This window comes from Helobdella robusta (assembly GCF_000326865.2).
Source record: "Helobdella robusta unplaced genomic scaffold HELROscaffold_2, whole genome shotgun sequence".
Lineage (NCBI taxonomy): Eukaryota > Metazoa > Annelida > Clitellata > Rhynchobdellida > Glossiphoniidae > Helobdella > Helobdella robusta.
Window position 1 is genome coordinate 5995733 of NW_008704083.1, and position 72089 is coordinate 6067821.

Sequence of the window (72089 nt, forward strand, 5' to 3'; positions counted from 1 at the left end):
CGACCATTCAACAAATCAATGAATCGATCAATCCATTAATCAAACAGTCAAACAAACAAACAAAATTTCAGTCAATCAAACGATTTATTAATCTATCGATATTTCTATCAAAAAATCAATCAAATTAATGAAATCAATCAATTCAATATAGTTAATAATTGAATCAATCAAGCCAATCAAGTTAATAAATTTTGTCAGTTTAACCATTTATTCATCCATTATTAGGTTGAAAATTTTAGCCAATTTAAATAAAGCGGTCAAATAACAGAATGCCTTCTCCCATCAAAGCAAAACATATTCATATTTTACAGCTTAGGTTCAACATTTTCTGCTAATATTTTTAGTAGGATTTTCCGGTCATGTATTTGATGTATCGAATAAATACGATTTTTCACAGCATGGAGCAAGGCTAAATGTGAAATAATTTGTAACGTAATTTTGTGTGGATGTTGCATATTATGTACAAATCATTGTTTGAAATCATATTGTACTGATTCGTAGCAGGGTGATAAATCACAGCGCAACGCACAAGCCAAAAAACCCCGCCAGTGTACATCTATCTATAACTCCTACCCTATCTGCCGGCCGAACAAATTCTGATCTACGCAAATATAGGTAATGCAGCTGACTTTCTTGGATCTAATAATTAAAAATTGATTGTGACATGGCAATGTTAAAACTAAATAATTTTGATTACTTTGACGAGCTGAGTGTCAGTTGTTATTATTTGAATGGAATGCTGTTAGACCTTTTATTACAAACACATCTATTTGTGAACACACGCTATATGTGTATACATATACATTTACACAAATGTATATATTTATATTATACAATGTATATATTGTATAATATATATACAATGCATATGCGTGTGTTTATGATAAAGGTATGTTGTTATAATTGTTTATTTATTAATGTTAGTTGTGTAGAGTACACGCATAAGAAATGTTGATGAATTGCTTTATTGTTTTGCTTTAATCTTCATAGTGAAGCGTATTATTATTATGTTACTTATCATTTTTGGTATACCTGAATTGAGAATGTTGCATTTAAATGCATTCAGAATGCTGACAGAGCTAAGTGTTTTGCATTCTCAATCATAATATTAGTTTGTTTGACACTACTGATGTTTTAAGCGTTGCGAACGTGTTTGTTGAGTTGCATTATTGACATTGGGACACGTGGATGATAATGGAAAAGATCATATATTGGCTAAATGAAAATGACATCTTACTTTAATCATATGTTAATAATTATTTCTTGCTGACACTTCAGAAATGGATTCGCTAAGAAAATTTTGTTCCGACTGTTTCAACAGCCTTATGCCCATTTAATAATTTTGGTATACCTGAATTGAGAATGTTGCATTTAAATGCATTCAGAATGCTGACAGAGCTAAGTGTTTTGCATTCTCAATCATAATATTAGTTTGTTTGACACAACTGATGTTTTAAGCGTTGCGAACGTGTTTGTTGAGTTGCATTATTTATTTGTTGAGTTAATAATTATTTCTTGCTGACACTTCAGAAATGGATTCGCTAAGAAAATTTTGTTCCGACTGTTTCAACAGTCTTATGCCCAAAAAGTCCTCCTCTAACAATAACAACAACAACGAATACAGTAATTATAACAACAACAACAATAACAACAACAACAATAATGACAACAACACCAACAAAATTTCCGATCGGCACGTGAGATCAACAACAATGACAGCAACATCTCCCACAGCACATCCCAGCAACGACGACCCGCCACACACGACAACATCCAATCATGCAACGCACGCCATCCAATATTTCGCTAATGATGAAGTTACAAATTTGAATGACGACGAAAATGACTTTGACGAAAAATTTCTCAATCTAGTCGTAAGCTATTTTTATTCATTGTTTCGCAAAACAGGGGTGTAGCCACAAAAAGCTTTGGAGTTGAAGCCCCTACACAAGATATTTTTCAGTCAATCAATTTTGTTTTTTTAAAGCGCCATTTTCTGGATGTTCAACAGAGCTCCTTAATGAATTTTACTAATAGATGGGTCTTGGGATCCGCTCTGAACTTCGTAAGTGATGGAGAAGATGGAGAACTTCCAGGGAATAGGATCAGAAAAATCAAAAGCAGATTTAGCGTAAGAGTTGGTAACATGAATTATAACAAGTGAGAGCGAGAAGACGATCGAAAACCGGGATGTTTAGGTTAAATATATCTGAAAACTCGTGAAATAATTTAGATTGAGAATTGTACATTGAATCATTAAAAAGGATTTAAATTAAGTTAGCAAAATCTCTATTTGAATTTTATGAAATATGGTTTCAAATTTTTACTGCTTTTTAACAACAAATTAAAGTGGAAAATGAATGTAGAAAAAGCATAAAAAAGGTCATCAATTTTTTTTTTAATTTTAGCGCGTTCCCACGCAAAAATATCTATTCACAATCCTGTTGCAAACAGCAAAAACAATTTCAATATTATAGTATTTTATCTACTTCGTTCCAATTTATATGAACTTTTTCAGAATGTACTTGCGATAACTTATCTAAAATATGCAATCATGAAGGCGTTGCTATAGTGACGCTATGCGTTCAATTTCAATAAAGTACATTTAATAAAATATATTAATCTTATCATTGAAATGCTCAAAAGTGGATTTTATTTTATTTTAACAACTTCATCATCACATCATCTCATCACATTTTAATCATTATATCATGCTATCAACATCATGTTAATCATCACATCAACATAACGTTTTAGTTATTGTCATTACAAAGCCTTCATTATAACATCACATACAACCTCACATCACATAATCGCTTTACCGCATCATATCGCATTACACATCACCACAACGTCACATAATCACAACATCATCTTCATCCTCATCATCTTCATTCTCATCATCCTCAACCTCTCCAATACAGAATGACTTGGGTCTGGACGAAAATGCACGAATGACCGTTTTAAATTTTAACCATGAAAAGAAGCTACAAATGTACAGGCAGCATAGAAAGGTATTCATTTATTTATTCAATCAATCATTCATTCATTTATTCGTTCACTAATTCATTTTTAGTTCATTCATTTATTCATTCATTCGGTCAGCTTTTCTTCTCTTCAGTGTTTACACTAGTTCATTCATCAGCTTATGAATAAATTTGATTTGTTTGTTTGTGTGTAATAGAATTATAAAATTTTATTCAAAGTGTAATACCATAATAATCTTGTTTTTGTCTTACTGAAGCAGTGTCTTTCCATGGTTACTACAGGAAGGTAGGGCTGATCTGAAATGTGCCGATACATGATTTAGATGTAACGCCATGTAACGGTTCACGAAACTTCAAAAATTTATGAGAAAATCATGTTAAGCGGTCCAATGCAAACTAATAACTTACAAAATTATACTCACGAATGCGTGCATATTTTCAAAAAAAATAACAAATTCCAAAAAACCCATGTAACTTGCTTTAAAACGAGAAAAGTAGGTTTTTTTTGGAAAAAGGTGCAGGGCTATTTCTTATGTTAAAAATATGGTGTATGGAAATGTTATATGAAAATTGTAACAGGGTTACGGGCCACAGTTGAAAAACACCGCTCTAAATTATCAATATTTTCTCATAGAACCATAACCTAAACGAAACTCAGATGCTAAACCAATGTATAGTTAAACAACGGCATCTAAACTACTATAACCGCCGTTACCGACAAACAAATGTTTTATTACCATTTTCAAATATAAATCTCAATCTGATAATTATATATCGTACATCATTTCTACATTTGTACACAATTGTATTGGTATATTTATTATTGTTGTATTATATTACCTATTATAAAGATCACATTTATGCCATATTTTTAGTTATACAATTATATATACATATATATTTATTTGGGTTGAGATAAAAAAAAATATTTGTTAGTACATATATAGTTTTGTAAGTATGTGTGTTTGTTTGTATGTGTCTGCATGTGGGTGTGTGTGTGTGTGTGTGTGTGTGTGCATACATGTATTAAATATATTTATATATATTTGTAAATTTTTGTTCATATTTATCCTACAACTGGATTCTAACAAAATATTTACTCATCTAAAGTTTTGACGACAATACTTCTACTATTATCACTCTTATTATTTTTTGTCACGATTGTTATTACATTGTATTGTTATTATTATTATCATTATTATTATTGTTATTATCATTTTTATTGTTGTTGTTATTATTCATTGATCATTATTTACAGAAGGGATCAAGAATTAAAAACGCTTGAGTTGGTGTGAGTAGGTGTGGTCTGTTCTCATTCAACATTAATAACTTTTGAAAAATTAGTTTATTTTTCGGGCAGACTTGAATATAAAATTAAAATACTTTGCATTAACGTATTTTATTTTTACCCAAAACACAACAAATAGTTATTAAACTTTTCGATTTGGCATGAGCAAAAAATGATGATGAGGAGGAGGAGGAAGATGATGACTAATTTTAACATTTTCTAACATTTAATTTTATGAAATTCCAAAACCTTGAACCAGTGGCATGAATTAATAATGAATAAACATTTGTAGATCTGCTGAATTCTTCTACACTTAATTATATTCAAGCAATAATTATATTGATATTTTTTCTCAAATATTGTTTTCACATTCTGTTCGAAATGTCAAATCTTAATACGAAAGTATATTTCGATGCTGAAGAGCATTTTAAAAAAATTTGAAGCACTTCAAAAGCCATACTTGACATGAGATTAACTACTAAAATTATTATTTCTATCATAAACAAACATGGACATCTGACCTGTGCAATTTTGAAAAACTTTTATTTTAAATCTTCATCAAGCCAAATTTTGCAAACATAAATAAGAGAAAATAAGCAATAGTAATAAAAACAGTTACAAATACATACACACACACACACATGCAAGCGAACTATATATTGGCGTCGACTTTCTTTTTTCAAAAATTTGAGATTGTTTGGACTGCCACAAAATCATTTTTTTCCATTACGAGATAATAACGGTAAAATATATATATATATATATATATATATATATATATTTGTGTGTGTTTTATTTTGAAGATTAGCAATAATAGAATTAGCTATCTTATATCTAGAAATTATCTAATTACTTCATTCCCAATATAAATTATAATCGTCAAATTTTGGTACAAAATATCGCAATCATGAAGCCAGCAAGAGGGAATAACAATTTATATGATCCTGTATAAGTGTATAATACATTTGTGTTTTTGTGTGTTGTGTGTGTGTTTATAATACATTCGTGTATTGTGTTCGTGTGTTTGTGTGTGTATATGTATGTGTGTGTGTGTGTGTGTGTGTGTGTGTGTGTGTGTGTGTGTGTGTGTGTGCGTGCGTGCGTGTCAAATGTTCAACATAACTTGGACTGCTTAGACGACAAATTATATTAGGCATTTTTTTACTTGAAGTTTGTTTATTTATTCACCTCTGAAAGTTAATTCTTCTTGAGTGAGTAGTGTGTCAAACTTTACGAGCAACTAATGTTTACAACAATTTTATACCTTAGTTATGATTTATAACGTTTTTCATTTTATGATTTTGTGATGGATATTATACTCACGCACACGCGCGCGCTGAACAAACACACACACATTAAAATAATTTTTGGATTTATAATGTGCATGGTGTTTGGACGACGGCCTTCAACGAGAAAAACTGTACGAACATCTCAATAAACATTATCCAGGCATTATAAGAACCCATATAACATACAGAAATTATTGAAGGACCGAGTGCCACGTTGCTAAAAAAACTGACTTTCTGGGAAAATTGGTCTAATATTATTGTGAAAGCTTTTATTCGTTGGAAAACAACAGACAATTTGCAGTAAGTGGCTGGTTAAGAAATATATATAAATGTGCTGCATTTTCGGCAATTTACATGATTTAGTTGCATTTAAAAGTACTTTTACATAGGGTTCAAAATGTGATTGAATGATATTTAGCACGAAATCGCCAAACAAAACAGAGTGATCACATAAAAAAATTAGGAGATTGTTTTCCAAATTGCCTGCTTGCCACAATGAACAAATGAACATTAAACAATTTCAACTACGAGTGCAAACAAAGTACATGAACAATAACTGCATATTTAAATTTGAGCTAAAACTCAACTTTATTTTTTATTACGTGAAACATTTAAACAAATTAACAGCATTCAAATAGTTAATAGCAGAGTGTGAGATAATATTTTTGTATAGTGTTTTATGCGATAGAATAAAAATTGTTCATAGAACCAGCTGAAGTAGTTAACAAAATTCGTTTATTGTAGAATTGTAATTAAATCGTTTCCTGCTGTGCTGATTGTTTTGTTACCAAACATAATTTGAAGAACCCATTACTTAATAAGAATAATAATAAGAGTACATTACTTAGCATATCGAATTATTCATTGTAACATTGTAAAAAAAATACAGCTTGCTATGTTCATAAATTAATAATCACTCCATAAAAACCATTAAATTAATAATCTTTTTTTAAATTGATAGTCGAGAGACGAGCCAACGAACTACATATGCAAGATGAAGTTTTTCTCTCAGGTACTGATCACATTTTACTCTCCAATAAATATTATTTAAACGAACTTTCCTGTGTAACAATAACAAAATTACTCTTCACAGATCTAAAAAATAAAATTAGTTATTATAATATATTATGTCGGTTTAATTTTTTCTTAAAATAAAAAATTTTGAAATTAGGCTGTATAAATTTAATTGATTAATTGAATGATTGACTGACTGACTGATTGGCTGGCTGACTAACTGACTGACTGACTGACCGACCGACCGACCGACCGACCGACCGACCGACCGACCGACCGACCTACTAATTGATTGATTAATTGAATTGATTGAATTGATTGATAGAATGATTGATTGATAATTTTTTTTCTTATTTCTGCAAGCCCTTCTGTGAAGTTCCACTGAAAAACCAGACAGAAACGTTAGAGAGGTTGAGATTTCTCCTAAGAACAACAAGAGTCAGCTCCGTCGAACAGTTTTTCAATGCGAAAGGTTTCGACGCTCTGATCAATTACTTTAAAGTTACCACTAGCAAATATTCTCATGATCGAATCAACGAAGTTGTTATCGGATGTCTAAAAAATATAATGAATTGTCAGGTTAGCATGTTTGACTTTGTAAACAATATTTTAAATAACTTTATTGGTAAAATGTATTTGACCCAACTCAAAGTTTGAGCTATGTTAAACCAGTTTATGCTATTGATGTCATTCTATAATATCATTTTTAAAGCGTCGTGGAAGCGTCTGAAAGCATCAAACACACGGTGTATATAATAAGCATGAATGAACGCATCAGACACATTTGTTTTCGAATTCAGTCATTGCAACGGAAATACCAGACATCTTTACCACAAAACCATTGTGGTGCAGCCCAATTATATCAAATTTGTAACACACAGGAAGGTCGAAAAGCAGTACTAATGCACTCAGACGCTGTAAACGTGATGGCTTTAAAATCTTTTCCATCCGAAAACAAAAATGTGCGATCACGAACGTTGTGCATCAGCATCTTGAGTGCTCTCTGCATGGTTCCTGGCGGTCACAAAAAAGTCATACATGCCATGACTTACGCTCAGACCACGGTCAAAGACAGAACAAGATTTCAGGTGTGTTTCAAATCTAAAAAATTTCAGACCATAACATTGTTATTGATTTAAAAACTTGTACCCGATATTAATACAATGAATTGATACAAATCGTTTCACTTCATGCGCCAGAGACTGTTATACGATTTGGACGTTGAATCCAACTACGCCGATGATTACAAGTCATGCATTGAGTTGAAAACAGCCATCATCGCTTTCATCAACTCTTTAATAAATTATGGGCCTGGAGAAGTAAAGAATCTATCCACTTTTGAATAATCAATCCACTTTTTACTTAACCATTCCACTTTTCCACGTTTTATTTATTATTGCGATAATATTACCTATTATTATTATTATTATAGTTATTACCTTACCTAACTCAGAAGAGCATAGAATTCAGACTGCACCTCAGATACGAGTTTTTAATGCTGGGAATTGAAAGCATTTTCGACAAGCTAAAATTGTATGGGAACAATATTATTAATAAGTAAGTTAACATCACGAATAAAATTTAATTTAAATTAATTATTAATAATTAATTAATAAATTAATTTTATTAATTTATAAAATTTATTCAATGTAAACATCTTCTGAAAGTTTAATAATTATACTTTTATTCATTTTTTGAACAGGCATATCGATTTTTTCGAGCTTATAAGAAATAAAGATGAAAAAGAATTCGTAACTCTCTCTTCTTCAAAGGTTTGTGATTGTCGAAAGATTCATAACTGTACAATTTCTCCTTCCATATTGTTAATAAGAATTGAGAAACTAGCGCAAATTACGCATTCCTAATACAAAATACATTTTAAAAATATTTAACTATTTATTAAAAAACAAATAAATTTTGGATAGACAAGATTTGATAGCAAAAGTGTATCGTCGATGTTTGAAGCGTTAAAGCAAAAGTACATCGTATCTCCTATCTACACGAACATTCTGTCTATCTTATATCATTTGCTCTTAATCCAGAGTAAGTCTCGTGAATTATACTTTATACAACTCATGATCAAAGTTGGATATTCTGAAATCCTACAGCATGAACATGAACAAACAATTGCAGATAAATCTACAAGCACATGTCATCAGTGGAAACTCATTGACAACATAGTCCAGGAAATTTCTATCCAGTCAAAAGATGGAGACACTGCGGCCACTGTCGGATTGCTTGGGGACAGCGTGAAATCCATCATCTCCAAGTAAATTTTAATTAAACAGAAAAGGAGTTCAACGAGTTTGAAAAGTTTCTTGAGTTAGAAAGTGTGAGTTGGTAAGTTTCTGGCTGGTACAAACCGTTCCGTTAATCATAGCAACTTTAATTAAGAAATTATAATTTAACTATTTATCCGAAATAATATTTTTTATTAAAAAGATTTTGCGCTAAAAATTGCGATATAAATTGATAAATATAAAATCTTATAAATTGAGAGCAATATATTTAAAAAACATTAGAGAAAACTATATATGTTAAAATAATGCTTAATCGTTGTTCTGCCGCTGATACGTTTATTTTTATGGATATTCTTTATAATCTAGAAAAATATTTTGAGGAGAAGGCGATTAAACTCGTAACAAAGTTAAAGAGTTGGATGAATAGTGGCATTTTGTGACAGAAAATGTAGGTATAAAATAACGTAACAAACTATTTCCAAATAGTAATTTGAAATTAAATAAATAATAATATATCATGTGTTAACAGAATGATTCAGGAAGAGTCAGTGAAAGAAACCCAAAAACGACTGGTGGATGCCCAAAAGAAAACGATGGATCTGAAAGCTCTACTGGAAAAGAAAGAAAAAGAATGCGAAACCAAATCGGAAGAAAAAGTAAATTCACCCTCCAAAGATACCGGTTTTTTACATTAAGAAATTTTACGAAAGTTTAGCAAGCATATAAATTCTGTACATTTTTAATAAGCCAAGAATAGAGGTTTTAGTTATTTATGTTTTTCTGCATCAGCTAATTTTGCCGTCGTGTTAATTACATAAATTAACGGTTACAATAATCTACTGTTATAACAATGATATGATTAACCATTAGACATATTTTCTATACGTTACATGCTAAATTGAATTTTTTATAGGATATGCTTTTAGAAACTTTGAACCAAATGAAGATCAAGCTGGAAAAAGATGCATCTGAATATAAACAAACTATTTCAGATTTATTAATTCAAATTGAACAGTTGAAGTTAAGTTCATTTAAAAAATTTGAAAATGACAACGTTCCCAGCAACCAAGATTCGAACAATCATTTCAGCAATACGCCAACGACGCCTAACGCTGTTCCGATTAACTCACCTGATTTGATTCCATCACTCCCAGAACTTCCTCCAGAATGCCCCATGCCACCACCACCACCACTCCCACTATCACCACCACTCCCACTATCACCACCGGATTGTAGCATACCTCCACCGCCTCCACCACCATCATTTATCGGGCTTTCTACAAAGCCAACCAAAAACTGCCCGCAACCAACTCAACCGATGAAGTGTTTCAACTGGACCAAAATTCCAGAAGGAAAAATTTCCGGAACAATCTGGGAAAAGCTTGACGATTCTAAGGTTTATAGAAGATCGTTTTTAGCGTTTAGTCTATTCTATTCACGAATTTTTGTCAACTATGTCAATTTACATCAGCTTTTTGTTTTTAGTTTTTCATAACTACAAAATGCATTGAAATATCGATACATGGTGAACAACAGATATATTGCCAACTCGACCTGGATGAACTTGAAAAGAATTTCACAGCATATCACAAGCAGGACCAGAACATGGACGGAGAGAACAAAGGCGCGTTGAACAGATCGGCGAAGATACTGAGCCTCATAGATGGCCGAAGATCTCAAAACTGTACAATCATGTTGAGCAAGTTGAAGATGAGCAACTACGATTTGATTCAGGCCGTTAGAAACGTTGATCCCAACAACGAGCTGACAAAGGATATGTGCGAGCAGGTGAACTACAAGAGAAAGTTTCAATTGATTTTATTTGTTTGAATTTAAAAAATAACAAGCGAGATCAAAATAAGCTTGTTCTTATATTGTTACAACGAGTTTGATCTAATCATTATATTATTTATAATAATGTTACCATTGTAGAACTTTATCACTGTAGTTTTATGTTATAATTTAACGTAATAATTGAACAACAGCTTTTAAAATTCACACCAACAACCGAAGAAACTCAAATGTTAAATGAGCAAGCGAAAGAAATAGACAACATGGCTAAAGCGGACAGATTTTTACTTGAAATAAGCCAGTATGTATTGAACATCATTTTTAAAAAACACACAAGTGATCGTAAAAGCATTTAATTTTTTCAGTCAACAGCATTTAATAGGCAATAATTGTTAATAATTTTCAGAGTTGATCACTACGAATCATTGTTGAAATGTCTTTATTATAAGAAGAAATATAATGAAAGAATTAATGATGTCGTCCCTAGAGTCACAGGTTTGAATTTCGCTACATTTTGCGCTTGAACTCTTGCAAAACTGACAAAAACAGTTGCATGAAATTAATAGTTCGAATGACTATCTTGAAAATTATCTCGTTTTTTTGCGTTTTTGAAATAAATTTCAAAACTAAATCCAACAAAAACACAATTACAATGATAAACCAACAAAAAGTAGATTAATGAATGTACGTTTTTCAGCTGTATCCTCTGCCTGCCACGAAGTAACGAACAGCTCATCGTTGATGACGGTATTAGAAATAATTTTAGCACTTGGAAATTTTTTGAACAAAGGCCAGAGAGGCAATGCTTATGGATTCAAGCTTTCCAGTCTTACAAAAATTATGGATACAAAATCGAGTGTCAATAAAAAAACATCTTTACTTCATTACCTTGTGGAAATTATGGATTCGAAGGTTAAATATCTTATCACTTTTTAATTCGTACACAATATAAGTTTAACATTAAACTGATGCCAATATTTTCTTGTGAGATTTTTTGCTACGTTAACTTTCAATTGTTAGTTTCCTGACATCAAAGACTTAAGAAACGAAATGTCAGACGTAAAAAATGCTTCCAAAGTAGTGTAAGAGCTTTAAATACTGTTTAAAGTTCACTCAATCAATTGGTTTATAACGGTTTTTTTAATTTTACAGATTGCCAGAACTGGAATCAGAAATAAACAGTTTGAAGAATGGTTTGACAGACGTTGAAATTGTTGGTAACTGTTAATAAACTAATCAACTTCATACCAATTCAGTATTGTTTATGATAATTTGCAAACAACATGGCGGCAGGAGACTAAGTATCAACAAGAGAAACGGTTGATTGGTCAATCAGTGTTCTGTCAAGTCATGAACGAGTTTCTCAGTGTATCATCCTGCAGATTGTTCACATTAGCTGACCAGTTGCGGGAAATGAAAAATCAAGTACGTTGTTTTTTTACCATAGTTATATATATTACAAATTAATATTTGAATAATGAAAAAATTATTTAAAATTACAAACCTGCTTGCATTTTTTTATGATAGTACCAAACGGTTCTAAAAATATATGGAGAAGAACTGAACATACAGCCAGAAGAATTCTTCAAACATTTTGACCTCTTCCTTGATAACATGGACGAGGCCAGGAACGAAAATCTGGCACTCAAAAAATTGAAAGAAGAAGAGGAAAAACGAGCACTAAGAGAAGCGGAAGTGAGTAAATAAAATACTTATTTGCGTCATTTATTAGCAGAAACATTCCTGCACGTTTCTTACCCACTGTGAACGATTAGGAAAAAACAATTTCATCATATCTTCAGCGCAAAATTATTTTAATCATATCAGCTTTCTTGCGCCAAATCTCTAGCTTTTTAATTATTAAAACGTTGCTTTTGACAGCTGAAAGCAGAGAAGCAAAGAAGAAAATCTAGTTTAACAGATGGAACGCAAACGGGTAAGACTTTTTATTTTCGTAAAACTATATGCACTAAGATGAATTCATCAACTCATAAATTTCATTTAAGAAACGGGGGAATTCGATATGATGATAAAAACATTGATGACTGGCGAAGCATATGACGGAGTGAAAAGCAAAATGAAAAGAAATCAAGTTAAGAAATTTTATACTGCAGAAAAATCAAGCTCAAACATTCCACCCTCATATTCAGCATCGAAGATGTTTTCTCCTCAAGATAAAAGTCATTACAAGTAAGCGTTAACGATGGACCTTAACGTAAAATCATTTACCGACAATATTTAAAAACCATTTCCCGCCAACAGCTTCTCATTCTCAACCGGAGATCTGTTAAGTGATGATGTTCGTGCGGCGAACACTCTTCCCAGATTGATGGAAAGTAGGAAGAGGACTTCGACAACTGCATCATCGTCAGGTTGGGGATTGCCTGGCATCTGCGAGTCCAGAGAAAGAATAAAAGTCACTACCTGAACTTGTGCATTGCATATATAGTTGTACACACACACACACACACACACGTATATATATATATATATAGTACAATAGGATACACTTATTTTTTCGTTATATATATATATGGTGGGTATCTGCACAATTTTGACGGGCCTAACAATTCGAACTGTGCAATCATTATTTGTATGTATTAGTTATTTAAATAATTTTGAGAAATTAATTTTTTGTACAGATTTTCATACGACTTCAAAAGCTCGACATTTTTATATCCTAAAATGTCAGAAATGTATTTAAATTTTCAAACAATTTTGTGTTTCCAACAGTTGAGAACTTTTAATTCCTGAAAATCCATGTCATCTATTAGTTTGGTATTCTCTTCAGCGCATTTAATTTCTGACCACACATTGCTTAACTTCTTGGATTTTTTGATCTGAACAAAATTTTCGAATGTAATCTAGTTAGAATATTTGAAAACAATATTACTTCGATCGGACTGAACTCAGGAGCTGGCATAATTTTATCTAACAAATTTGACCATTTGATTAGCTGAAAGTTAGTAGAGTTTCAAGTTAATAAAATTTGTGGTTTTAATAAGTTAGATCAAGATGTAAATGTTCCATCTTACTTTAAAGAAATCATGAGTTAGAAAACCGGCTGCCAGATCATTGTTCGATGAGTTGTTAGTGTTTATTAGTTTATCCTTCAGCTGAACTGACGAGGTGACCTTCCATAAAACATTAAAAAACAACTTCAATGTGAAAACATAAACAATACACATCCTACATGTACATACAACTGCGTAGGAGTTATAACACGATCGTGATGAATTGAAGAGATTAAAACTATAAAAGAGATCGTTTTATTATGATTAATGATTTCATTTAATTTGCTTTCGCAAAAATTGAAAATATTTCAACTGCACAGAAACATAAATGTTACTGCACATTGAACTAATTTAATAATACTACCGAATTAACACACTACACATATATAAATGCGTATGTGAATTATTTATCGTTCACCAATCAAAATTTTTAACATCATCTTTTTTTATTGACAAATAAATTCAATGAAGCCCAAAATTTGAATTGCTTTCCTAATGAAAATAGAAAATTAAACTATACCTCTTTGAGAAATTCGACACACGCTTGTGAATTTTTCGTAAGATATTGATCTCTGCCCTTCAGCGGTATCATTATTAATTTCTGTTGGATAATAATAAGTGACAGAACTGGTAATAAACTGAGAAGAATTTACAGAAGTTAAACTATTTCAACAGACGGAAAAATGAAAAGTATGAAATACAACTCAGCTTCCTCAAGATTTCTGTAAGTTCAGATGTTCTGTAAGTTTTCTGTAAGTTCTGCAAGCACTAAATGACAACAGCCTACTTCATTACACTAATTGATTCTTTTCGTATTATTTTTCAGTTCGTTATTTAGTTTTAGTGCTATATTTGTTGAATCAGTAAATTTAAATTCAACAGGTATTAAGTTAAATACGGACTGGTAAAATTATATAATTTCTTTTTCCTACATTAACATGTTCAGTATCGTTACACGGTTTAGTTTATTTATGCTAGCTGTTAATGCAACTTATTTCCACTAACGCTTTCGCCTTTAGTCTTGAGATCACTTCATTGTCCCATGTGTTTTGTATCAATAAAACTTATCATGTCAAAATTAAATATCTTAAACATGAAACTAAATTTTACATAAGTGACATAATCGATTTATCTTGGCATTTAATACATTTGGGCATTTTTTATGCTGCTGTAATATCAAATTTACTGATCTGCCTTTTTTCTCAACTGAACAAAACTTTGTCAAGATTTAAAAATAAACAACACAACTCAAACCACAATAATCTTGCAAAACGGCGTACAAACTTTTCAAAGTTAGAATAACCATCACATCAAATTTGCAAAATTAAAATCCATTAAAATTGTAGACATGTACTAATTAAAAAATGTAATAAAAAAATTTATTATTGGTACATGCACTAACATCTCCCGTTAGCATCTCAAAAAGACATCTGCCCAGCTGCACGAAATCATTTGCAAAACAATCGAAACAATTGTCCTCATTCACCATTTGACTATACGAAAAATCCATCAATTTAGGATAACCATCACTGTTAAGAACCACCGACTGCAGCTTTAAATTGCTATAAATCAATTGATAAATTAATTATTCATCTAAGTTTAATTTGGACGAATTTTACTATAGATTTTTTTCGATAAATATTTGTCACACTTACGATTGCCATGCTAATGACATCAAGTTAAAGACTAAAATATTTTTATCATAAATTCTCTTCCTATAAAAAATGCATAAGTTGCTCGTGTGTTATCAGCAATTACAATTGATAGGAAATATTTAACACAATTCGAGCATACCTATCTACGTTATAAAAGCCTTGTTATAAAAGCTCTTGTAAAGTTTCTTTGCGAACTTTTAACATTCTTCACACTCATTCGTATTAACCTTTGATATTTTTTAGAATAAAATGAAACAGTTTATTACAACAGAGAAACGCATATAACATTAACCCATGAGTTATTTTTAGAGCATGCAGATGGTGTAAGGCCATCATAATGCTTGCAGTGTAAAACATAGCACGATATTCATCGAAATATTCATCCCAGAACAGATGTCTCTGCAAACTAATGCAGTTCACGTTTTCCATTACAATTACTCCATGTCCCTGAAAAATTGTTCCAGAGAAAGTTTTAAATGGAGCATGCAATTTTATTTAAAAGATTCTAAATGAATAAATTAAAATATAATAAGAATAGATCTTTTTATGATCAATTAAATTATGAAGTATTTTTCAAACAAAGATTATTTTCACATTTATCGAAACAAGCTTATAACTAACTGGTGTCTGGAAACAGTCTAGAATATTTACTATGAAGCTTGTTTTACCAGCTTTGGAAATTGTTTTCAAAATATAAATTTCTTTTTCAATAATTTCTATTGTTAACGGAGATTTAGTTTTTATTTTCAGAACACATTTATTCTCTTCAGCTTCCACATTTATCATCTTTCTAGCTGAAATGAACTTTTAAATGGTATATTTATTACAAATAATTTGTTCTCCGTAGGAGTGGTTTTTATTAGGTTGGTGCAAAATTAACGTCGGTTCAGTGGCGTCACTAGGGTTGGTGTCACCCGGTGCGGTAACTCATGGTGTCACCCCTCTCATGACACCCCATAGACATACAGCATTCTTAGCATAATTTATAAATAAATTTACAACGACAATAGAAGAAAAAATAATTCAAGGTCGATTTTTTTATTCTTTAAAAAAATTGTGATCTATCAAAGATTTTAGAAATAAAACTAAATAGAAAATATGTCACTTTTTTAATTGTTATTTTTACATTAAATTTTATGTCACATTAAATCTCAACTAAATCAGAACTTCCCTTTCCTCGCCTTTAAAGATGCAAACTTGTTAATTACTTCATCAAAATCAACTTCTTTTGCCAAATCTCTTTCAATTGATAATATTGCAAGATCAGAAAGCCTAGACTGTCCCATAGTAGATCGCAAATAGTTCTTTATACTCTTTAGCTTTGAAAAACTCCTCTCACATGAAGCCACAGACACACAGATTGTAAGAAATAATTGTAGGCTCACTGAGAGATATGGGAGAGATTCTAGGAAGTCCCATTCAACTATGAATTTCAAAATGTCAAGTACTGACCAGTCTTTGGCTTCTTCAAGATCAATCTTTGCTGCCTTCAGATATCTTCTCAGTCTTGGTATTTCTAATAAAAGCTCTATTTCTGATAACTCATCATAGAATGTGGTCAATTTTGGAATGTTTACCAATAACTCTTCTTCAGTAGCAGATATCAAACTCTTGGCTTGAACAACCTCAAACATGGCTGCTACTTCCTTGATGGCTCTTGATCTAATCTGGAGTTCAGAATGGAAACGATCAATACACTCATACATCGCTCTCTTGTTTTCTTCCTGCAGAGTAAGTCCAGCATCTCTCGTCTTCTCGCGCTCGCCTGCCATCCTCTTCTTGAACCTGGGTCTGCTCTCTACTGAAATTCCATATTGGTCTGATTTTATAAGTGCCTGTTCAATTGCCTGCTCCACAGGATGATTGCGCTTCTCATACATAAAAAGTCTTAGTGTCTCTAGCTTTGTCACCACCTTGTCAAGACTTAAGCCCTTATTCTGAAGGTACAGCTGCGTTAGATTTACTTCTTCAAGTACATCACACCAAAAGAAGAGATAGCACAGAAAAGTGAAATTGCAGATAGCAGGTAAAAGACCTCGGGCTGTACCTCTAGTGTCTAGATTTTCCCCAGAAACACTTCTCTTACTTCAACTTTTCTATTATGAATTTTCACATATCTGATAATTTCAGACATTTGGTCATTGTGTGATGCGTCAGGTGTGCTATCAAACATGATACCAAAATACCGGGCAGATTTTATATCCATGATAAGCTTCTCCTTCACATGATTTGCTAGGACATGAATAAACTCATTCTGAGTATTTGGTGCAAGATAAGATGCTGATGCTTTAGTTTTATGTGTGCTTTGCTTTAATCTTAATAGGTGCTCTTTTAGCACTGAGTCATATTTAGAAAGCATCTCAACCATTTCAAGAAAGTTTCCTTTATTTAATGAAGATTCTTCTTCATTGTGGCCCCGAAAAGCCAGATTTTGCTTGGCGAGAAACAATGTAATATTGAGCAGCCTATGCAAGATGTCTCTCCACTTTTTCTTCTCTATGTCTATCAAAGCAATATTTTCTGCATCAATTGTTTTGTGCATTTTAAGTCTCACCTCCAAGGTTTTCCATTTTTCAAAGCAATGCAAGTGAGCATCGGATGTCTCATGATTAGGCACTTTCGGGCTCATTTTCCACCATGTCTGAAATCCAGTCACAAATTTGGATGTTGTGTCTGTAGCATTAACGGCAAAGAGTCGCCAGCAAAAACAATATAATTTCTCACTGACGGGAGAATAAACCATCCATGTTCGCAACATCTTCTCACCATTTGGCATCACCATATAAAACCACTCTTTAGATAGCTGGCGAACATCACCTTTAGCTTTTAGATCTTGCCTCGTCAACATCCTGAAAGGCCCATCTTTGTTCTGGAGATATGCACTTCCTCTTTTGATGATTTGAACGCGCAATTGATCTGGAATTGGTATATTCCAATAAGAAGCATCATCCAAAACATTCCAATTTTTCCCCGTAAGTTCATTTTCAGTATCATATTTAGAGTCACTATTATCAGTCCACTCTTCTGCTACAAATTCATCTATTTCTTTATCTTGTCCTGCTCTATTTTCTTCTATATTAATGTTTTCCTCTGCTGACTGCATACCAGCATCAGATAAATTAGTCTCATCATTTTGTGGTTGAGGAACTGTGTCTTTGGAAGAACTCTGGGCCTCATCTGATCCCTTTATATATTGCATCATAGATCTGCGCAATGTAGATAGTATTTCATCTTTCTTTATTTCGGCTTTCTTTGTTGACATCCGCTTAGCCTTTTTGTTGTATGAACTCCACCTCCACGTGGCATGATATAATATCCTTCAACAATAAATATATAAATATAAATAAATAAAATGAAATTATTTGAAATTTGGTTGGTTAAATTAAATGTAAAAATTTTAAAATTATTTAAATGCTAATAAAACAAATTATATTTGTACTTACGGATCAACTTTTGTGAAATTACTTTGAATTGTTGTCTTATATCATTAAATTGATTAAAAATTAAATAATTTTTTACTTTAAGTAAATTATAGATTATTCTCTTAAACTTGACTAAAACACGCGCGTAGTAGGTGGGCAAAACAAACACTGTTGTACGTTATGCTAGACAAGTTAAATGTGCGCGGCGCTTAATAGTTCGGACGTCAAATGGTATAAACGTGGAATACAAAAATGGATGATTTAAACGAAAGAAATTTTATTCATAATACATTTCTGGGCGCTGGGCGGGTTAGGCTGAATTAATGCTAAGAATAATTTCATGGAGGGACATAAAAACATATTCAGTGATATTTTGGTGTCACCCCTTGTCACCCGGTGCGGTCCGCACCCCCCGCACCCCCCTAGAGACGCCCCTGCGTCGGTTTCGTACCGTCGATAATTTGGATTCTATTCCAGATATTCAATCGAACTAAAAACCATTGCAATCTACGCTCATCTGCCAACCAGAACTAAGTTTATTGGTACTGTAGTATAACAATTTGCAATTCTTTAAACGACAAACTGTAAGACGTTTTTTTAAGGCGTTTTCGGTTTTGTAGCAGAGTTCCCAGAAAAAGTTGTTGAGGTGTTTGATAAAATGGTAATGGGTTAATTAAATTAAAAACTTCGTGTCGAAAAAGTAGGCAACGCAAACCCGACATTATTTTTGCATCAACCTAATATTTAAATCATTCTCACTTTGTCAAGATTCCATAATTCTACGAAAGACATTAAACGATAATCCCCAATATAGTAGGTGAAGTTTGTGTCGTTTTCAGTTCTGCAATTACTTTCCAAATTTTCATCAATATCAGTATTATCATCTGAAGCTATTGACAGTTCATTGCACATTGAACTAATCTGAGGCAACGTAAAAACGTTTGGGATATTTTTAGTGCTTATAGCTATGAAATTCAAATATTTTAACCCTAGGATGGCGGTTACAGCTAGCCACTGACTTTAATCCAAAAGAAAAAGAGCTGGGGTTAGCTGACTTAATCATTCAAAAAACACAAAAAATGTCTATTTTATTTTTGATAAATTCTGAGAAATAATGTTGTTGTAATTACCGATAGAGGTAGCGAATAGTATAGTAACAAAACAATAAATATTCAATATTTTGAAGTAATTTTATTATATTTTCTATATATATTTTAAGGTGAAGTTATAATATAGGTGTGGTGCAGGTAGTTGAATAATTTTTTCTGAATGATTATTATTATTGGTATCAACCTGGAGGTATCAACGAAACACACACCTACCTAATAATTAATTCCCGAAAATCAACGATTCTCATACCCCGTGTACAATAGGCAGGGTCCTTTATTCCATTTTAAATTTAACCAGCTCATAAGACGCCTTTAATCATTACACTACTTCACCGACTAATCTAAAAGAGCAACCTGACCCGGCACTATATATTTATAAGATATAGAACAGGGAAGAATTGCAAACATAATTCAGTAATAATAGGCGACTATGGAAAACGTGCTTATGCCGAGAACAAATTTTCGATTTGATGGAAACAAAAATTTTGAAATAGAACCTTTTTATTAAATGACAATCCATCCTCCCCGTCGCTATCTACTACATCCGTATCAGTAGTGTTGAGGTTCGAATATTTGTGCTTGGAAAAGAAATCCATCGAACCGTATGAGACGAAAACTTTTTAAAATTCAAACGCGTTAAATGCAAATTCAGGTCAAACTACACGTATGTGCAATTTTATAATTATTTATTAAATTTGTATTAACTTATTCAATTTTTATGAGGGATGTTCATTTAATAGTTTTATTTAAAATACTGAAAAAACAATTTTTTACAATTATAATTCACCAATAAAATAAATGTTATATTTTACTAATGGTAAGACCATGGATATATATATATGGTAAAACCGTAATACATTTTCTATGTACTTTGTGTTGTTGTTGTTGTTGTAACCGTAATTTATACATATATTAAGACGAGGGATCGTTGTAAATAACATCGTCCACGCGCTAACAAATTATGGCTGACTCGGTCGAAAACACGAATGCTTCGTCCGCTAATTTGCCGTCAACTGACGAACAGGATGACACTCTCTTTAATGAATTTTATTCAGAGGTTGGTCTGGCGCTAATCATTTTAATAATTTTTTTGATTGTTCATTTTCAACATCACAACACCAACAGAGCACTCAACAGTTAATTAATAATTAACTCAGAATTTATATTTAATTTTGTTTTTAATTAATTTTATAAGTGACTAATTAATTAGCTAAACTTAAAGTTTGAAAAATTAGATACAATTTATTTATTTTGTTACTATTTAAAAGTATTTATTCACTAAATAGTAATAAGTGTAAATGTAAACTTTACATTGTAAAGTAAACTAATGTTTTGTTTTCAGAATTAAAATTAAGCAATTTAGTAAATTAAAAAGTTCTCTCAGATTCAACTTTATAAAATTTATTAATTAATTTTTAAAGTAATTACTATTTTATTTTTTTATTTTAAAATCATTTGGTTATGTTTTTTGATTAATTAATAAGCTAATTGATCATTGGTATGTTGGTAGAAGTTTCATGTCTTGTACTACTAACCAATTACACAATGGCATGGTTTGAATACTGTCTGTCCAAAACTCGAGAACCATTATATTATGTGTGTTTTGTTATGCAGTGCTTGCATGTACCTGTACATACAGGATGTGTATGTGCGTCGTGTGTGTATATACTATATAGTACAGCCTTTGTAGCACAAAAGTATAATAATAAGTATAGCTTAAAAGTTAAAATAACTGCCTCTGACAGAGCTGCATTATAGAATATAAAAAAAAGTTAATGACCGCTAACCAACTAACATGATTTTTTCAAATATTGAATGTAGTTGTAATGTGATGAATAATTTATAAAAAAAAAATAATTGCTATAAGTACATAAAATAATATTTTCACCTGAAAACACATTGATCTTCATAATTTATAACTGCTTAGGTAAAAGAAATTGAGAAACGCGATTCAGTTCTGACCTCAAAACAACAAATTGATCGTTTAACAAGACCAGGAGCAACATATTTTAATCTCAATCCTTTTGAGGTTATTCTTGTATTTGTTGTTATTTAATTTGATGTTCTCAAACTAGCAAATTTACTTATTTTTGTTTTATATTATAAATTGTTTTATATTAAAAGGTATTACAAGTTGATCCAGAAACTCCATTAAACGAAATTAAACAGAAATATAGAAGGGTTTGTGAATTTTTTTAAACAAAGTTTTTCTAATTTATTTTTTCCATATATCAATTAAAATCTTTTTTCAGATGTCGATTTTGGTGCATCCTGACAAAAATTTGGAAGATTTGGAAAGAGCTCAAAAATCATTTGAAGGTTGATTATTTTTTGGAATAAACTGTTTTTCATTTTAAAATCTAAGTCGGCTTATTTAAATTGGGTTTGAATGATGATAAATGAGAATGTTAAAAACTGAGCACAAGTAAATTTTAAATTTTTATTTATTGAAAGATTTGTTATCTACTAAATTCAGTTGCAGGAACAAAATTAAGTGTATATTCATTTTTTGATGTGACATTACGAGTGAAATAACATTTCAAAATATTATTTATCTAAAAAATTGACAGAGCTAATTACAAAATAAACATTTAATGACTTGCCCAATTTTAATAGAACATTTTCTAGGCAAGCCCTCAATAAGGGCTCTTATTTTTGTTTTTTTCATTTCCATTTCAGTGTATTCAACAAAACGGTTTTCAGAGACATGCTTAATTTGGTTGGTTTGAGAAAATTTATAAGATAAATAATTTTAAAATCAAATGAAACATTGATACCTCTAATGTTCTTCAGTTATTTTATTGAACAGCTGTTAATAAAGCCTACAAAACTCTCGAGAATGAGGAAGGATTCAAAAGATGCAAAGAGATTGTTGATGAGGCCAAGAACAGAGTTGATGAAGAGGTAGTTTCCACAAAATTTTTTCATTTGTCCACATTCAACACTCTAAACTATCCTTCACTCTTTTAGGTTAAAAATCGCAAGAAGCAATTGAAAAAAGATGGAAAACCTGTGGATGTCCCAGAGGATGATCCTGAAAAAGTTAGTGACAATGAGGAAAGAAATTCTTTTTCATATTTCACAATTTTTATGACTTAATTATGGTTTTTATCTTAGTAAATAAATTAACTCACGATTTTTGGTGGCGTGCATGCATAATTGATTTCTAACCTCTTTAATATTTACGGATTATATTTCAACACAGTACAAGCACTCAGTATATGTACAGACATGTAAATTGTTTGCTGACTTGGAACGTTTGCGCCAGGAAAGAGAAATGAAAGATGCTCATGAAAAGTAAATATGTCTCCATCGTTTGTGCCTGTTGAATTTTTTCAAAAAATTTGTAATTTAATTTGTGAATGTTAATGAGAACAAAACAAATCGAAATATTTAACCTCTCATTTAATCTTCTCTGATTCCATACATCTGTTTAGTGCGATGTTATTTATACATTACTACCCATTTGTAACTATTTGCTTTTTAAAGTAGGTGATGGGAGAATATATATTTACTCCTTTATTTATTCAGTTATTCATTTACATTAAACAATTATAACCGACGCTTTTTTAAAGAAAAAGAAAAGCGCAGGAAGAGCATGAAGAAGCAGAACAAAAGAAGCTGAAAGCTGAGTGGAACAAAAATTACGAGGTTCTTAGAAATTTTCATTTGCGTAATTGGCTTTTTATTGCTGATGTTACTGTGCCACTAAATTTAAAATAAAATTGTCTAAATTAAATGAAATCAGGAAAGTAGAACACAACGAATCGATAGTTGGAGAGGTTGGAAGCAATCAGGCAAAAAGCCGAAGGGAGTCTTCAAGCCACCAAAGCCAAAAATGGAACACAGATAAACGCATATTTAGCGTTGTGATAGGACAAATTTTATCAATAAAACAAGTGTACTGTATATATTACTTCAATGTTTGTATAATAAAGTGACTGATTTGGAAGTTTTATCGCGTTTGTTCATTTATTCCTGTTATTTATAAACTTGGGAAATTTTCATTTTCTTGAAATGTGAAACTTCCAAACAAGATTTTGATTCATGAAATATGACATAGCAATTCTTGTTTAATGGCATAATTCAAGAATTTCTAATTCTGTTGTACGTGGTGTACAGTGTACACCTGTTAGATTTTCGTTATTAGATGGAAAGCCAACCCAAGACATTCAGGTATCCAAAAGTTTGCAGTATTCAAATGATTTAAAATCTGTGCTGTATTTGCTATAAAATGTATTGCATGAATATAGCTTTACATTAAAACAATTAACAAATTAAAGATACAATGAAAAGATCCAATGGAGTATCACATACTGACAATTGTTACCTAAGCAGAAATTAAGAAATGAACATTCCAACTAGAATTCAAAATATTGGATGTGAAATATGTTCACAACAGCCTAGAATAAATAAAAATCTTACGTTCGAACATGACTTTAAAAGCTTTGAAAAGTTTAAGAAAAACTTAAATCAAATTAGTGACCGTAAACGCATTTAAAAATCAATATTTAAGATTGTTGAAACATTAAGTTGAGATAACTTTTATTTTATCTCACTAAACGTGTTCATTAAATTTTATCAGAGTGGCAGGTTGTAAAACGTATCAACGGACACAATTATCTTGTTAGGTTTTAATGTACAAATGCCAGAGAATGATATATAAAATAAACGATAAATAGTAAAGAAATTGTGAGGTTAACAGTTTTATAAAGTGCTTCTTTGCCTCTCTTCCATACTGCTGGACCCTGTAGTTGAGTCATCATAATCTGCAGACGATAACGAAGCTTGGGATGATGATGAAGATAAATCTTTTCTCACATAAAGTGGTTGCTGGTTGTTTTTGATGACATCTTCAGTTATGATAACTTCGATGATATCTGATCCTGGAACTTCAAACATTGTGTCCAACAAAATATTTTCCTGTTAGCAAATTATTAATTTGTCAACATTTCACGAATTATTTTTAAATTAACAAAGTTCTGAAATAGTAGAAAGAATCCTATCTTTCATTGAGCGATATGCTAAAATGCGCATAAACCAACATCTTTTAAGATGTTGAGATCTTTAAAACTGCACAAATTCCCGACTGCATTTATTATAAAAAATGAAATTGGAAGAAATCAATGTAGCAGACCATGATAGCTCTCAACCCTCTAGCTCCAGTTTTCCTCTCCATTGCTTGTTTGGCAATTGCTTCCAGTGCATCTTGCTTGAATTCCAGGTTGACCTGTGTCAGATGAATATGTTAATAGTTATTAAATTGAGTTTTATGTCCATCAATTGCCCCACGCATACATTGTAGTAAGAATAAGTAAAGTTAAAATTGACACATGCCTTGTCCATATTGAAAAGCATTTTGTACTGTGAAACCAGGGCATTTTTGGGTTCAACTAATATACGCATGAGCATAGTTTCATTCAAGGAGTGGAAAGGAACCACAACTGGAAACCTTCCAACAAATTCAGGAATCAAACCAAACTCAACAAGATCACGAGCTTCAACTTGTTTGGTCAGTGCATCTTTCTCGGCCTGGTCATCTTTTGTATTTTCACATTCTCTGTAAGACTTCAAATCTCTTTGCACTGCTGCTCTGCGACCTTCCTTGTTGTCGCTTGTGGAGTCGAAACCCAAGAACTATCAAAAATAAATTACATTTGGTGTATGTTTTATCTATTTTTTCTTTAGCGCTAAAAACGAAATAGTTTTATAAAATATGAAGTGAATGATTCAGAAACCTTTTCATGTTTGCGACGACTGATTATTCTATCCATGCCATTGAAAGCTCCAGATGCAACAAACAAGATGTTCGTTGTGTCAACTGCAACACTATCCCCTCGTAACTTTCGCGAATTACGTTCAGGTACATTGACAATCGTCCCTTCCAGCAACTTCAACATCCCCTGTCACAAGAAGCATACAAATGGCATTAGAGGCAATCGAACAAAAATATAAACAAACTGCTACTGTATTAAACCAACAAACATGTAAATTTTATAATTATTGTGCTACATTAGATCAACAATAAGAAGAAATAAGCAACGAATTATACAAAAGTTTGTTGAGTAACAGTTTCAAAAAGTTAGACTTGGCACATGAAGACAAGCTAATGTAAAGAAAACTAATAAGGATTTGTACACTAATATGAATCTTTATGATGCTATAAAAACACAAGTTCAAACGTCATTATATGAAATTCAACAATTGATAAACTTTATGATAATTATTTCAATTTAAAGAAACAATTATGTCCCAATTTTAATGAAAGCATAAACAATGACAATGTTTATTTTATTCTGAAAGGAAACCTTAATATACAGTGATAAATGGCAATTTTTAGATATTGAATCAAACAGTTATAAAAATAAGACTTAATTGTGATGGGCGCCTCTGACATTATTATTATTAATTAATCAATAAATAATTATAACGAAAATTTAATGGATGAATAAATAAAATAATTATCTGAAGAGCCAACCTGTTGCACTCCTTCCCCACCCACATCTCTCAACTGATGAATTCCTGGCACACTGCCTATCTTATCAACTTCATCCAAAAACACGATTCCTGCCGAGCAAAAAATTGATGAATCATAATTACATAAATAAAAGCTACTAAGAAATTTATCTGATACCTACCTTGCTGAGCTTTTTCTACAACGAAATTTGCATCTTGTAATAACTTGGCAATAACTGATTCAATATCTTCTCCAACATAACCAGCCTGTGTCAAAGTTGTGCAGTCACAAATGGCAAATGGAACATCTAAACACCGGGCTAGCACTTGGGCTATAAAAGTCTTACCTGTCATATTGCAATATAAGGTGTTCTGAATGCAAGTAACGTTTTATGAGTTTAAAAAATACAAAAATTTACAAAAACCAATGATTATTTATTTTTATTATTTGTTAGCAGCAAGAACAGAAACGTGGCCAAGGTAAAGCTTTGTTGGGGTTAAAGTTAAATTTCACTAATTTTTATAAAAAATTTGACTGGAACCGTTGAAAAACTCCTTGACAGTAAAATTTGTCACAAATTATTGTTTTCAGTATGAAAACTCAATACAAAAACTTAGAATGAGCAAAAAAGTTGTAATTATTCTGTAAAAATATAAATCACAAAAGAACATTTATAGCAGAGCACTGAGCCAGACCAACCTGATCCTGTGGGACCAAGCATGAGTATGTTGCTTTTGTCCAATTTGATCTCATAATTTCCATTGTCCAGGACATCACTGTTATGTTTGTTGTCATCTTGTGGTTGTGACTGTTGTTGTTGTTGTTGTTGAGGGTGGTGAATGAGTGGGGGGTACGCCAGGGATGGTTGACTCCCAGGAGCTGCTGGTGCACTTGTGGATATTCCAGTTATTTGTAATAGATCAGCTGTCATAAAGATCATATTCATTTTTAAAGTAAAAAGAAAGCACAGTAAAATTATTTAAAATCAAATAATTGAGTATACATTAATTCCTATATCATAAAATTTACTAGTATAAAACAGTATTCACCTCTACCGGAAAAAACGTTAGACGGTAGATCACTATTTTTCCTGCCACTTTGTTGTGCTTGACTTGCAATGGCAGCTGACGTTGATGGTGGTATGTTGTGATATATACGCTTGTAATGATTATAAACAGCTACTGACAGGACCTTCTTGGCATGCTCCTGTCCAACTACAAATCTGTTCAGGTACTCATAGATCTGTCGTCACAAGAATTATTTTATGAAATTTGAATAAATAAAATGAAAGATAGGTGATGCAACAGACCATGAAAAGTAAAATTAAATACTTTTCTAGGGTGAGGGGGAAGTTTTCTGTCAGCAACATGGATGTCTTGTTCCTCTTTTTTAACTTTAGCTTCACTTTCTTGAATGACAGCAAAAAACCTTTTACATTTGTCACACTTTACAAATCTTGTGGCTTACAAAATTAAATGAAAGAGACTTTATTTACTGAAAACTAATTTAGTTGATTGCATTCTAAGTTGCACAGTTAAAAAAATATGTTCATGGTTACCAACATTTGAGTGTGATATAAGTCAATAAGATATAATAAACAAATTTATATCATAAGGAGTTTAGGTTCAATTTCATCAAAATTAAAAAAGGAAGAAAAGGAAAGTTACTGACAGACAAACATATCAACATGGGTACATATTTCTCCACAGTGTGGACAGATCCAGTTCTTATCACTGCCCCCTTTACCCTGTTTACCTCCTCCACTTCCTGCACCTACATCTCCTCCTCCTCCCGTGCCCACTCCACCAGGTGGGTTCTTCGAAAAAGTAGAGTCAGAATACTCAGCCTTGTTCACAAGATGAAATATTGCCAACCTTGGTTTGATTTGATTTCTCGTTAAAAAATTTTGGCCTACAGCAATGCTGCCACCTAAAAAATTAAAAATGAATGATCATCATTATGAACGTAATATACAAGCAACTGGTAAAATAAAAATGTGAGTAAAAAAGAAATAGCAAATGTTGACAATTTAAACTTGATCTGGATTGAAAAAATTTAGTTAATTATAAATATCTACTATGGACTCTATTTAAATTCTTTTTATAAGCAAATTTAATTAAGAAATAATATTTATAAAATTTAATTTAAAACTTTAAGTACTCTAACTTTTAAATCTAAGTCTATTTATTATTTTGGCTACCTAAATATCTACTTGCTTACCTATGTAATTATCTGCCTATACATTCTCTTGTCTACCAATTCTTCTGTCATTCCATTCATTCATTCATCCATCCATCAATCAATCCATTTATCCATCTATTAACCTAAACTATGCATATATCAGTTCGTTCGTCTGTCTATCTTTGTCTATCTACCTCTGATATATCTCTGTATATATCTTTGTATATCTTTCTATCTCTAACTTTCTCTGTCTAGTGTACCCTCTTATTTTATTTCATATAACTAGCAAATACTCTGCTTTCTGCTAATGAAAGCTAAAGCTATTATTTATTTTTTATTATAATAAATAATAATAATTCATAAATCCACAACTTTTCTAATTTAAATTTTAAAATAATAATTAAAAAATTTAAATGAATTTAGTATTCTAGTTTTAGCTTTACCATATTTTTTGAAACTGGCATAGCGACAATTTTTAATGTAGAGAATCCTCAACTGAAGTTTGAAACAGTTCGGCAGAGAAGCCATTTACGATTCAGATTCAACTTTCCGTAAGAGGACTCAGAGTAAAATCAATCGCAAATAATGAGTAAAAATATGTCGATTAAAATTTCATCTACGATAACAACATGAAAGACGACCTGATGGGGTGTTCAACTTTGCAAAACTGAAATAATTATTCTATCTCTATGAATTCTATGGATATAATATAATTTATCATTGGTATATATATCCATGATAAATTCCCAGTATATGGATGAAGTGACTTGATATGCCTGAAAATAAACAACCTCGAATTTAAATCAATTACTCTGTTTTGTTCAAACCGTTAATATAACAGTTTTGTTTAATATAATTGTTCCTATATCAGGATAACAATTTTAATCCGCAATTATATGTACTATACGTATGTTAGCAGTCTATTACGTTTATCTATGTGGTGAATACTATCTAGTATACATAATGAAGTCAACTGTCCAACCAGGATAAACCGTTGTATTATATTATTTATGCACTGTTAAATACATTAGCTAGCGGGCACATCTATGGTATCAGTACAACATACAAAATACGTACAAAAAACGTTTGACATGTTGCAAACTTGTCACCATTGTATTTGCCTAGCTAACGTGACGACTACGCTCTGGTTTGTTCAATGCTTCACAAAATTGACGGATGACTCGTTAATAGACTGGTTACATGCCACAGCTTTGTTTTTGAGAGCCCCATTCAAACAATATTACATGTAGACAGAGAACTGTAACGGTTAAAATTTAATGAATGGCAAAAACCTTGAAATTACGGACACTTTCGTAAAAGTTGTCACACATTATTTATCTTTTTGATATGATACATTACTCAAATATGAAAATATTAAATGTTGATTAAATTTATCAATTATAACTTGAGTTAAAATTTATATAAAGATATCATATTTCTTAAAATTCAATCAATTAATAAAACAGAAACAATACAACAAAAAAATATATAACGATATGATTGCTTAAACATGATTTTTGTCAAACAAAAAGCGTGCTGAATTTTGTAACCTTGAAAGATCAGACGTAATTGCATGATCAAAAGTGAAGAGATGTTTTATAATAAACTATGGAATGACTAGCTGAAGTTTTTATTAGATAATTTGTTCATTAAAGTAAGAGCTACGTGGAATTATACGAAATGCGTCCATGCCCATTATGTATAACAATGTTACACCTACTACAACGAATGATTATGTAACGCTAACTGGTATTTAAATTTGCCACGATGAAGACTGCGAGTAGAGTAATGCGTCAAGTTATAAAACAAAACGGAGATAAGAAACTTACGAAAGTATAAAACACAGAAAACAAAAGGAGTTAACATACAAGACAGAAATAAAAACAACGTACAAGATGAAAATTAAAAAATTCTCTGAACTCTAAAAAGCTGCTCAACTAATGCTTAAATAGCCGTACGAAGAATATCACGACAACGACGACAAACACGTAAATGACGCTATACGTACAGGCACAAATTAGTTAATAAATTCAAAATTTTGAAAAAAAAATATAAACAACTTGAGATGCAAAAATATATGGTTTAAAAAAAAATAAAAAACGTGCAGCAACAGCAAGCAATTGAATCGCAATGAAAATTACATGAACATCAACTCTCAAGTTCCTTTTACATTACTTTCATTAAAATTAAATGCATTATCATTTCAATGGAATTCAACAAAAAAAAATTAAAATAAATTAATAAATGAATAAATATAAATAAATATATATACACACATATACAGCATAATATGGGCGTATGAATTACATGGTTGTGAGTGGTGAGCAACATTAGCACGAACAAACGACGGCATTGAAAAGTTAAAGTTACAATTACGTACACACATGAGGAGGACGACATCACATTTAGGCTGCGTGTCTTTGCGCGCGCGTGCGTTTTTGATACAGTTTTTTTAAAACAAGTTTAGAAAAAATTAAAAAAAGTATTGTGGTAGAAATCAAACAATGGGCATCATTGAAATCTATTTGAAAATCTTTCTCTCTCTCTATAATGGGCATCATTGAAATCTATCTGAAAATCTCTCTCTCTCTCTCTCTCTCTCTCTCTATATATATATATATATATATATATATATTTTATATATATATATATATATATTTATATATTTATTTATCATGAAAAACTCAATGATGTTCTCAAAGATACAAAAAAGTTCCAAGTAATCAAAAAAGATCCCACTCCTCAACTAAAAACTAAACTAAACACAATAATTAAGAAAATAAAAAAGCACATCACTGACGACATTATAGAATATTGTAAAAAATAAAAATTATGGTCTATTACCAACACACACACACACACACACACACACACACACACACATATATATATATATATATATATATATATATTTGTGTGAGTGTAATGTTGAAAATACAATGAGAATACGTTAACCTTAAACGAAGAAAATGATAACAGTTGACAAGATTTTAAAGATTTCTAAATTTATTTGAAATTTTAATACAATAACGTCTATTTTGATTTAATATTTTGATGTTAGATATAAGCATATTTGTTTGTTACTTAATGCTGCTAGATATATGTAGGTACATGTAAGCCTACTATATGAAATTGAATTATTCGCACTCAATGTACAAATAATACAACGATGACGACGATGGGTGAACAGTAACAGATGACTGAAGTGATGACTTGACATCTGAATATCATATCATTAAACGATTGGAAAACGTACGTTAAAGTTGCACGACATAGAAAGCATCTCTAGAGTTTATTTACAGTATGTGACTATAGTAAACAAACGTCACGAGTTTATGAAAAAGGTTATTAAAATAAATTATTTAAATAACTCTCCATTTATTTGAGAAATGACTTTGTTTTTACTAAATACTTGTAATCTTAATGCAATAAAATGAAACAATACTTACGGAAAACAACTTATATATCTCGCTGAACAAATACTGAAAAACAAGGGCAAGGTGACAATCATGCTTGCATAACAACAATGTAAGGAGACCTGTGCAGCGTGATACACAATGTACAAACAATTCTAATCAAAGCCAACGGAAATTTTAAACTGAAAATTGAAATCTCTTTTTTAAAGTAGCTCAACTTGATAAAATTGACTTTCGAATTTGCAAATAAGAATAATAATAATGAAAACATATTATAAACAATTTACCCATAAAAAAAGTAGAAACAACGTAAAAAAAAGTGACATTCAGTAACAAGGAATAACAGATTTTTTTACTGATTGAAATCTCACTGAAACATGGAAAAGTGAAAACAAAACAGAAACTTTCCCAAACAATCAGATGACCAAAGTGACCGTATTCCAACTCGCCAATGCTATGTGAGTACTTACTGCTGCATGACAACATTGTTTTGGTAGTCCACGAGTTCATCTAATTCACTGTGCGACGAATCATTCGACTGAAAATTTTAAATAGTTAATGCTGGAACGTTAACACATTGTAATGAGAATATATAGATTTTACAAGAATGCAATGATTAACATAATCAGATGACAATGAAGAAATCAAAATTCATCACCATTATTTTTTTTAAAAAAAAAAAGAAATCACTTTCATAACCACAAGAGTGAATTTGGTTAACTTCTCCCAATCTAAAGCAGTATCTTCATAACTTTACAACATTAAAACTTCATTGCCCCCCAGCTCAGGAAATGTTTTTCTAATATGGTAGAAACCATTTTTTTTATAACTTACATTATTTACCTTTAAATGTTTTCATTTAATGTTCATAACACTTTTTCCAGATTTTTACATCACAAAGAATGTGCAAAATCAAATAGAAAAAATGGATGAGAGATTTAATGAAAGAATCTTAACCAAGATCTACCTATCATATGATCTCATTCATGAATTTAATAAAACAATTCATATTTACTTCTGCAACCGCCATCCTGTTACGCTTGGGAATGCTGTTGTTGTTGTTATCACTGATAGCCTCGCCGTTGTTGTGGCTGTTGTTGTCATTATCGTTGATGAAATAATTGCTGTTCATGTTTAGAACTTTCCTCTTCATCAGCTGAATGTTGTTCTCCTTCTCACTCAGACCATCCGATGTTGAGCTGATGAACATCTCCAGGTTGCAGTTGTCCGAGTTGATGGATGATGTCGAGTTCTCCATGAGGTTCATGCATGACGTCATCAAGCAGATCTGTTCATTCGTTTGTTTGTTCGTTTTTTCGTTTGTTCATTCGTTCATTCATATGCTCATTAAGAAATCAAAACATCAACGAACATAGCTTTACACAAAAGATCTTAATTTAATCTAATGCCACATTCATCTCATAAAGGCATGAAATAAAAAAGTTGAAAAAACTGAAACTGAGAGAACGTTTTATTGTCAACTAACATTGTTGTTCATCTCGTCAACACAGTGGTGAGATGTCCTTGAATTACCATGATCACTGTTCCCCATGCATTTGTTGCAAGAGTGCTTCAAGTTGTTATTGTTATCACTGTCGACATCGTTTTCACTATTATTATTAAATTCACTATCGTTGTTGGTGTTATTGTTATTATTATTATTATTAACGTTGTTATTAATGTTTTTGGAAAAGAGCATTCTATTTCCCTTGTTTTTGGATCTGTAATCTTTTCTGTTTTTCTTAACGACATTATCATCATCATCAGTTGTCTTCCCATCACTCCAGTGCACGAAATGATGATGAGGCTGTTGATATTGAGGAAGTGTTGACGTTGAAGATGATGTTGGTAATTTATTATGATTGTTGTTGTTGTTATTGTTATTATTAGAGTTATTATCATTATCATTATTAGAGTTACTGTTGTTTTCTGAATTTACAATAGCTGCATCATTAGTTAATGAATTTGTGTTGGTGTTGTTGCTTTGACTCGTTCGGTTAGTCTTATTGTTATTTTTAACAATAGATTTTTTAGGCGAAAAGTGCAATGTATAATAATTTGAACTATTTAATTTCTTTGATAATTTTTTTGATGTTTTCTCTTGTTTAGTAGGGTTGATTTTGTTGCTTATATTCGTGTTATTGTTTTTATTCAAATGATTAGTGGTAGTTGTTGTTGTTGTAGTAGTAAGAGTAGTGGCTCTAGCAATGGTAGTGCCTATAGAATCATCAACATTGTCATTAACATGATCATTGTTATAAAGCTGCTTATTTCTCCTTAAATTATTTTTACATGCAAGTTGTTCACTATTATTATTATTATTATTATTTATTGTCTGGTTAGCTTGTTGATAAACCATTGATGACAAAGAGGAGGAAGATGATGATGGTATTGGCTCCATAGCTCTTGTTTCTGACTTTGCAACAAATCTCGTCGACTTCTTGGTACTCAACTCATTTTTTCTGTTTTTGTTGTTAAATAGTCATATAAATAAACTGTTGTTTATGATAATTTGTTCGAGAAACTCTTACAAACATAACGTAATTACAAGGGCATTGAGTATATACTCAAAGGGTTAAACAAAACTGATGCTCTTTATCAATACATTTCAAAAATTAAGCAGAATTTAATTATTTCCTCAGTTTCTAGGCAGCTAAAGGATCAACTGATCAGCTAATTAGTCAATTAGCTAATCAATAAATTAAGTAATTAATCAAACAATCAATCAATCAATCAATCGATCAATCAATCAATCAATCGACCGATCAATCAATCAATCAATCAATCAATCAATCAATCAATCAATCAATCAATCAATCAATCAATCAATCAATCAATCAATCAATCAATCAATCAATCAATCATTCAATCAATCAATCAATCAATGTTTGACGTGAGTACTAACAAATTGCAATCGAGCATTTGTTGAGCTTTGATGATGGGCTTCATGATGCTGACAGGTCGTCTGGGAGAGTTCTGATCAATCTCCCTCCTGTAGTTAACAACCAACAATGAGCCAGCCTCTCATGTGTGTAGAGGCGTAATATTTCAAGATAATAAATTGTAATGTTCCTCAGTTATTCAGTTAGAGATATGTTGCAATGTAGTAACAACTTCTTATGACTTACTTCAATTTAGAAAAATAAAATGCTGCAAATAATAACATCTTGAACTTTCTAGCGGAGTGTTGGAGTCAGAAATTTTTGCCAAAGTCGGAATTTTATACAGTAATTTTATTAAGATAAACAATTATATTAATTGATTTTAAGTGTTTTTTTTAAGTATTTTTCATTTATTAGTGATATGTAAGTAAAATTATGATGCAGAAACTGAAAATTTTTTCTGAAAGTCGAAAAGTAGGAAGTTTTAATGGCCGGAGTAGCAGTTGGATATTTTTCATCCAAATCTGATACTCTACTTTCTAATGAAAATTTATCTGACAGTCATCTAATAAAGCACTAAACATTCATCCAACAATCAACGAATCGTTGCACATATCATTTGACAAATCAACAGAAAATTAATTATTCATAAAATATCAAATAATAATCAGCCATAACAACAAATTAATAAATAATTCATCAGTGAACGAATGAACAAACAAACATGAACAAAAAACAATGAACAAGTAAACGAATAAACAAGTGAGCAGAAAATGACCTGATAAGTTCTTGTTCTCTCTTCTCTAGTTGGAGCATGCAGTTGGTCAGTTCAACGTACAAGTTGTTGGCTCGCTGAAGTTTGCGCTCATAATGTTCTCTCACGTCCTGGGCATGTCTGCATTAGTTTCAAAATAAGTTCATAAAGAGTGCAGTCAAACATACAAACAACTTACATTCATTTACAAGTTACTCTGTTACATTTTCTAAGCGGTTCATTGTTCAGTCGGTTCCAGAAAATATTCAGTAGAACAAAACTTTTTACATAGCATAAAGCAGTAAAGGAGATGAAACAATAAAGGATATGATATTTTGCAGTCAAACAGCAGTATGATGAATTTAATAATTGTTCTTTCCAACACCACCAAATAAAATGACACCACCTACAAACAAACAAACAGACAGACTACAAGAAGCACCAACCCACCCAACCCACCTCAGTTCTGCTTTCCTCTTTGAAACGAGAACTTCTTCATTGTTCTGGTAGGTAGGACTGTTCGTCTGCATTATAGACATCAATTCATCTACTTCCTTCTTCCAAGATGTCTGTGTGCAGTTGAGGTCATTAAAATCATTTTATTTTTGAAATAATGTTCAAGATTGTAATGATAAAATATGGTGTAGTGATATGATGATGAAATGAAATTGAATTAGCAAATACATGAGAACGAAAAATCGATGAGATGATTAGTTGACGGGCAATGAAAAGATTGACATGTGAATACTTGTAGTGCATAAAATTCGGTTGTTGGAATGCTGAGCCAATCAGTTAATGCAATCTCCAAATGGATGAGGATCTGCTGGAAGGATGGACGATTGTGTGGCTTGGGACTCCTGCAGAAATTGAAGTTACACCGATGAATTAATGAATGCTTATAATTCATGATTGAAATTATCCATATTTATAAAAAATGAAAACAAAACAACAAAACAGTTACCATCAATTTTGACATCAACAACAACTTTTAGGGCAATTTAATTGTTTGATCAGCTGTAAAATCTAATGAAAAGAAGCTGAATCAATCAAAATGACTAGCCAGCACATGTTGAGCAACAACTTCAATCCTTCAGGGCATTTGCTGGGCAGTGGAAGATGGAGACTGTTGCTACCCACTCCCCAGATTATGGCGGATGAGTCAACATTCTTGTATGGTGTTTCGTGGGTTATCAACTCCCACAGTACCACGCCATAGGACCTGTAGGAAAAATAGTTAAAATATAAAATATATACCCGAAAATTCTCAACAACACCAGTCCACTGCAGAAGTTTATAAAAAGTACCAACAAGCTGCAAGAAAAAAAAATGAAACAACAAAAATTTGAAAAACATCAAATTATTATAGAAATAAAGATCTTTTCTTCACCAGATATCAATTTTTTCCGAGCACGATTCATTCCTGATGACTTCGGGAGCCATCCAGGCCACTGTGCCAGCAAACGACATCTTCACACTCCGCTCATCCATCTCACGACTCGTTCCAAAGTCTGATATGCGCACCACGTCATTGTATGTCAGTAAAATGCTGAACAGAACAAGGTGTAGTTGTAGTCAGAATAATTAGAAAGTTTATTTAATGGTACTGGAGAGCCATTGAAAAATGTTAATTTCAAAATCAGTTACAACAATTGTTAGAAAAGTTGAATAAAAAAAACATCATACAAATGAAAAGATGAAGCTTTATAAATTTGCATTTGAAATGAACTAACTTAGGTGACTTCAAATCCCTATGAATGATTTTGTTTGTATGTAAATAATTCATGCCATTGGCAATCTGTTTCATCCAATCGTAGAGAAGAGATGGCGGGAGGTCAAGGTTGTTTTTGAGAATATCATAGAGTTGTCCATAAGGACAGTACTCCATGACGATGCAGTAGCATGGAGCCTGTGTGCAGACACCCCTAACAAACAAACGTGGAAAATAAAGCAAGAACAAAACAAAATGAAGGATCGTAAAAACAAATGATTAATGATATTACAATAAATTAGGAGAAAGTGAAACTAATAAATAAAATTGTCAAGCAGTTGGCAAGTCTTTTATTATTAAAATATAATAATAATAACAACAATAATAGTTATTATTTATATTTTTACTGTTGTTATTTGTATTATTAGTTATGGCTGAAAGCCAATTAAGACAACCTGAATGAGATGATATTAGGATGGTTAAGCAATCTCAAATGTCTGATGTCTGTTTCTTTCAGTGACAAAACCTTTTTGACAGCCACCATTTCTTGATCCAGTCTGCCCAGAAACACAGCTCCTTGAGTCCCACTTCCCAACCATTGCAGATCCTGAATGTTCTCAAATGCTATCTCCCAATTTCGTTCTGTAATTTGTTAATTAATATCAATTAATGATAAAGATATAAAACAAACTTCTATACCATAATGAAACAAAATGACATCCAAACTGTTGACATCATGAAAATAATTTATGAAATATTTCAACATAAATGACATGTTCTTCTAACAATCATCCAAATGAAACTAGAAAATATTTCTAATCATCTAAAATGACATGTTCTTCTAACAATCATCCAAATGAAACTAGAAAATATTTCTAATCATCAAAAAAGATCTGTTTTGTTTATAGGAACCTGGTTGTTTGAAATTGATAGAAGCACTTCGACTTATGAATGATATAACAGGCCTGAAACAACCAAACACCCCTTCCAAAAATCCTTTTGTGTTTCTGGTGCTAGCAAGTTGACCTTTCAAGAAAGGATTGTTTGGATATGGTGCTGAGGTGGTGAATGTTGTCAGTGATGGAGATGAAATCACTTTAACTTGAACCCCTTTGTTTTTGTCATTTAGTTGTACCAAGCTGAAAATAATAGATTAGATATAAAATAAAGTTTAATTTTTGTTTAATTATTAAACAAAGTTGATTATTCCTTGATTGAAAAAACAAATCAAACTTAATATACATCTAAAACACATTATCATTAATCAACTATTAACCTATTATAACCGCTGTTATCAGATGACATGGATCGACCAATGACAACATTTACTGAAGAGGGAATGTTTCTGCTGTCCAATGGTTCATCAAATTTTAATACTTTTTCATTTTTCTGTTCATTACAATACAACAAATCTGACGAGCCAACTAACTGGTTTGACTCACTTGGGATCACTTTAAATGGCTTATTATTATTATTATTATAGTTCTCCAGGGTCATTTTTAATTTCTGAAATATGGAAACAACATAATAAAATAAATGTTTCATTATATTATATTATAATTATTACATTTGAGTGATTGGCCTCTAAACTAAATCTAATCATTGGTTCAACGTTCAGTTTAATTTAATATTAATGTGTATTAAGTAATTGATTGGCCTATATAAAAAGTCTAAATATCTTATCTAAGAAGTCTAATCATTGGTTCAAAGTTTCTACTAGTTAAAAATTTAATTTTATTTAATTAATTTTTATTTATTAAATCAAATTTAATAGTTTTTAGCTCTTGCTAACTTCGTTTGTGCCCACACTGAAACTGCTTGAATTTTGATTCAATAAATTCGATATTTTAGCAAAAACACATTATTAAAATTTAAAAGTCTAACATTGAAAATTTCCAACAAAAGGGTGAAAAAATTAAAACTGAAAAGTACAAAGCAAACTCAGATCATCATCTCACTATATTATCGTGCCATGTAAACAACAGGGAGTGGAGTGAACGAGATAGGAGAGAGGAAGGAGCATCACATCACATCACAGGCCGACCCACTGCTTGCCGTGCGCTGATTCACGGCATGAATTTTTAATTATCCCAACAAGCTCAGCTGCAGCAACAAAGACAAACAATCGAAAAAAACATGTATGCCATTTATTATTTGTTTATTGAACTAATCTAAGTTGATCGTTTGTTATTCTTAAATAACTTTACGTCTAATGAAGTTATTAGGAATAATTTATCATTTATCACGGAATTTGAAAATTGGAATTGAGCCGATGTTGAATGGAAAGCATTGTAATAGTAGCCCGGGTAACTGGCCAGGTTGCTTTCTCCTTGCTGCGCCACTGTTAAACAGTTTCAACGATATAAAAACTGTGAAAGCTAGAAGAACTAGAAAGATTATTATCTGCTCATTATTAATTAGGATTGAAGAGCAAAGCATAACGTTAATAAAATTTTATACCAAGATCATGACTAGGGGCTCAAAAAGTATGGCTTGCGATTGAAAGATGCCATAATTAGATGCCATAAAAAGGTCGAAGTTAAATTTCTTAAAGTCATAAGATCCACAAGATTGAGGGATCCTAGAAACGTTTTGGTTTTGGGTCTTCCTGATATCAAAATTCATAGACACTTGTCCTACTAGACCATTCGTTAATCCGAACTCGACCGCATTATATATAATTACCTACAATCAATACTTATTTGCAACTTATGATATGTACAACTTCATAACAGGTATAGTTGGCGAGTTAGCTCAGTCGGTGAAAAATACCAGGTTTCATGTTATTACGTGATGGTTTGGCTCGACAGATACTTAAAGACTGAGCAAATCATTCGGTTATGATACGCTGCTGGAGCGTGCATACATTTTGCATGAATGTCGTGTAGTGTGAATAGTAGAGTTTTTGTTACAAAAGTTTTGAAGTATAGAATGACTTGTGAGCAAACCAGCGTTTGGCAGAGCTACGTCTACATCATAAAGACATAAATTCTCTCTGTATAAAATGTAATAAATGTTTAACAATGCCTGCAATAAGAAAGAGAACCGGAGTAGAAAAATTTTTTCAATTTCAAAAGAAATATTTCTTTAATTATTGATCCGTCTACGTCAAATGACCCCTGAAGTCCTACCACAGAAATTTAGACAGAAACCACCTTGTTCATTTGTTCATTGTATCTTAAAAATGTCGCTAGATGTTTTTATGTCGGTCTCCATGCAGTTAAGTTCAGTTTTCGTTACGATATATCAAATATATGCTACACATAAATAAAGAATAGTTATATAAAATAGAATATATAAACGAAAAATATTTATTAACGAATGCTTGTTAATTATTAGCTAAATGATTTTGCTTCCGCTGCTATTTTTTCTCGCTCTTGTCACATCATTAGTTGTTTGGTTTCTATTGGCAATTGTTACTAACACTGCCACTGGTTATTTATTTAAAAATTAAAACTAAAATTTTAATCTAATTAAAAAAATTAAATTGAATTAATAATATTAATGCTAATTATAAATTTAATTAATACAATTTTAGAATTTAATTTAAAATTTAATTAAAACTTTTTAAACTTAAATTTAGTTAGATTTAGTTAGCTGTTAGTGCGATGGCCTAGCTTAATTAGTAGTTGGTGTTGTTTTGAAGTGCATGTAGTGTAGTAGTAGTAGTGGTGTAGTGAAACTAATGATTAAATTAATTAATATTAATTAAATAACATGACAAAGCACAAAAGATCTCCTATCACAGTTACATGCTACACATTATATAATATATATATATATATATATATATATATATATATTGTGTTTAGACTATCATAAATATAAAATTATAAATACAATTATTTATAAAGATCAACTCAACTTGTAGTATTCAACTTGCATTATTCAACTTGTAGTTGCATTATGTAAAGTGTAATTAATGCGTTATGCACTCAACTACAAGTTCAATAATGCCGAAAACACAGTGATCTTAATAAATAATTGTATATATATATATATATATATATATCTGATTGAGCTTTTTAACATTTCTAACAGTAATTATGTAATTATTATCTAATTTATTAAAATTAATAAGAAAACCCTACAAACTACACTACTACAGCTACTCCCCTTTCACCCTATCCTACCAACAGTTTGCTTACTTACTGTACTGTCTACCTACTATAATGTGCTATGCACTGGCTTGTTTTTAGCCTTATATGCAAATTTTGAATTTTTGAATATGTTGTCAAAATCAAAACAACTGACAAGTATATATTATATAGTCACAGCTGTAGTTTGCCTTATTTTATTAGTTTCATATAAAATAAAACCTTTTCAGACTCTGATTAGATTCAGATAAGATTAGTTGAAAATAGTAGTATAATTTAAAAAAAATCATGTTATATCATAGCCATTAATTTTATATTAAATATAATCTAAACAGAGCCATTTGCACAGCCATTACGATGTTTAGCTGCTGTGTTCTTGCCAACTATATTGGTTTATTATGGGTTGAAAAAAAGAAGCCTTAGCTCTAGTGGGGCTCAAGTGGGTTAGTAAGACAAAAAACTTTAATTACAAAAAAATCTATCTATAATGATTTTAAGCAATTTCTTAAATTAATTGGTAATTAATTTTAATTTTGTGTTTTAACAAAATTGTTTTTCAAGGTTTTATTATAGGATTTGTAATGACTATTAGCAGCTTGAGCTTTTTTGCGTGTCTGTTTGTTTTCTTCATGCTTGGTTCCACAGTAACAAAGTGGAGATCAGGACAGAAATGCAAATTTGAAGAAAACTATAAAGAAGGTTTTTAAAATTAGTTTTTATATTTTATATAGATTTGTGTATCTTCTTGATATAGATTTGAATTTAATAATTAAATAAAATTCTTAAATGAACCTGCATCATAGTGCTGAAATTTGAGATTAATAAATGGTATATGTATGTTATTGCCTGTTATTTTTCTTTGATGCTGCAATATAGTTTTATTGTGAAGATGCAATACCTGTCCTGGTTATGACATTAAACTGACCCTCACTGCCTTGTGAGTGATGTTGGATCATCAAAGGCTAGGCCCACCGCTTATAACTGTGGTTGCGTAAGGAAGGGCATCCTGCGTAAAAATTAGCCAAATAAATTACATATGATGACAGAAGTGACAATGGTTTCATCATAGGTAGCCAAACGGAAACCCCCGATCTCGGGGAAAATGTCGTCTAAACGTGTGTTGCTGTTGTTGAAGATGCAATACATTTTATAATTCTAATCAATTAGTTATAATAATTTCACTTTGCATTTCTGTTCAATTTGTCAGGCATAAATGGCTTTAAATGAGCGCAATTTTTAAATTATGTGTAATTTCAGGTATTTAATTGTTTATAATCCCACTTTAATTATCTCCAACAGCGCTGATTTTCACAATTTTACTAATTCTGTCACCAGGTGGGCAAAGAAATTGGTTGCAAGTCATATGCAATGGAGGAGTGGCTGCACAACTCGCCATTCTCTACATGATAGATAACGGTTGTAGGGAGTTACCAATTGACTTTTCTAGGTTTTACTCTGCATCATGGCTATCCTGTGGCCTGGTTGGCGCTCTTGCCTGTTGCTGTGGAGACACTCTGGCATCTGAAATTGGATCTGTTGTTGGCAGCTCAAATCCAATATTGATCACAAATTTTAAGAGAGTGCATACTGGTAATTGTCAATGGTAAAACATAATTTTAATATTTTATTATAAATAATACATGTATATGTTTCCACCACAGGTACAAATGGTGCCATATCATTAGCTGGTACAGTAGCTAGTTTTTTGGGAGGGCTGCTCATTGGACTTACTTTTTATTTGACAAATCACATATTGGTGGATAGACAGTTACCAATGCATCCAATACAATGGCCAATAATAATTTTAGGCGGATTTGCAGGCCTTCTAGGTTCTCTGATTGATTCATTACTTGGTGCTACATTACAGTATTCAGGTGTGTTGTTTCATTTAAGAGCAATCATAATTAATAACAACACAGATTAAACTTTAATAGTGCTTATTTATACTGATTCTATTTTATTGAAATATGAATTTATTTAGGTTATTGTACACAACGCAAATTGATTGTTGGAAGCCCTGCAAGTAGTGTCGTCCATATATCTGGAATCCCATTACTAGACAATCATAATGTGAATCTTATTTCTTCATTCTTAACATCATTTGCTACTTCTTTCTTGGCTTATAATTGGTATCTGTATGACAAACAATAAACTGGAAATCTTTTTAGTATTCATTTATGTTCTGCAATCATTTTGTTTTGTTTAACAAATTAAATAAATAATTATGAAACTTGAGATTTTGCTTTCAAACATTTAAATTTTTAAAAATAGATGTAAGCTCGAAAATCAAGCAAAATTTGTTTTAGCTAATAAAAGCTGGAAAAATACAAAAATAAATTATATACATATGATACTGTCTTTCACAGTTATAGTTCAAGCACTGACTCCTAAATTGAAATTCTGAAATTCAGAAAGAAAATTACAGTGACAACTGAACCTGCAGCTGTTAAAACGAAAATGATTGTTCTTACACAATCGACTGCCATGTGGGTTTCACCGGAACAATATCAACAAAAGAAATCTAGTGGATCAACAATGGGAATAAAATATGTTAACGAAACAAGCACAAAAACATCAACGAATGAAATTTATTCGTTTGAGCATGGTAAACAACAATGAAACAATGATGACAATTAAACAAGGTTCAAGCCAAGTCTGCTTCAAGCTTCATTCAAGCTGTGTTTTTTGTTTTTTAACGAGATGATCATTCGATACGTTGATTGTGATTTCAATTTTATCGTTATCAATATTTCGCTTTTTAAGCGTCTTGTTTTTCAAATGTACTTTCATGTGGCGCGTTTTTTCATCACTCCTGGAAAACCTTCTTTCACAGAGATCACATCCATACGGTCGTTCACCTGTATGTGTTCGAGTGTGCGTTGTAAGATGGTCACTCCTGCTGAATGACCTCTGGCATACTTGGCATTGGAAAGGCTTGTGACCAGTGTGAATCCTAATGTGGCGGGTTAGTTCATCACTTCGTGAAAACTTTCTGTCACATGATTCTGCTGGACAGATGAATGGTCTTTCCCGATTTTCTGGTTTACTAGAACGGTTTACATACTTCCTCGGTTTGATCGGCAACAAGGTTATCTGATCACTAGAGTTGGCTGTCATGGTTGTTGCAGCAGTAGGATTGTTTTCATTGATAAGGAATGGTGATGTAGAACTACTTCTAACGTGTACATGAACTACTGGATCTAGTGGTTCTGTTTTGACATTTGCACAGTGCTTCACTTTTGTTATTTTACCTCCAGAAGTAGCTGAGATTGATGTGAATGTGATTGCTGGAGATAGTGGTTCTTCTTTGCAATCCTTCTTGGGAATGGTTGGTAACCCTGAAATTTGAAAAGAATTAGTTGAAAGTGGCTCTATACTCAGAGGGATGATATGGCACAAGGAGACTGGCTGCTGGTTTCTTGATTCTTGATCCTTAATTTCATTTGAACTTGAATGATTTGCAGGTGTGAGAAAGTTATTGACTTTTATGGTTTTTTCCGCATTAAATGCTGAGTTTGAATCAATGACAATTTGGGGATTTAAATTTTGAACGTTCAAATTGAGAGCTGTTGATTTTGATATACAAAACACATTGCATAAATCATTAAAATGTTTTAATGCTACAGCATTCTCTGCATTAAATGCTAGAGGCCAACCATCATTGGATGACATTTGTTCATTTGACAATTCGTTTTGACAACTTTCTATGAATGAATTTATTAAATCCAGATTCTCATTTTGAATACTTTCTTCATTTTTCTCAATTTCATCAGCAACATCTAAGAACTCTTTTGGTAGACTGATAGACATTCTTAGTAAATCATTAGCTGATGATTGTTGTGTTGAGCAGGCTGACTTTGAGTTGGATGTTGATGAGCAGAGTGAATCATTGTCTTGCTGGTCTGAAATTTTTTATGTAAGTGATTTTGATCTATTATTTATTCTATTATAAAATCAGGAGTATCTTCATTAAACTAACTTTTAATTTGAATTTAATTTGAATTAATAATTAAAAATTTAATTAAATTAACAGCAGTGACCAAGCAAAATTTTCAAAAATGTTTTGCAATCAAAATAAATAAAAATAGCGGAAATCAAATGACCGTTGTTTAGAATGAGAGATCTCGAGAAATCGAACTTGTCCAAGTTAGCTATGAGTGCGGGTGTGTTGAGGGCAGCTTCTCCGGGAGCCAAAAAATCAAAAAAGCCACTCCCGGCGATTAGAGGTGATGCAGTCGAAAAGCTGAAACCACCCAGAGCATCAAAACTTGGTGTTGTTAGTTTACCAATTGATGAACCGTTAATTTCCATAATCATTGTGTTTTGTTATGTTTCCGAATCGGTCGTTTTCAAACTTTAAAAGTTATAATATTAACAATGCAACAAGTTCGAACAAATAGGATTAGGAAATAATGTGTGGTTTAACAATTAAACTTATGTGCAACGGTGCTTTTCGTTAATTGTAAGTATTATAAAAATAACGACAAACGCACGAGACATTTAAAGAATTTTATGAATGAATCTTCATAGCCTCTTCTTATATATGAATGCAATCGGAAAAGGCGGAGTTACAGCTTCAGCTTGTCAATATAGCTTCTGCATTGACGTCAATGATGTTCGCGAGTAAAGTGGGTGCTATCTAAACAGCAACAAACAGAAATTATTTACTATTTCGTCAGATTATCTTTTATCATCCAACTGATGTTAATCGATCTTTTCGTTACTTTTGTAAAAATTTAACGGCATTAAATATGTTAAAAAAGAAGTTGTTATAGGAAACATGGAAGGTATGACGTAGAAACTTATCGATCAGAGCTTTATTCGGAATGATATATCTTCGTCACCGTTGCAAGAATTATGTTCATCGTGAAAGCGAGCCATGTTTTTATTTGCTAGTATAAATAGCCAGAGTTTGTGTTGACAAGCAAACATAATATTATACATATACATACAAACTATTGTACACACACACACATCTTAGGTTGTACGTACTTAACGATAAGATAGCTAGCTATATTGCACGCTATTTGCAGAGCACCTTTGAATGTAGTAATTAAACTATTATTATACTAAACATGCAGATGAGCGTAATACAACGATAACGTATTGAACAACAATTATGACATCTGTCAATTTTGATGTGAAATATTTTGAAACGCCAAATTTGTTCTTATGATTTTGTATCGACTACAAGTAACAAAATATTGAATGATTATGATTAAAATTTTATTGGAAACTCATTTATATACATACAAGCAAGTTTGAACAATATTTTAATCTATTAATCTGCTAATCCTCACCTGTTAGCATTGTAATGGCTTTAATGCAAAGTTTCGCAAGAAATGGATAATTGCTATTTAAGTACAACACATACAAATGCATGTATATATATATATATATATATATGTATATATATATATATATATATATACAATAATGCTTTATAATAATGACATGTTATTGTAACACACGTATTTTCCAATATAATTTGGTGTATTTTCCAATATATCAGTGCATGCAACAAATAATTTTACTATATATTTAAGTTTTTTCAGATTATAATATTTATTTAATAATTTTGTTAACTACCTATTACCTTCTAAAAATAATATTGTGAACATTATTTATTTCAGTTTCCTCCATTACACATACGTTTGAGCACGTATGTTATGTATGCTACATGTACTTAGAATACCAGTAACATGTGTAATCATTAAAATAATAGCATTGTTATGTAAACTCAATATTGTTAGTTGAAGGGTATTGCTCTACTTTGCTTACAACCTTTTTGCTTCAACTAGGTGCACAAATAGCGTTTTGTTTATAGATTTACAGATAAATAAATACATATTATGACAGAAATAAATAAACAAACAAACAAGGGGAACTATATTCGATCATGAGGCAAAAATTCCAATCATTACTACTTTATGATACAGATTATTTTAAACATTTGCGTTATGAGCCTGGCTCATTATAAAATAATTTGAATCTGGTTGTGTTAGCATGTACTCAATAGACAACTGAACTTGTTAATAAGTTTTATAATTATATTCTCTATTCTATTAGTAAACTCATTGGCTTGACGTCTGCCCATCACTTCCTATGGCATTGATTAAATTTTATTGTATTTGAGTTGAAACGTTAAACCATGTCCGTACAAGTATAATGTAGAATGTATTTTTAGGAAATCACTTTTTCAGCATTCTATGCTGGCTGCTAATTTACAAACTGACTTGACAGCTCAATTATCCGTTAATTATAACATAAGAAGCATTGCTGATCTATGAAATGTCGTGAAAGTTCTTAATACAGAAGCAGAATAAAGATGTACAAATGACTCAAATAATTTTGTTTTAAAACTAAACTATTTTTTGTACAATATTAATCTGAAGACTCATGTGATACATCTGATGTATGATTGACCGGATCCATGTAGACGTTGTAGCATCTTATTGACAGTAGTTTATTATTTAACTGGTTGTGTTGGACATGACTTGTTTATCTATAACATAAATTTATCAGAAACACTATTTGCAAATATATAAACACGTGCGTTATAGATTCTATGTGTATGAGTATGTGTGCACGTGTATGTGCGCGTGCGTATTGCTGTTAATATTTACAACAAATTATATGAAGTAAATAAATAAATTGTTACGAATAACTTGAGCAAATGTAATTGATTGCTGAAGTGGTCTGAAATATCATAAAAGAATTCACCGAGACCAACATGCTTGCAGGCACAAATACTTTGGCATGCATGTCGGAAACAAAAAATGTACAGTACACAGAGATTGATTCTATAAATATTCTCTTCTTAATTCCTTTGCTGTTCTATTTTGAAACCAGGTTGTTATTGTTTTGCCTACGTGATCCTTTCAAATCGTCATCAAGTTTATAGGTAATTGAATGATTGTTGAATGAAAATCTTTTAACGAAATTTGCGTCCTCTGGTTAGGTTACATACATGGAACGTTTCGTTTCTACAATAACAAATCTTGAAACTGTTGATGGTGATATTTAATATTTATAATTTGCAAAATTGTTCTAGAAGGACTTTTTAATGAAGGGATTTACAGACAATTTTTTCTGTTTTGTTTTTTTCTGTTTCCGATCATGAAAAGTTTAAATACACTTTTTCTTATTCCAACAGGTTTTTTTAATTGATCATGTTGGCGAGCGGAGTGGGGGATTTACACAAAACTTGGTGACCGATGGGGATATTATCACAAACTTATTCGAAAATTTTTCTGTGCTTACGGGGGGGTCAAAATTTTGACGGAGGGGATCAACTTTTTTGCTGATAGGCTTATAATACCAATTTTCCCTTCAAAAACACTCTTTTAAAAAAACGATTTTTACCATCTTTCAACACAAATAACGCACACAAGGGGGTTGGGCCAGTTCCTCCTTGTCTCCCCCTAGATCCGCGACTGGACTCAAGCTAACCACCAAACCGGCAAACCAACACTAAAAATTCAAAATATCCAACCAACAAAATGGTTGAACAATTTGCAAACTTGTATACTGGTTAAGGTAAATATTCTCGTCATAGCAGACTTGCAACTCACGATTTGCAACATCCATCCCTTTATAAAAGGCACACAAATTTATATACGTCCAAAAAAATTATTATAAATATTGATTAAATAATTAACTTATTATTTCGTGCTCGCTTATTCATACGTACGTACACACGCACGCATGCACACACATTATTTTGAGACTGCATGATTTGCAAGATTTGAGTCAACGTCCTATAAATACTTTTTTGTTTTTTGTTTTTGCTTATTTTTGCTTAGAATGTCACAAAAACATACTCCATTTAGCACGATTTATATTTTGGCACAAATGGAATACGATAAATCGAATGAACGTTTAGTTTACGATGAAGGCTGATGTTCTTTTTTTTTTTTTTTACAGAAAATACGCAAGCAAACAATCACCCAACATTCATTCTTTTCACATTCTCTTCATTTCTATTTTCTTGTTTTTTTTTCTTTTTAAACATTTTTTCAATTGAATTATTTTTTAGTCAATTTCTATTTAGTCAGTTATTTATATTCAATTTGCTTATTTAGTATAGCACAGGTGTTCTTCAACAGTCCCATATTATTTATTTGCATCACTTTAGTCAGCCTTATCTTTTTCTCCATCTACAACGCTCGAGTCACAGAGAGGAATACCGATATAAAGAGATACACACATGCAAACAGAAACACATGTGCAGACATACTTACATACATGCAAACAGAAACACATGTACTGACAGACAAACATGCAAACAGATATATACAGATGTATACAGTTAGAAGTGGAGTCCGAGTCAGAGACGGAGACAGAGACGTAGATGCGACGACAAAGACGCAAACTGAGTCTCATACTCTCAAGTACACATACATGCACAAGCGAATATGCAACTACAAATCTAGACAGAGATAGACACTTAAATGCAAACATGAAGATATAAGCACATATGTAGACAAAAAGTTCAGACCAGAGTACAATAAACAAGAATTTTTCATGAACTTATTCGAAGATATTTGAGAATAATTTTTGTGAAAGGTTTGCAATTAAGTAATAACACTTTTTTAATCGATTTATTTTATAAGACTTGTATAAGCTATTTATAAATTCTTGACCGCGTCTGTCGGCGCGTTATAATTGCATACTGTAGCATGTTAACGGGCAGATCGGAACATTAGTTTTTGTTAAAAGAAACAGATTAGCACATAGACAATAAAAACTCCCATCAACAAACAATACAAACTTTTGTAAATCATGCCCACACCTCTGCTCCACTTCTGTTAGTTCTGTTACATTATTTTTCCAAATTTTTTCATTCAAAAATTAATATATTTGCCTATTGAACATAAAAACGCAAGCATTCCTCGCGTAAACAAGCGTGCACTCACATATGCATAGAAATGAGCAAACAACAAAAAATAACACAATTCGGCAAAGGTACAAGCAGAGGGATATGGCGAGATGCATATGCAGAAGAAGACGAACAGATGAACCATGTATGTGGCCGTTGAAATCATGAATAGATGGAAATAACGAAGCAGAGTTGTATTTATAGCAACAGAAAGGCATCCAGCAAGCAAGCGGACCAACGTACGACGTACTGTTGCCAGCAGCTGAACACTGTGACGTCACTCTGACGTTAGAAAACGTCAACAAATAAGCAATAGAAAACTGCTGTCATGAAAAACAACGCAATAATTACATAAATAATAACACGAATAAGAAGAACGATGCAAATAATAATAAAGTAATAATGTCTAAAATTAATAACGATAATAAAATGAAGATGAGTAAGATGTGGTCAGGAAGAAAAATAGCGACAATGCAGTATGCGTGAGTGAGATATGATTATGTCAATCATATTAATGCCTTCCATTGAATAAAATACTTCAAACCCACTCAAGCTCTATCGTTTAGTTGTTCGATATGTCTTGCCAACCGATTTGACAAGATAAAAATGAGCGAAACAATTTACACTTAAAACAAATTTAGATTATTTACTGAAAAATATGAAAAAAACTTTTTCAAAGGAGCTGACGCAATTTAATCAGATAGTTTATTTGAAATATGTTATAGTTTTCATATTTTATCTGACATTTTGAGCAGCAAAAGGCAACGTTTGTCTAGTTAGCAACGGTCGGCGTTGGAGATTTTGCCGGATTCGGAATTTTTTGAAGGGTCGGAGTCAGATATTTTTCATGTGTTTAGCACTGACACTCACTGCTGAATTACTGATGTCTATGTGACAAATAACACGCCTGCGTTTGCTCACAACTCTCGGACGATCGATTGAAACATTTTTTTATCTTCTCTTCTATCAAAAAACAATTTATCATTTTCTAACTTTTAAAAATTAGTTCAAATATAAGTGTTATATTCGTCGTACTGGTTTATGCTTCAGAATGTTTCAATAACCACCAAGAACTAGAATTTTTAACTCTTGATTTAATTCACAAACGACCAAATCATGTTTATTTTTTTTTAATTTTATTTAATTTGAAAATAATAAAACACTAAAAAAAACAACGGCTGGTGTCATTTTTTAATTTTTTTTAATCAAATATTTCAAAACAATAAAACAAGTAGAAAAGCAAAAGTCATACAAAATTTAAATAATTAAACTAGAAAAAATTATAACGACGTAGCCAGCTGTTTGATGTGGAGTAATAAATTTCACCGTGAAAAAATAAATAAAAAAAAAATTTATAAAAAATATGTTTTCATCCCATAAATTCCATTCACAATAAACAACACATACAATACAACACGACGTACACGAACGATTAAAACAAAAGTTGTTTTTTGAATGTATTTTAAACAGGTGATCTGAAAGGTGTTTTTTTTGCTTGCAACAAAACGCTATTTGTAGGCCTATGTAACATCTCTCTCTCTCCTCTCTTGTCTCTTTCTCTCTTTCTCTTTTTTGCTTTGTGTATGTGTGTGATTGTGCAAAATGTTGTATCTGACTCGTTACGATACGAAAGAAACTGATAACGACCATAAAAACATATGTCCATTTTTTGTTGGAGAGCACCGATTAGTTTGTTCGTGATGTTTGGTAGGTCATGGTCACTAGTTGGTGGTGGTAGTTTTCTGTTGATGGTATGATAATGTTATTTGGCAAAATAAAAAAAAAGTCTGAATCGAATCGAATGTAAGCAATGATGGTGGTTTTAAATTATTTAAACTATCGAAGCTACTATGTTGAATTCAGTGAAATTCGTAACAATAAGATATAGAACGTATAAACGAAATTGTCATAAAACAACTGCCATTGTTTTTAAATGTAAAATTGCTTTTGAAATTAGTTAATTATAATTATAAAAATTCATTTTAAATTAGAATAGAATAAGATGAAATTGAATGAAATTAAGAATGAGGGTTTTGTTTGGATTCCAAGTGTAATTGATGTAAGGTTATGGCACGGGGTTAACATTAATAACGTTATTTCTGTGTGATGCTTCTATGTGGTTAACACTATAAATTATATAACAATTATTTTTGGTATTTGATTGTATGACATTAACATCGATATTTTCATTGAAGTTAATATGAGAAATTTTTGTCTGAAATTACAGTGACGATGATACAACACTGATGACGTCAATTACGTGGTGATAATAACGAACAGATTATAACACTGCGATGTCGCAATAGATAATTATGACGTCACGATGATGACATCACGTAGCTGCAGAGCAAAACAAGATGATCATCGTGTCACAATGTCGTATTCGATTGCATCGTACATATAAAATCTGTTTGTGTATGCGCGAATATGTGCATACACGTATATATATATATATATATATATATATATATATGTTGGTAATAGACCATATTTACAAATATACAATATGTATATAAATACATTTGTATTCAAATACATAAATGAATATATACATACATATGCAATATTTACACATGAATCATTTTATGAAGATGCTTACCTATCACATTCAGATGAATAAGCGAATTTTTTATGCTAATACTCCCGCGAAAAATAGCTGTATAGATGGTGAGATTGGTGCTTACGTATATATATATATATATATATATATATATATATATAAATAATATATATATATATATATAATATATATATATATAATATATATTAATTGTAAATTAGATGAATGACTGATATTAATATAATAGAGCAAAATATACATATTGTGCAACTAGATAAGCTTTTAGAGTAATGTTATTTATATAAAATCTTAATTTCATCGTTAATTTTTCATAGAAATATTTTTAAAGTTGCCACTATCGTCATTACATTTTTGGGTGTTGTTGTTAATGTAAGTGATGTTATTAATGAGCTGGTTTGGTGTATTAATGTTATTATTGTTGTTGAAATTGTTCTTGTATTGTTGATTGTTTGATGCGGCGAGGTTGTTCACCATGTAATTACACGTCGTTTTGTTCGGTGCGTCGTAATTGTCCTCTCGCTGAAGTTTCTTCGGGTTTGCGTGAGAGGATAATTTTTGGCCGGTTTTTTGGAGGTACCTGTTGTTGAGATTTTTTCCCAAATCATCGACCTCGTCATCGGTCTGAATGTGCAAGTTGTGGGTGTTGTCATCACGAGAGGTAATTTTTGGCACGTTGGAAATACTTGCCTTGCAGTGATCGTCATCAAAGCTGGATTTGTTAGATTTGTTGGGATGCGACGACAGCACGGAGAATGTTGCAGGTGGGTTGGGAAGGTCGATGGATAGGGACTTCTCACGGATGGCTTTCAACTGCGTCCTACGCTTAGAGTACAGAGATGTCGGTCGAGTTTTTGATCGGAGGGAATTCGATTTCAATCTATTGTTAATGCTGCTGTTGTTAATAATGTTGCAGTTGGTGATATTGTTGCTGTTTGACATGTTAGATGCTGGCAAATATTTGTGAAAAGCTGTTGTTCTTTGTTGAGAAATGTTAAATGGTCCCTGGTAATTTTTAAAGTTTGGAGTGTTGGGGTTTGAAAATCTCAGATTTGTCATGCAACTGTTAGCGATGTTACTTTTCAACAAATTACATTGGTTGAAGGAGTTGTTGTTTGCGTCGTCGTAAGTGCCACTATGTTTGTCCTCATCAGTCTCATCCCCTTCCTCATCTCTTACATTTTTATTTGAATTAGGAAGTGACAAAAATGAGTTAGGGTTATTTATTTGAATTTTATTGCAAACACTTTGTTGGTGTTGAGCAGTTTGTTGCAAGATATGTTGACGTTGAGATATGAAGTTGAAATATAGATCGTACGTGTTGCTGCCGTCATCTTCAACTGTTGTGACTGTCAGTTCAACATTTGAATTGTTTTCAGGTTGATGCTGCTGCTGCTTCTGCTGTTCTTGAAGTACTTGCTGCTGTTCATTAGGTTGTTGGTGATGCAATTTATTCTCTTCTTCTTCTAATATTTGGTGTGTAGGTGTGCTTCCATTTTTGTTCTCTTGCTTACAGTTTTGTGATGACTTAACTAACGAGGTATCTTCATTTTTCCTTGGCACTGCAAACAACGCAACATCTCCTGGACTTGAACAACGTTTCAATAAGTAGTTGTTGTTGCAAAATAAATTATTACCATTGTGATTATGTGTGTCGTCAAAATTCTTAAAATTTGGCGTTAAATGAAAGTTATCTTTGACGGCGTGTGCGTTCGAAACTGGTGAGTCGAGATCCTTGTGATAGAAAACAAATGTTATGTTGCTATTGCCGTTGCTGTCCATCAGATTGTTGATGTTGTTTGCACTGTTGATATTTGAGGATGATGACGACGACAACGGTGATGTTGCTGCTTGTTTTTGTTGGCTATTTTGTTGGCTATTTTGTTGAGAAATCTTTTTGAGATTCTCTCTATATTTTTCTTGGCTGCTTTGAAGCATGTGTAGCCACTGCATCTGTAAGTGTTATTATATTCATTACATAATAATACTGCAGCATTAAATTATTTTTCAAAAGTTTGATCTTCAGTTAAGTCTGATATGTATGGCTGGTTTTTTTATGTAGTTTAGATTTGTATGCGTTAATTAAATGTATATCTGATATTAAAATATTCTTGAATGTATGTTTGATGGTTGAGTTAAAAAGGTTTGTAGATACAATGTTTGATGATAGAAACCTTGGCAGGTTCCGAGTAGGCTTGCAATGTGTAGAGGGACAGGATCTGCTGGAATCTGCTGATCTGAACGATGACGAAGGCATGTTTCAAACTGTTCGCTAGGTGCCAGAGTTCATTTGGTAATGTAAATGTTTGGTGATAATTTCAATTGATAAATTTGAACTTTCAATTATTTTTGTCAGATTTTTTTTTTTTTAATATTTCCAACTCCAAATATCAAGTTACGTTAAACTTATTTTTAAACAAAAACAATTATTTGTAATATCATGAAATGGCGAAAGATGGAAATGTCATTTGAATGAGAGGATATTAAAAGATGGTGGATGGATAGTGTGGCTGAATTTATTAGTTGTAGCACCTGCGGCATCGGCTGTGCTAACGTTATGAACAGTGAAGCGGTCAAGGGCCAGTGGTTGTCGGTGCACGACGAAGGACAGTCCCTCCGTCTGCAAGTTTCGCGATAAATATGGGTTCAAGTTTTCAAGGTTGGTACTTCTCTGGTTTTGTTAAAAATCAATACGTCGTATGTTAATATTTATTTACATTTTTTATTTCAAAATTTACTTAAATTTTTTAATATTTTTAAACAAAATCTTGAAAAAGATAAATAAACATTGCTCAAACTAACTCAAGCAACAAAGTCAGAAAGAAAGTGGAAACTGAAAATGGACGAATTTCGAAAAACCCACACAATTAAAAATTATTAAATTATTTAATTAATTAATTAATATTATTTAGTCTATTAGTTAATTTATTTATCTAATTGGTTAATTAATTAACTATCTGTTTTTAATGAACTGAAATGTTAGAACCTTCCTCGGCGGCTTCTTGACTTTCGTGAGGAGGAGGATGTCGTCAAAAAGGAACAAGTACATGTCCGTCGTCTTTGAAGTCTCTACATTTTTATATTATTTAATTTAATTTAATAATTAATTAATTAATTAGTTAATGTTATTTAATTACTTGATAACATTTTATGCTGTTAGAAACATTTCCTTTAAAAAAAAATTATTGAATTGGAAAAATCAACACCCTGACAAAACAGATGAAATGATTTAATGTATTCCGTCATAAATATTGTAAAAGTATTTATAATTTAATATAACAAAATTATCTAAACTATATCCTTATGAAATTTCGACCATAACAAAAACAACAACACCATCAACACAAACTACACTAACAACATAGACATAAACGGCAGTAATAATAAAGTTTTCCACAAAGACATGACCAAACAAATTCACTAATCGACTGACCGACTGACCAACCCTAACCCTAACCAATCAACCATTCAAGAACCTGGACAAAAACAACCAACCCACCCATCAAAAGCATAGGCCCTTCATGAAGTAGCCTCCTTTTAGGATTGGTCAAGATTTTTTCACAAGGTTGCCTACTCAACATTGGTCGCAGAAACTGATGGTGATCCAATGTAATGATGAAATGTGATGATGATAGAATGTGATGGTGATTTAATGTGATGATGAAATGTGATGATGATAGAATGTGATGGTGATTTAATGTGATGATGAAATGTGATGATGATGGAATGTGCTGGTGATCTAATGTGATGATGAAATGTGACGATGATGATGTAAATGACAGGGGTCGGCATACTACGGCCCGCGGGACTCATGCGGCCCACGAAGCTCTTTTATGCGGCCCGCAAGGCATTGTTCGCTAAAAAAGATCATCAGCCAGACATTATGAGCAAAAAAGGAGTCACAAATCTCCAAAAAATTCTCCCCCGGGTCGAGAAAATTTGTTTTTTTTTTTAAGTACATATGCGGCTCTTCAAAGTTAAAAAAGTTCTCAATGCGGCCCTCAAAGCAAAAAGTTTGCCCACCCTTGATGTATGACGATATCATGAAGGTGATATATGATGATAAATTATTAAAAATTTATAAGAACGGTTTATGAACAGAAAAAATTATAAGCCTGGGACTAATTTTTAAAAGTGTTAATACTGTTTTTATATTTCTATAAAATTTTATATAAAAAGTGTTTTATTGTCATATAATGTTATAAACTGAATTTGATTAAAATTATTTAAAATTTCTAATATAAAGACACTTTAATTGAAATATATTTTTCAATAAAGTGCTATCAACGTGAAAATAGAGTATGTTTGAAATCCAATAGAGTAAGGTCCACCTCACAGTTCAAGTGATCAACACACAGCCACACAATAAATGAAATTCGCACAAAAGGTATTGAAACAAATAACCCCTACAATACAAGAAAATAGATATCTATAAAAAGTAATCAATAAAAATGAAGAAAGCACATATATAAGTAAATGTACAGTACAATTACAATACGTACAGTACACGTGTTCATATGCATGTGTACTGCACACACATACACATGCAGTATACACACGTACTTAAGTGTGTCTGTATATCTATTTGTCTGCGAAGTTTACTTCCCATGATATGATGATGCCGTTTTTAACAACCGATCAATTGCTTTATATAAGAGTATCGATGAACGCTCTCGCCCACACACTCTAACGCAAAGAAGCACACAAACATATATACATATGCACATTCTTCCTCATACATTTGCACACTTACCCACCTACACATGCACTTCACACACACATTTCTACAAAAACTTGCACAAACACTACACTCTTACATGCACGCACACAAAAGCGCACAAGTACAAGTAGAATCATATCAATATAAGTCAGTACAATAAGAACACACACACAAACAAACAAATGCACATGCACACACACTCACACACACATGTATGTAGATAAACATAAGTATGCATGAAACATTCAACTTTATTTTTAATAGTTAAATTAAATGAATCCTAGTTTGTATTAATAAAAGATATATAAAATTAATTTTTTTGTTTATTTTTACATCATGCTCCTTTAAAAAGCGGTTTAAAAAATTCAATTAAATGAAGAAATTGCCTGAGAAGTGTTTGCAAAAACTGTTGAGCAATTAAAGAAGAAAACGATAGCGAAGGCATTGCTCTGTTGTTGTTGCCAGCCAGAGTTGCATGCATGGGCAGCATCTGTGCGTTCAATTGGTCCTCAGAGATTCAAATAAGCTTGATGAATTGCTTGCAATCAAGTTCAATGCATATGTTATCTTTCATTGGAAAGTTTCCAAGTTTTTGCTTTCATAAAAGCATTTGTCTGTTCCTAGTTGATTGTTATAAATTTTTTGAAAATTTATTTGTTTTATTGCCTTGTCTGCACGTTGTATAAATTCCTTTTTTAAAGACTTCTACGAGATTCCTCTGCTTTTTATTATTCAGATAATTTTTACATGGTTTTAATAAATTTATTCATATTTGAAAAGCATTTATTAATAAAAAAAATCTCCATTTAGTCAGATGTACATTTGCTTTCAATTTTTGAGTTTGAACGCAAAAACTGTATAGTTTTGCAACAGAGATGCACAAGCACGCACACGCACAGACAAACACACACGTACAAACGCACACACACACACGCACGCACAAACAAACAAACAGACGCACATGCACAAATACCTGCACACACCTGCACAGAAGCAAGCACATCTATGACGTGTGATTGCTTGGAAAATTTACAGTAACGTACATTGACGTTAACTCCCGGACATGCGCAAATCGTAAAACTCACGGAGATAATTTTTTTATCGCCGACGTTTGAATTTTTAAAGAAGTTGTCCTCCATTCACTCATCTATTCATCTACCTACCCATTTTTCTACCTGTCCATCAATTCACCTGTTCTTCTAGCTATATTTTCTAAGTTGCACTTGCACACTCATCAACATATACAAACATAAAAACGTACTGGCATGGCATTCATGGGATTGACACACAGCAATCATCACATTTTGTGTGCATGCATGCATGCACATATAGGATGTCTGTGCTGTGTATACATTTTGTTAGTATACATGGTTTGTTGGCATGCATGTTTTACATGCATTTCATACACCTTTTGTATATTTGCACGTTTAGTACATTTGCATGTTTAATATGCATGCATGTTTAGTATGCATGCATGTTTATCAATCTTAGTGTCATCCAACATGCGTACAAACATCAAAACAATGTTGATGTCATCAGTGTAAAAGTCAGCAACGTTATGTTATTATGTTAATTTCATTCTTCACACATTCAAAAATCGAAACATCCTCGTTCGAAATGTTATAAAACTCATACTTTCAGTTGGATATGCTCATTAAAGCTTACAACAAGTTGAAAAATTTGATTCTACTAAAATTTGCGTGATATTTTTGCAACTAAACCAAAAATCAACAAACAAAATGGAATTAGGTATTTCAGCTATTGAAATAATTTCATAGAGAGAAATGTTCACCTTCGAGGAATGTGAGAGCTAACGTTGTACGTTATGTGTAATACATTTGTATATATAATAATATATTTATATAAATATTTATTTAATGTGTGAAAGCAAACATTCTCGTAAATGTTTAATGCATAATATATATATATATATGCGAACGTATATGGGTCAATTAAGATGAACAATCAACATATTACAGGGTTTTGAACGTTAAAATCGGCTTTCTCTTTTCTTGTTTCCCTTCTTTCCATACGCTCTTCTCTGTATCTGGGTTGATTTTTGAAGTGAAGCTGATGACAAAGAAGGAGCGTGAATGATTGAACGGATTTTTGAAGTCTGGTGCCTTTTGTTTGTTTTTCTCCGTATGCACTGATAACTTTGTTGTGTATTATATTGTCGATTATTCACTAAATTACATCTAATATATTATCTTTCGTTTAGTTGTTATGGCCATTATCGCGGTCATCATCAGCATAGCTGTGAATTCACTCATTACATTCGTTGTTTTGTGAGCACTGACCAGTACTGAACTGCATAACCATTGTGCAGCTCTCCAGATATAATGACTTACATTTTTGTAGTGTTTAAAACTACGATGAACGCTTCGGAAACCAAAACCTCCTTATGCAAACACACATCTAAATACACACACACACATGTAAGCACGCAAATACTTATATATTAGATCAGTGCAAATATTCATATGTACAGTTGTACACCTATTAACATGCAGATACATTCTCGCAAACTGATCTATTGGTAAATACTTGTAAATATATCAAAAAACGTTGATAATATTATGAAACGTTATTAATATTATGATAACTTTTAGGAAAATTTATTTGGAAATAATTAAAATCATTGTAAAAAATTTTTGCCATCTTCGTTAGTTGAGTTGGAAACTCTCAAACCGCAAGTGTCCTTTCTCACACATCCGTCACAGCCGAACATTTAAAAATTCCATTAAAAACTTTGTTAAGTTTAGAAAGTTGAAAAAATAATTTATTCAGCATTTAAAAGCTAAAAATTTTATTTTCAAACATTTTTAAGGCGCACATTCAACCATCACGTCATGGAATGAAAAAATCTTTAAGTAAACAAATTTCATAGTAAACAAGACGCAGAAATGAGCTGAGCAGTGCATTACTTATGTTTGTGTACGCCGGCTACTAAATACTTTCTCATATTTCGTTCCTCTGCCTAAACCACATGCATTAACTTTTTTTAATTTTTCCATCGCAAACACGACACGTTCGTCGCATAAAGCATGTTATCGCGTTTGTTTGTCTACGTGACTAGGAATGCCTATGAAGAAACGGGGACATTTAACTTGCACAACCTCCGTAAAACTGCACCGTACAATGTGGAACATGTGAGCCATTAATTGCACGTCACATACTTTTTCCTCTTTGTTTGTTTTTGTCTCGCCACGTCAAAAAAAAACTTTGAATGCATTGTACGACAAGTTAAAAATTTGAAACCTTACTATACTATGTCCAAATGAATAGATCTGAAATATAGGCCATTCATTTAACATGCTACACTTGGAGTTGGTGTTTTTTAATGCTTTTTTTTTCTAATGTCTCAGAGTTTATCTGGTTCGCCGATGGTACAACTGCTTCACATCCCCACTTGATTTTAATGAGTTATTATTTGTTATAAATATCCAACTTGTAGGAATCTATGACTAGGTGACATCCGCACCTGTCCTCAATCTAAATCTGGTAATCAACGATGTTCAAGTGTGGCAAGTTGATTTTATAAAATTAAACTGTCGAGAGTTATTGTCATCAATTCTTCATCATCTTGGTCTGAAAGTTTCTATTTATCTCTGAAAGAATATCAAAAAAAGGTTAATTCATCGTTTGAAATCTAGGTTTTCTAAAAATATTTTTCTTACTTTAACTTATTTATTGATTTTGTCTTATTCTGTTGTATTTTTTTCATAGTTGTTGTTTGCATGTTGCTTATTGTCATACTATGCATACACAAACATATGTGTTTAGTTTTAGCTATACTTTGAAGAAATTAATGAAAGATTTTAAAGCAATTAAAAAATATTTAATGTGATTATTACAAAGATTAAATTCCTTTCGCGATCAACTGCAACTCTTGAACGTCTCCAGCAACAATTAAGATGGTTTAATTAACTCTTACACTTAGCGAGTAATAATAATAATAATAATAATAATAATAATAATAATAAAAATAATAATAAAGCGAGCAGAAAATGCTGGGAATGGTGGGCCACGAGTGCACCGATGACAGCGTGCAAACTTTAACTATATGACGCAGACACGCCATACAGCCACTGCACTCGTGAAATACAAAATGAAGAGGCAGCGAAGTGATGGAAAAGAAAGTATAAAAAATTCATTAGAAAGAAAATAAGGACAAGATTGAAAAAATGTGTAAAAGATTGGGGAAAAATAAGTGTCAGAGTTAAAGAGAGAAAAAGGATGGAAAAATTGGAAAAGGAAAACAAGAAAAAAAGAGATAGAGAGGGAGAGAAAGAGAAAGAAAGAAAAAGAGCAGCCAAAGAGAACATAATTCAGCATTTCAGCCACCAACTCGATTCCCACGCAGCTTTTTAAGATTCCGTACTGCTCAGTTTACAAATTTAACCATAAATTTATTATTATTATTTATTAATCTAAACATCTATCCATCCATCCATCCATCCGTCCGTCCGTCCGTCCGTCCGTCCGTCCGTCCGTCCGTCCGTCCGTCCGTCCGTCCGTCCGTCCGTCCGTCCATCCGTCCATCCTTCCATCCATCCATCCATCCATCCATCCATCCATCCATCCATCCATCCATCCATCCATCCATCCATCCATCCATCCATCCATCCATCCATCCATCCATCCATCCATCCATCCATCCATCCATCAACTCTCGTAAAATTAGCATTGACTGAGTGAGTGAGAGAGAGATAAGGTGGAAACAAATTTATTTACTTCCGGGATGAAAGCCCGAGGTTCCAACTCGGTGACAGGCAACCAAATTATTTGCTGCTGAATCTCTTGAATGCGTTCAAAATTTTTCAGCGACGCCATCTTCACTTCCAGGTTTTCTGTTTTTTGTTTTTATTAAGTGAGGTTTCGTTAAATTGGTTTTACTCATGGAAGATTATTTTAATTACATGTTACAATTCAAATAATTAATTTGAAAGAATGGTCACAAAATTGCGAGTGCATAACAAAATTTTAATTTGGAACGACTTGAAAAATTTTTTAATCCATACTGAATTAGCAACGATGATAAAGTTCCATAGCAGAAAATCATACAATTCCAATACTCATTTTACTATTTTCAAAGCACTACTACCACCACCTCCGGAAAACTAACTAAGAGAACTTTCAAGTTGTTCAAGGGCCTCTTGAAGAAGAAGTTGTTCTCTGTGCTGCAGGGTGTAGTGTCTGATGTTGGCGAGAAGTAGGGGAACCTTTGTGCAGTGTTGCAAAGGTGCAATCAACAGGTCTGTCAGCTGCAAGCGTTTGCATCGCTGGTCTTGTTCGCACCACTGTGGGTTTGTTTGTTCGTTCTTTTGTTTGTTCATTTGTTTGTGTTTGCAGTTTGTGCTGTTTTGTTGGTTCGTATTTGTGTTAGTAGTAATTTTGATTTTATTAAATACTCGTTAGTAACCAATACAAATTTTTATAATTTTTTATGCTTTACTCACAATCATAGTTTCAATTAACATGTAGCATAAAATAAATGAACATTTATATGTAAATTAAACTAATTATGGAAATGACCTTCTCAAAATCACAAAAGTCCTCATTTTTCCTCAGTTGTTCGAGGTAGCAGATAGCTTTGGGGTAGTTGAGGCAGTAGTCGTGGTAGACCTCTGCATCCCTGGTCAGCTCGCAGAACTGTTTCAAATGTGTTTTTTTTGAAAACTGTCTATTGACACAACAATTTTGAAAAAAAGTTGTACATGTAATAATTCCGTGAAAAATAAAGAAGCAGCCTGTCAGATAATGACGATGTATTGTTCAGATCTCATCAAAAAATTTCGATAAAAATTACATTTGCCTTTTAATGCATTTTAAAAATGTTTTTTAAATGAAGGTAGTCAAGTGCAAATGAACAAAAGCTGAAAAAAACAAAACAAAATAAAGTAAATCAATCAAATTATCTAGCAAGAAAAACAAACACAAACAACAAGCGAACAAAAAAACAAACTCTTTTTATTCCTTGAACAAGCTGTTTAGTTGTGCCGAACTGCTCAAAGGAGCATTCTTTCACGAGGATTTTTATGAAATCTCTGCAGAACGTGTAACTCACCTGTTGAAGAATTGTGTCGTTAATTAGGTTTTAAGTCTTCAAAATCTTCATGGCCAGTCACGTGAACAAATGTTCTAATATAATTTTTTTATAGTCTTCAAAGCGATTGTTTGAGTTATTTTTATTTAATCTTTCGCATAATCATTACCGATTTAAAATAGAAAAACAAAACCATCGCTAATTTTGTATTGAGAAAAAATGATTTTTTTTTCGCAAAAAACAAGGGTGAAGACAAGAAACGCGATTCCAAATATTAATTGTAAATATTGACTCAAATAATCATCACATCATATATCATAGAGACAACATAAATTATTTTTAAAACAAACACATGAACTAGAACACGAACCAACACATGAACCAACACGTGAACCAGCACACGAACCAACACAATAACCAACACACAAACCAAAATATGAACTAACATAGCAGAGTTCATCTAGGTTTCCAAATAGATCTTGAGGTTCGGCAAACATTAGATGACCTTCAACTTGAACTTTCTTCAAGGGCTCCATGAAACACTGACAGCGTAAATAATAATCGAACAAAAATTTATTTACAAATGTTGTAATCTCAATAAAACGTGAATTTAACATTAACAACACCAATAAGTGGCGATTAAAAAAGACTGTTTTTTAAATATAAATGCGGTGCAAGGATTTTAAAATGATATTATTGAATTATTAAAAATTTGCTTCTAGATGTTTGATAATTTTTGGACAAAAAATTGAATGTTTGGATGATTTGTTGCGTATAAAAGGCAGTGGCTGGCACCAACGCAGCCTCCACTGAGTGTCGATAATTTAATATGTCAATCCGTTTTACTCTGGAAAGATATTTCAAAATAAATTCGATTGATGATGATCAGCGGAGTGCAGACATTTTTTAACGTTTCCAGGTCGTAGAAGATCTTAGACATTTTTGATTTTTTTGTTTTTCTTTGCGTTCATTTTGAAAATTTGAATGTACATGATCCAAATTTAATGTTTGCGTTTCTTTTAGCAGTGTGTTGTTGCTGTCTTGATCATTTTCTAAATTACCCACCTGTCAACCATTAATTTTATGACGTTAGATCTTTATATAAGATGTGACCATTTCATCTTAACCAAAGACTGTCAAATAAAAATATAGTGTTGCCGAACGCGAAAAAGAGAACAAAAAAGAAAAACGTCATCAAAAAGTGACGTCATCTTCCTAGTAGAATGTTCAATTCCGTGCAACAAGAGAAGTAGGATGTACAACCACAGAAAGATTTGAAAATGGAGTTGAATATGGCGCGAGAGTTTTCAGTGCTGACTTCCATTATTGACAGCTGATTCAATTGAAATTCAGTTTTTTCTTTCAAAATCTGCAGCGCATATTATCATTTCGCATTCCACAAAATTATGTTTGTTTGTGTGTGTGTGTTTGTGTTGGTGTTTATGTGTGTGTTTGTGTTTGTATGTTTGTTGGCAGGTATAATATCTATCATATCTATAAACAAAACAAGCAAACAGCCTAAGTACACCGTGACCAATATTGCATTGCATTAGTATGCATCATCATTCCATTGCTAATTGACGTGCATTGTGATTGAGGAACTTGCAAAGATAAGATATTCAATATGACGTTGACGGATCACCAATGTTTTTTTTAAATGTCTATGTGTTTACGTACTTGTTTATCTCTGATCTGCTGCTATTTTATTTGTAATTTTATTTTCGCTGTAGAAATCTTTTAGCTGGGGTGTCTAAGTTTTTTTTTTGATATTTGGTTGTAAAGTTGATAACATAGATAAGATAATCAAAATTTGGTGATCTGAATGGACGTTTGTTTATCAATTGAGAAGACATGGTAAGTATATTTTGTATCTGGTCATCAATTTTCACAATTATTAACAGACGCAAATGAAACTGCATTCAGTAATATGTTTACGAACTTTATCTGAATTCACGATGAAGAAAATCACAAAATGGACAAAATTGATAAATAAATAAATTATAAACATAGAAAAAATTATAAAATTTTCATTCGAGGCACGTGTCAAGCTTCATTGCAACGCACCAGCCACTTTCGCTTCTCCCTTATCAGTATTTATAACATCCTTAAAACATTCTTGCTGGAGTAAGAACTTGGATATAATTTTTTAATTATAGAAAGCTCTGAGACCAATCTCTCTGGAATGATATCTAGGCATGATAAATTTGCATCATGCATAATTACGATCATGATTAGAAGATTGATTTATAATTGAAATCGGAATTTTAAAATACTTGGAATTATTATTATTGGATTATTATTACTATGAAATCATATATAAGGTCACTGCACGGCTATTACTTACTGCTATAATAACAGTAACTGTTACTACTACTACCACTACTAATACTACTACTACTAGGGCTACTATTATTACAACTGCTGCTGCTACTACTACTACTATTACTACTACTACTACTACAACAACAACTACTACTACTACAATTACTACTATTAAACTACTACTACTACAATAACAACAACAACAACTACTACTACTATAAATACTACTACTAAAACAACAACAACAACAACAACAACAACAACTACTACTACTACTACTACTACTACTACTACTACTACTACTACTACTACTACTGCTGCTACTATTACTGTCACTGCTATTACTTCTACTACAATAATCATTGTATCTACTACAGCTACTGCTACTGCTAATAACATTAGTAATAACAACGGCCATAGTAATAATAGCCATTAACATGACCATGGTTATCATCGTTCAATCACGTATGAATGAAGAAGACAAAATTCATAAAAAAGTGAGTGTGAGAGAGGTAGAATGTTTGTATGTGTGCGCGTGTGTGTGTCTATGAACGAGTGTGTGTGTGTGCGTGCGTGTGTGTGAATGTGCGTGAATGTTTTTTCTACGTTTATGCCACTATAAAAAGTGCAATCTTTTTAAATTATTTAATAATTATTTCAATTGCCAAATTAAATCAGACTCCCGTTGTGGAAAATGAATGCAGTGAAATGAACCATTCACTCTGAATTACTGTTTTTATATTGCTTAAAAGAGTCGTGGGGTAAGTTGGATTAAAGTTAAAAATTGTAACAAAAAAAAAGACAAAAATAATTTGATATGATTATTATGAAGAAATAATGCATGGAGGTTTTCATGCGAGAACTGAGCATGGAGGCAGAAACAATTCATTTTAATTATGCTCTTTCAAAGTTCTTGAAATATTTATAAGTGCAGAGAGTGCAAACATGCCACTACATACAAAAAAAATTTTAAACCACAACAACCAACAACAACAACCAACTTTTGAAACGAGAAGAAAAAACTAACAACAACAACAACAAACAACAATAATTAGCAACCACAACCAACCTTTGAAACAACAAAACCAAAACAAACAGCAACGTTATGAAGAGCGCCAAAGTTACACAACAATAACGAAACATCATATTTTATACAAATCAACAACAGGGAACTTTATGTTACGGTATTAAAAACAACAACTACAACATTACAGTAACAACAGCAACAACACAACAACAACAGCAACAACAACAAAATATCCATCTTCGCAAAAGCAACATGAGGGTTGAACTAACAGCACCAACAACAACAAACACTAACGTGTTTGAGGACCATAAGGTGATCCAATAAGAAAACACATTCGCATGTGAACAACTCCCAAACTGCTTCCCGCCTTTTGCGTTCTGTTTCCGGTATCATTGAAATTACTGAAAATGATGTTGATGTTAAGGACGATGATGATAATGATGATCCGGGGTTGTAGTTGTTGTTAATGATGCTGCCAGTAGCGATGTTGTTGTTTTTGTTAGTGACGTTGTTGCCACCCGTGATTTTAACGTTGTTGTTGGATAACTTGTGAGAATTATTGTAACCAGATGTTGTTGTTGATGTTAACGTTGCTGTTGTTGATGTTGCGAAGTTGATGTTTTCCATTTCCTGGAGAGATGCTGTCGTCAGATGTGTTGTTGATGCCATTGAATGCGATGAGAAGGATTTGGTTGAGGAGAGGAAATGTGACCAGTGAGTATCCTAAAAGCAATCATCCGCATCATTACTATCAATAAGTCAGTCATCATCATCACCACCAGCATGATTGTCATCAAGATTTTCTTTTAGGCACATTTTTATGTCAAGTTTCGTCAGAAAAATTATTCTCATTCACCTAATTAATCGACATCATAATCAGCATCATAATAAGTGAGTCATCATTATCATCACCATTATATCATCATCATCATCATCATCATCAGATACATCATCGCAAACATCATCATTGTACTTTTTGTCATCACCATCTTTATCATCATTTTTTTCATCATCATCACCACCATCATCATCATGTTAACCATCATCACCACCATCATCCTCATCATCATTCCTGGAGTCATTACTGCAATGCACATGGGTTCTTTTATTAATCAGCTAAAAAATATTCATTTCATCACCAGAGTAACCACCCGCCTTTATATAGATAGGCCTTTGAAAATCATATTCCTCACAATAGCAACAAGTACTTTTAGCGTTTTTATGAAAATTATAGCAAACACAACAACAACAATCACAAAAACAACAACTACAACAACAACAACGACAACAACAACAAAAACAACTACTACTAATACTACTGCTTTTAATTTAATCATCTGCTACATCTAATTCTTTTTCTTATTCCAAAAGAAAATTTTTCAATTAATTATTCAATTATAATTTGAAAGATTCGAATTTGTAGATTTAATAAAAATATATTTTTTGTATTTTGGACTATTAAAATTTTTCCAGAAAATTTGTTTGTATGAACAATTTTTTAAAATTTAACTAATTTATTTATAAATTCAATATTTTAAATTAAAACATTAAAACAATGCAAAATAGAATGCTAAAATGCAATAACAAAGTGTACATCCAATTATAATAATGACGCACGTTTCACAGGAAAAACGTTTAAAGCTGAGTGTTTCAAAAGTTGTCTGCAGGTTTTACTTACAACAAAAATGTGCTGTCTAAATGTTTAGGAGGTGTTGTTGTTTATGCAGTTGTTTCAGCAGTTGTTTATGCTGTTGTTTATGTAGTTGCTTATGTTATTACGGTTGTCTCTATCATTATTTACGTATTTGTTACATACCTAGTTGTTTGAGTTGCAGCGTTCGTCAGCATTTATGTCATGTTTGCCGCCATTGTTTTTGGAATAATTGCATTTGATTTTTGCTGCATACGAATTGCAATTGTACTTAAATTCTGTTTGACAAATTTAAATTTTTTCAAACTTTTATTATATTTACATGTGTTAACAAGTTTATAAGAGAAAGTTCTTTTTAAACAGTCGTTAACTATATTTTACATAAAAATTTGAAAACGCCTGGAGTCATTTTACGTTTCCGTTACGACTGACCATTATATCTTCAATGAGTTTCTTTTGTGACGAACTTCTTCGGCGGCGTCACACTTGCAAACAAATTTAAAATGTTCAACCTTCTAAGCGTTCGCTCAATGTTTGTTCTCTTTCCGCTCATTGTTCGTTCAATGTCGGTTCATTGTTTGTTCAATAAATAATATCAGAGCTTGTTTTTCAACCAGATCGTATGCTTCTTGTTGATATTATAAAATTTGATAATTGCGTTTTCAAATGTTGACAAATAATTAAGTCAACTTATAATCAACTTAATTTATTTTCATTAATGCAGAATTAAAAAGATAAAAAAGAATCGCAGTGTTCATTAAAAATGAATAAAAACAATTTAAAAATTCACTTAATGAAGAGTAAAAAACAAGTTTATTCACATTTCTATTTATTTATCTGAACGCTTGAACAAAACGTAATAACGTGTTTTCAAAATATCGACAATCCTAACGAACTCAGCACATGAAGAGTTCACAAACCTCTTCTAAACTTCCTTAGCGATAATATTACTTGCACCAGAGCTCCTCAATTACACAACACGACACATCTGCTTTAGCGTCCGTTAATAAACATGCCTATTTTTTCAGTGAAAATTTATGTGTCGAGTTCATAGATAATTATTTAGAGCCAATTTTAATGAGGCGCGCCGACTAAGGGAGAAACAAATGATTCCAGAATTCTTGAAAAAAAACGAACAGCAGATAGGAGCAAGTCTTAAATTGTTCATTAATCACGCTGGAGGTGATTATAATTGATTGATGTTTGTGTTTCTGTCGATCTAATCGCCCATCTGTTTTTTTTGTTTTTTCGCCTGCCAGTCTGCATGATTAATGACGCAATCAATCATTTCACTCGCTTGTCGATTCGTGCTTTGTGAGTGTTTAATTTAATTAATAATGAACGAATCAAAGATCATTTACAGCAGATAGGAAACAAAAAAATATTCAATGATAATCAACATCTTCAGTGAATTGGAAATGTTGACATACGGGATATAAATTGGTTGGTAACTTAGCTGACATTCACGTGGTCCACTAAACAATATCGAGCATGTAACAGGCATAAAACAAACAACCACTTGCATTATCAAACAACTGCACACACCTGCCTTTAAATGAACGTGCACCAACCTTATAAAAGATTAGTTGGTAGTCGGCAAACTCGGAAGGTTTGAGAGACTGCATAACATCCTGCAATGGAATGAGGTTGTCTGGCGATCTGTGCTTTTTGTCCATCTGTCGATCAAGTTTCATTTTCATCTCATTAATATATTGACTCTTTCGTCAAACATTTTTTGTATGTATGAATGTTTAAGATTTGTACGGATGTATGTATGTGTCTGTAGGAATGTATAGATGTGTATGTAGGAATGTATGCAAGTATGTATACTATGCGAGTGTATGTATATGTGTGGTGAACTGACTAAAGTTTGTAAACTTATCAGGCATAGCAATTAAAAAACAAGTGTACAAAAATTCACGTATATATATGTATACATGGACGTATGTGTATGTACGAATGCATGTATGTGTCTCTAGGATTGTATGGATGTGTATGTAGGATTGTATGGATGTGTGCGCATACATATTTGTACGCGTGGAAATGTGTGTGGACATTGGACAAATGAGCCTCACTGAACCTTCTGACCTGCAACGTCCACTGGGAACTTGTCACGTTCTTTGATCAAAAAACTATTTTTTGAAGCAATGCAAAAAATTTTTTTTCATAGAAAAAACCGTTTTAACATTGAAAAATTAACTACTATGGACATATTCTAAAATACATTTTTTTATCAACTCAAGTTGACGGATTTTTAAATGAAATAATGTTAAAACGAAATCAAATTAAACATTTCTAAAAAATTCTAAGGCGAGTACAATTTTTTCAAAATATTTAAAACCTGATAAAGTCTGTGGCATCGTTAAACTTGTTTAAAACAGATTTTCTTAATATTAGAACGTTTGCAGCTAAATATTTTCGTCGGAATGAAGTTAGCAGCACAAAAAGGTATTTTGCATGATGATTTTGCAGTAGTAAATAAACTGACTCTACACACATGAAAAAATTGTTCAGGTTCTGCATTAAATGTTTCCAACGTACGGCAGCATTTTACAGCGTACGTGGAGATTGAAAAATCATACCATTGAAACGTTGCATCACATCTTGTAAGGTTCATTTGAGTTGGAATTATTAAATTTTTTTTTATTTATTTCGTAATGTAAATGTGCACGAGTTATAGCATGTTTGTTGTTCATATGAAATCACATCACCATAATATGAGAAAAGTTGTTAACATGAAGGCCTGTGAGTTTGAAGTGAAATGTACGTATGAAATTATGGAAAAGATTAGGCTTACCAGTTTCAACAGAGAGAACGTCGACTTGTTTTTCTTGTCTGTAAAATTAAAAAAGATCATGTTGGCTGTTCATACAATTTTAATAATTTGTGTCAATCAGCATTTAATTTTAAAACGCACGTGAAAATGAAACTTTGGTATGTATGAGTTAAAAAGAAGAATTGTTATAAAAGAGATTTTGATTACGATGTAGCCTGCTATGAAGATGATGAGGATGGTTAGGTGTATATGATGAAGATGGTGATGAAAATGGTGATGAAGATGGTGATGAAGATATTAGTAAATAATGATAAAAGCGATCGTGAAGATGATGCCGATAGTAGTAAATAATGGTGACATGCCTTGTTCGCAAGCAGATATAAGACTAGCAGTTGAGACTTGATAAGCTTTTGTGTTTGCGAAATCGGCAATGGTATTACGTTTAATAAGTGGTGGAGGCTTATTGAAGTGGCTTGATCTCAAAGCTGTTGAAGACGCCGTCGTTGCTGCTGTCGTTGTTTGAGATAATTTTACATTTTTGCTGTCATCTGTGTTGCTGTTGTTGTTGATGTTGTTGAGTTGCTGTTGGAAGGAATCAACCGATTGATCTTTCGATGTTGTCGTTGTTATAGAACTGTCGTTGCGTAAAAGTTGATCAATTTATTTTCAGCTGCTTGCTGGTCAAACCAATTCGTCACTAAAAATAGTAACACTACAGCAATGAAAGTATGCATAGTAATAAACCTTGAAATAGTTTCTTCATTGTCGTACTCTTCATCGT

At 31.9% G+C, this 72089-nt stretch overlaps 9 protein-coding genes across 9 annotated transcripts; 3 read left to right on the forward strand and 6 right to left on the reverse strand.

Moving 5' to 3' along the window:
- Positions 1-7025: 7025 nt before the first annotated feature.
- HELRODRAFT_64096 (hypothetical protein) lies at positions 7026-12803 on the forward strand (the record flags this gene model as incomplete). Its single annotated transcript, XM_009017472.1, has 19 exons — positions 7026-7157; positions 7460-7668; positions 7780-7897; positions 8032-8135; positions 8281-8350; positions 8504-8630; positions 8712-8847; positions 9348-9474; positions 9732-10214; positions 10355-10606; positions 10804-10910; positions 11016-11104; positions 11307-11521; positions 11630-11691; positions 11762-11822; positions 11903-12034; positions 12137-12304; positions 12491-12545; positions 12616-12803. Coding segments are annotated over 19 exons (2835 nt in total), but the record flags the coding sequence as incomplete, so codon positions are not given.
- A 514-nt stretch (positions 12804-13317) lies between these two features.
- On the reverse strand, positions 13318-16064 carry HELRODRAFT_160520 (hypothetical protein; the record flags this gene model as incomplete). The annotated part of the gene is made up of 7 exons (XM_009017473.1): positions 13318-13449; positions 13503-13565; positions 13645-13743; positions 14144-14224; positions 15026-15185; positions 15565-15725; positions 15900-16064. 7 exons carry the CDS (start codon positions 16062-16064, stop codon positions 13318-13320), a joined length of 861 nt encoding a protein of 286 aa, XP_009015721.1.
- Positions 16065-20770: 4706 nt separating this feature from the next.
- Positions 20771-23662, forward strand: HELRODRAFT_160521 (hypothetical protein; the record flags this gene model as incomplete). Its single annotated transcript, XM_009017474.1, has 9 exons — positions 20771-20866; positions 21737-21838; positions 21934-21990; positions 22062-22128; positions 22619-22713; positions 22780-22851; positions 23015-23106; positions 23385-23460; positions 23558-23662. The coding sequence occupies 9 exons, from the start codon at positions 20771-20773 to the stop codon at positions 23660-23662; spliced, it is 762 nt and encodes a 253-aa protein (XP_009015722.1).
- A 371-nt stretch (positions 23663-24033) lies between these two features.
- Positions 24034-29049, reverse strand: HELRODRAFT_94029 (hypothetical protein). Its single transcript, XM_009017475.1, has 11 exons — positions 28891-29049; positions 27938-28195; positions 27598-27728; positions 27316-27508; positions 26966-27190; positions 26448-26612; positions 26288-26376; positions 25548-25712; positions 25141-25446; positions 24947-25039; positions 24034-24732 (listed from the first exon to the last, which is right to left on the reverse strand). Exons 1-11 carry the CDS (start codon positions 28973-28975, stop codon positions 24517-24519), a joined length of 1926 nt encoding a protein of 641 aa, XP_009015723.1. The 5' UTR covers positions 28976-29049; the 3' UTR covers positions 24034-24516.
- A 6395-nt stretch (positions 29050-35444) lies between these two features.
- Positions 35445-38204, reverse strand: HELRODRAFT_64665 (hypothetical protein; the record flags this gene model as incomplete). The annotated part of the gene is made up of 8 exons (XM_009017476.1): positions 35445-35640; positions 35959-36068; positions 36248-36346; positions 36556-36718; positions 36887-37045; positions 37230-37421; positions 37663-37849; positions 38120-38204. Coding segments are annotated over 8 exons (1191 nt in total), but the record flags the coding sequence as incomplete, so codon positions are not given.
- A 2233-nt stretch (positions 38205-40437) lies between these two features.
- HELRODRAFT_106099 (hypothetical protein) lies at positions 40438-43478 on the forward strand. Its single transcript, XM_009017477.1, has 6 exons — positions 40438-40641; positions 41640-41747; positions 41866-42003; positions 42640-42894; positions 42966-43178; positions 43286-43478. The coding sequence occupies exons 1-6, from the start codon at positions 40551-40553 to the stop codon at positions 43453-43455; spliced, it is 975 nt and encodes a 324-aa protein (XP_009015725.1). The 5' UTR covers positions 40438-40550; the 3' UTR covers positions 43456-43478.
- Positions 43479-44061: 583 nt separating this feature from the next.
- HELRODRAFT_135646 (hypothetical protein) lies at positions 44062-44385 on the reverse strand (the record flags this gene model as incomplete). Its single annotated transcript, XM_009017478.1, has 1 exon — positions 44062-44385. A coding segment is annotated over one exon (324 nt), but the record flags the coding sequence as incomplete, so codon positions are not given.
- Positions 44386-53066: 8681 nt separating this feature from the next.
- Positions 53067-56344, reverse strand: HELRODRAFT_160526 (hypothetical protein; the record flags this gene model as incomplete). Its single annotated transcript, XM_009017479.1, has 5 exons — positions 53067-54716; positions 54938-55035; positions 55296-55434; positions 55750-55832; positions 56263-56344. 5 exons carry the CDS (start codon positions 56342-56344, stop codon positions 53067-53069), a joined length of 2052 nt encoding a protein of 683 aa, XP_009015727.1.
- Positions 56345-60533: 4189 nt separating this feature from the next.
- HELRODRAFT_160527 (hypothetical protein) lies at positions 60534-64472 on the reverse strand (the record flags this gene model as incomplete). The annotated part of the gene is made up of 7 exons (XM_009017480.1): positions 60534-60668; positions 62221-62336; positions 62612-62786; positions 63022-63138; positions 63452-63553; positions 63979-64074; positions 64434-64472. The coding sequence occupies 7 exons, from the start codon at positions 64470-64472 to the stop codon at positions 60534-60536; spliced, it is 780 nt and encodes a 259-aa protein (XP_009015728.1).
- Between the last annotated feature and the right edge of the window lie 7617 nt (positions 64473-72089).

Excerpts from the sequence above, each read along its gene's own strand:
- HELRODRAFT_106099 (XM_009017477.1), top strand. The coding sequence starts at position 40,551 with ATGATTTTGCTTCCGCTGCTATTTTTTCTCGCTCTTGTCACATCATTA. Across the intron at positions 40,642-41,639 it reads TGTTACTAACACTGCCACTG|AGCCATTTGCACAGCCATTA; the intron begins GTTATTTATTTA and ends TAATCTAAACAG. Across the intron at positions 42,004-42,639 it reads TGAAGAAAACTATAAAGAAG|GTGGGCAAAGAAATTGGTTG; the intron begins GTTTTTAAAATT and ends TTCTGTCACCAG.
- HELRODRAFT_94029 (XM_009017475.1), bottom strand. The coding sequence starts at position 28,975 with ATGGCTTCTCTGCCGAACTGTTTCAAACTTCAGTTGAGGATTCTCTAC. Across the intron at positions 27,509-27,597 it reads TTCCCCCTCACCCTAGAAAA|ATCTATGAGTACCTGAACAG; the intron begins GTATTTAATTTT and ends TTGTGACGACAG. Across the intron at positions 26,377-26,447 it reads TGTAGAAAAAGCTCAGCAAG|GAATCGTGTTTTTGGATGAA; the intron begins GTAGGTATCAGA and ends TTTGCTCGGCAG.